We start from the raw sequence: 70,313 nt of genomic DNA, 5'->3' as shown, positions 1-70,313 counted from the left end.
TAAACTATTCATACCTTCATGAACTCGACCTCCAGGTACTCTTGGGGAGCCTAGTTTAGTGGACAGGCAAACATTTATATCACCTATAAGTTATAGAAGCCCCTATTATAGCAGCTGATACGTCTCCGACGTATCTATAATTTTTTTATTATCTCATGATATTATATTATCAATCCTATATGCTTTATATGCCATTTTATATCATTTTTGGGAACTAACCTATTAACTCAGTGCCCAGTGCAAGTTTCTCTTTTTTGCTTGTTTTTGGTTTTCCAAAAAATCCATACCAAACGAAGTCCAAACACGATGAAACTTTGTGACGATTTTTTCTGGAAAAAAGAGACCTTGGAAGTTCTGGGAGAAGGCCATAAGCCATACGAGGGAGCCACAACTCAGGGGCGCGCCCTTATGCCTTGTAGCCCACTCGTTGCTCTGTTTGAACTAATTCCCGCGCTATAAATTCTCATATATCCAGAAACCCCCAAGAGAGGTCTTGTCGGGAGAATTACCCGCGATATGACCCCGTAGCCCAAGATATGACCCGACTAGACCAAAAGGCCCATAACTTGGTTATCTAGGAAACTACTTGGGCCGGTTCACTATGGGCTGGGGCCTGGAAGGAACCCGAGTAGGAAGATTAAGACCCGCTAGGTCCAGATGGTTAAAGGGTGGGTTGTTTGTAAAGTGTCCAAAGTCGGCCTTACCAGGCCGAAGGAAGATGTACCCGACTTAGGAGAGCCGGTGCCGGCTTATGGGAGTACCAACACCATAAGGAGTCCACCTAACTTGGAAGACACTAAAGGTTTAGAAGATTTAGAGTAGGACTATGATTGCGGGTAGAACCCGGAAACTTATCATAAACCCCAGGACCGACTAATATATAAACCATAGATTGATCTTGGTGATGCGTAGAAAATTTTAATTTCTGCAACGATCCCCAACAGTGGGTTCCTAGGGTGTCCAAAGGGACATGTGATTAGAGATAGACAAGTAAGAATCCCTCGAAAGCTAGGTAGGCCTTTAATCAAGTAGGAGTAGGCTTTTACCTCCATCACAAGTGGTCGGACCTAGGTAAACTCCTGTCTCTCGATTCCGACCAACTGCTACTTCTTAAGCTTGCGTTGGTTTTTTCCTTGAAGAGGAAAGGGTGATGCAGCAAAGTAGAGATAAGTATTTCCCTCAGTTAGAGAACCAAGGTATCGATCCAGTAGGATGTACAAGCAAGTCCCCAATCTATGCACCTGCATAAACAATCAAACACTTGCACCCAACACGATAAAGGGGTTGCCAATCCCTTCACGGTCAATTGCAAAGGTGAGATTTGATAGAGATAGATAAACTAAATAAAAGATAACTAATATTTTTGGGTTTTTGGGTTTATAGGTCTGAAAATAAAAGATTTCAAAATATTAGATCTCAAACAACTATGATAGAAAAATAGACATGGGGCCATAGGTTTCAGTAGAGGCTTCTCTCATGAAGGCAAATAATACTGTGGGTGAACAAATTACTGTAGAGCAATTGATAGAAAAGCGCAAAGTTATGACGTTATCCAAGGCAATGATTATGCATATAGGCATCACGTCCATGTCAAGTAGACCGACTCTTGCCTGCACCTACTACTATTACTCCACACATCGACCTCTATCCAGCATGCATCTAGAGTATTAAGTTCATAAAGAACGGAGTAACGCCTTAAGTAAGATGACATGATGTAGAGGGATAAACTCAAGCAATATGATGAAAACTACATCTTTTTATCCTTGATGGCAACAATAAAAATACGTGCCTCGCTACCCCTACTTTGTCACTAGGTGAGGACACCGCAAGATTGAACCCAAAACTAAGCATCTATTGATTGCAAGAAATACCAATCTAGTTGGCCAAACCAAATCGATAATTCGAAGAGAAATATAAAGATATCAAATCATGGATATAAGAATTCAGAGAAGATTCAAATAATATTCATAGATAATCTGATCATAAATCCACAATTCATCGGATCTCCACAAACGCATCGTAAAATAAGATTACATCAGATAGATCTCCATAAACATCGAGGAGAACATGGTATTGAGAATCAAAGAGAGAGAAGAAGCCATCTAGCTACTAGCAATGGTCCTGTAGGTCTGAGGTAAACTACTCACGCTTCATCGGAAGGGCAATAGGGTTTATGTAGAAGCCTTCCGTGATTGAATTCCCCTCTGGCAGATTGTCGGGAAAGGCCCCAAGATGGGATCTCACGCGTACAGAAGGTTGCGGCAGCGGAAAAGTGGTTTCGTGGCTCCCCCTAAGAGTTTTGGAATATATGTGAATTTATAGGACGAAGAGGTAGGTCAGAGGAGTCCTGAGGGGCCCACAAGGTAGGGGGCCCCCTAGGGCGCGCCTTCCACCCTTACTGTCGCCTCGTGACTCTTCTGGCTTGGACTCCAAGTCCTCTGGGTGTTTTCTGGTCCAAGAAAAATCATCGTAAAGTTTTATTCCGTTTGCACTCTCTTTGATATTCCTTTTCTGGAAAACTCAAAAACAAGGAAAAACAGAAACTGGCACTGGGCTCTAGGTTAATAAGTTAGTCCCAAAAAGAATATAAAATAGCATAATAATGCATATAAAACATCAAAAACAGATAATATAATAGCATGGAACAATCAAAAATTATAGATACGTTGGAGATGTATCACCAACCCCGTTCAAGTCATCACATAGCAATGATGGCCTCACGACTTACTTCTCTCACACGGACATCTGCCGTGACAAAACCACGACAGTGTTGGAAATATGCCCTAGAGGCAATAATAAAATGGTTATTATTATATTTCTTTGTTCATGATAATTGTCTATTGTTCATGCTATAATTGTGTTATCCGGATATCGTAATACATGTGTGAATACATAGACCACAACACGTCCCTAGTGAGCCTCTAGTTGACTAGCTCGTTGATCAAATGATAGTCATGGTTTCCTGACTATGGAAATTAGATGTCATTGATAACGGGATCACATCATTAGGAGAATGATGTGATGGACAAGACCCAATCCTAAGCTTAGCTCAAAGATCATGTAGTTCATTTGTTGTAGCTTTTCTGAATGTCAAGTATCATTTCCTTAGACCATGAGATTGTGCAACTCCCGGATACCGTAGGAGTGCCTTGGGTGTGCCAAACGTCACAACGTAACTGGGTGACTATAAAGGTACATTACAGGTATCTCCGAAAGTGTTTGTTGGGTTGGCACAAATCGAGACTGGCATTTGTCACTCCGTATGACGGAGAGGTATCTCTGGGCCCACTCGGTAATGCATCATCATAATGAGCTCAATGTGACCAAGTGTTTGATCACGGGATCATGCATTACGGTACGAGTAAAGTGACTTGCCGGTAACGAGACTGAACAAGGTATTGGGATACCGACGATCGAGTCTCGGAGAAGTAACGTATCGATTAACAAAGGGAATTGTATATGGATTGATTGAATCCTCGACATCGTGGTTCATCCGATGAGATCATCGTGGAGCTTGTGGGAGCCAACATGGGTATCCAGATCCCGCTGTTGGTTATTGACCGGAGAGGCTTCTCGGTCATGTCTGTGTTGGGGAACGTAGCAATAATTCAAAATTTTCTACGTATCACCAAGATCAATCTATGCAGTCATCTAGCAACGAGGGAGGAGTGGATCTACATACCCTTGTAGATCGCGCGCGGAAGCGTTCAAGAGAACGGGGTTGATGGAGTCGTACTCGTCGTGATTCAAATCACCGATGATCCTAGCGCCGAACGGACGGCACCTCCGCGTTCAACACACGTACGGAGCAGCGACGTCTCCTCCTTCTTGATCCAGCAAGGGGGGGGAGAGGTTGATGCAGATCCAGTAGCATGACGGCGTGCTGGAAGTAGCGGGATTCCAACAGGGCTTCGCTAAGCGCTGCGGGAGGAGGGAGATGTGTCATGGGAGGGAGAGGGAGGTGCCAGGCCTTAGGTTGGATTGCCCTCCCTTTCCCCCACTATATATAGGGCCAAGGGAGAGGGGGAGGGTGCAGCCTTGCCCCTTCCTCCAAGGAAGGGTGCGGCCAAGGGGGGGAGGAGTCCATCCTCCCCAAGGCACCTCGGAGGTGCCTTCCCCCTTTAGGACTCTCCCCTTTTCCTCTTCTCTTGGCGCATGGGCCTCTTGGGGCTGGTGCCCTTGGCCCATGTAGGCCAAGGCGCACCCCCTACAGCCCATGTGGCCCCCCGGGGCAGGTGGACCCCCGGGACCCTTTCGGTGGTCCCGGTACAATACCGGTGACCCCGAAACTTGTCCCGATGGCCGAAATAGCACTTCCTATATATAATTCTTTACCTCCGGACCATTCCGGAACTCCTCGTGACGTCCGGGATCTCATCCGGGACTCCGAACAACTTTCGGGTTACCGCATACTAATATCTCTATAACCCTAGCGTCACCGAACCTTAAGTGTGTAGACCCTACGGGTTCGGGAGACATGCAGACATGACCGAGACGTTCTCCGGTCAATAACCAACAGCGGGATCTGGATACCCATGTTGGCTCCCACATGTTCCACGATGATCTCATCGGATGAACTACGATGTCAAGGACTTAATCAATCCCGTATACAATTCCCTTTGTCTATCGGTACGATACTTGCCCGAGATTTGATCGTCGGTATCCCGATACCTTGTTCAATCTCGTTACCGGCAAGTCTCTTTACTCGTTCCGTAACACATCATCCCGTGATCAACTCCTTGGTCACATTGTGCACATTATGATGATGTCCTACCGAGTGGGCCCAGAGATACCTCTCCGTTTACACGGAGTGACAAATCCCAGTCTCGATTCGTGCCAACCCAACAGACACTTTCGGAGATACCCGTAGTGCACCTTTATAGTCACCCAGTTACGTTGTGACGTTTGGTACACCCAAAGCATTCCTACGGTATCCGGGAGTTGCACAATCTCATGGTCTAAGGAAATGATACTTGACATTAGAAAAGCTTTAGCATACGAACTACACGATCTTTGTGCTAGGCTTAGGATTGGGTCTTGTCCATCACATCATTCTCCTAATGATGTGATCCCGTTATCAATGACATCCAATGTCCATGGTCAGGAAACCGTAACCATCTATTGATCAACGAGCTAGTCAACTAGAGGCTTACTAGGGACATGGTGTTGTCTATGTATCCACATGTATCTGAGTTTCCTATCAATACAATTATAGCATGGATAATAAACGATTATCATGAACAAGGAAATATAATAATAACTAATTTATTATTGCCTCTAGGGCATATTTCCAACAGTCTGCATGTCTCCCGAACCCGTAGGGTCTACACACTTAAGGTTCGGTGACGCTAGGGTTGTAGAGATATTAGCACACGGTAACCCAAAAGTTGTTCGGAGTCCCGAATGAGATCCCGGACGTCACGAGGAGTTCCGGAATGGTCCGGAGGTAAAGATTCATATATAAGAAGTCTAGTTTTGGCCATCGGGAAGGTTTCAGGGGTCACCGGTATTGTACCGGGACCACCGGAAAGGTCCTGGGTTCCACCGGGTGGGGCCACCTATCCCGGAGGGCCCCATGGGCTGAAGTGGGAGGGGAACCAGCCCCTAGTGGGATGGTGCGCCCCCCTTGGGCCTCCCCCTGCGCCTAGGGTTGGAAACCTTAGGGGTGGGGGCGCCACCCTTGCCTTGGGGGGCAAGGCACCCCCTTTGGCCGCCCCCTCTAGGAGATTGGATCTCCTAGGGCCAGCGCCCCCCCCTAGGCACCCTATATATAGTGGGGGGGAGGGAGGGCTGCGCACCCAAGCCCCTGGCCTCTCCCTCTCCCTCCCGTGACACTCCTCCGTCTCCCAGCGCTTGGCGAAGCCCTGTCGAGATCACCGTTGCTTCCACCACCACGCCGTCGTGCTGCTGGATCTTCATCAACCTCTCCTTTCCCCTTGCTGGATCAAGAAGGAGGAGACGTCTCCCAACCGTACGTGTGTTGAACGCGGAGGTGCCGTCCGTTCGGCACTAGGTCATCGGTGATTTGAATCACGTCGAGTACGACTCCATCAACCCCGTTCTCTTGAACGCTTCCGCTCGTGATCTACAAGGGTATGTAGATGCACTCCTCTCTCCCTCGTTGCTAGATGACTCCATAGATTGATCTTGGTGATGCGTAGAAAATTTTAAAATTCTGCTACGTTACCCAACAGTGGCATCATGAGCTAGGTCTATGCGTAGTTACTATGCACGAGTAGAACACAAAGTAGTTGTGGGCGTCGATATTGTCAATTTGCTTGCCGTTACTAGTCTTATCTTGATTCGGCGACATCGTGGGATGAAGCGGCCCGGACCATCCTTACACGTACGCTTACGTGAGACCGGTTCCACCGACTGACATGCACTAGTTGCATAAGGTCGCTGGCGGGTGTCTGTCTCTCCCACTTTAGTCGGATCGGATTCGATGAACAGGGTCCTTATAAAGGGTAAATAGAAATTGTCAATTCACGTTGTGGTTTTGGCGTAGGTAAGAAACGTTCTTGCTAGAAACCTATAGCAGCCACGTAAAAACTTGCAACAATTAGAGGACGTCTAACTTGTTTTTGCAGCAAGTGTTTTGTGATGTGATATGGCCAAAGGTTGTGATGAATGATGAATGATATATGTGATGTATGAGATTGATCATGTTCTTGTAGTAGGAATCATGACTTGCATGTCGATGAGTATGACAACCGGCAGGAGCCATAGGAGTTGTCTTAATTTATTTATGACCTGCGTGTCAACATAAACGTCATGTAATTACTTTACTTTATTGCTAAACCGTTAGCCATAGTAGTAGAAGTAATAGTTGATGTGACAACTTCAAGAAGACACGATGATGGAGATCATGGTGTCATGCTGGTGACAACGATGATCATGGAGCCCCGAAGATGGAGATCAAAGGAGCAAATGATATTGGCCATATCATGTCACTATTTGATTGCATGTGATGTTTATCATGTTTTACATCTTATTTGCTTAGAACGACGGTAGCTTAAATAAGATGATCCCTCGTAATAATTTCAAGAAAGTGTTCCCCCTAACTGTGCACCATTGCGAAGGTTAGTTGTTTCGAAGCACCACGTGATGATCGGGTGTGATAGATTCTAACGTTTGAATACAACGGGTGTAAGCCAGATTTACACACGCAATACACTTAGGTTGACTTGACGAGCCTAGCATGTACAGACATGGCCTCGGAACACAGAAGACTGAAAGGTCGAGCATGAGTCGTATAGAAGATACGATCAACATGAAGATGTTCACCGATGTTGACTAGTCCGTCTCACGTGATGATCGGACACGGCCTAGTTAACTCGGATCATGTTATACTTAGATGACTGGAGGGATGTCTATCTGAGTGGGAGTTCATTGAATAATTTGATTAGATGAACTTAATTATCATGAACTTAGTCTAAAATCTTTACAATATGTCTTGTAGATCAAATGGCCCACGTTGTCCTCAACTTCAACGCATTCCTAGAGAAAACCAAGCTGAAAGACGATGGCAGCAACTATACGGACTGGGTCCGGAACCTAAGGATCATCCTCATAGCTGCCAAGAAAGATTATGTCCTACAAGCACCGCTAGGTGACGCAGCCGTCCCACAGAACCAAGACGTTATGAATGCTTGGCAGACACGTGCTGATGATTACTCCCTCGTTCAGTGCGGCATACTTTACGGCTTAGAACCGGGGCTCCAAAAGCGTTTTGAGAGACACAGAGCATATGAGATGTTCGAAGAGCTGAAAATGGTTTTTCAAGCTCATGCCCGGGTCGAGAGATATGAAGTCTCCGACAAGTTCTTCAGCTGTAAGATGGAGGAAAATAGTTCTGTCAGTGAGCACATACTCAAAATGTCTGGGTTGCATAACCACTTGACTCAGCTGGGAGTTAATCTCCTGGATGACGCGGTCATTGACAGAATCCTTCAGTCGCTTCCACCAAGCTACAAGAGCTTTGTGATGAACTTCAATATGCAGGGGATGGAAAAGACCATTCCTGAAGCATTTTCAATGCTGAAATCAGCAGAGGTAGAAGTCAAAAAGGAACATCAAGTGTTGATGGTGAATAAAACCACGAACTTCAAGAAGGACGGCAAGGGAGTTGCCGCGCCCGGTAAGCAAGCTGCCAGGAAGAAGCCAAAGAATGGACCCAAGCCCGAGACTGAGTGTTTTTATTGCAAGGGAAGTGGTCACTGGAAGCGGAACTGCCCCAAATACTTAGCGGACAAGAAGGCCGGCAACACTAAAGGTATATATGATATAAATGTAATTGATGTGTACCTTACCAGTACTCGCAGTAGCTCCTGGGTATTTCATACCGGTGCGGTTGCTCACATTTATAACTCAAAGCAGGAGCTACGGAATAAACGGAGACTGGCGAAGGACGAGGTGACGATGCGGGTCGGGAATGGTTCCAAGGTCGATGTGATCGCCGTCGGCACGCTACCTCTACATTTACCTACGGGATTAGTTTTAAACCTCAATAATTGTTATTTAGTGCCAGCTTTGAGCATGAACATTGTATCAGGATCTCGTTTAATACGAGATGGCTACTCATTTAAATCCGAGAATAATGGTTGTTCTATTTATATGAGAGATATGTTTTATGGTCATGCTCCGATGGTGAATGGTTTATTCTTAATGAATCTCGAGCGTAATGCTACACATATTCATAGTGTGAATACCAAAAGATGTAAGGTTGATAATGATAGTCCCACATACTTGTGGCACTGCCGCCTTGGTCACATAGGTGTCAAACGCATGAAGAAGCTCCATGCAGATGGACTTTTAGAGTCTCTTGATTACGAATCATTTGACACGTGCGAACCATGCCTCATGGGTAAAATGACCAAGACTCCGTTCTCAGGAACAATGGAGCGAGCAACCAACTTATTGGAAATCATACATACTGATGTGTGCGGTCCAATGAGTGTTGAGGCTCGCGGTGGCTATCGTTATGTTCTCACCCTCACTGTTGACTTGAGTAGATATGGGTATGTCTACTTAATGAAACACAAGTCTGAGACCTTTGAAAAGTTCAAGGAATTTCAGAGTGAGGTTGAGAATCAACGTGACAGGAAAATCAAGTTCTTGCGATCAGATCGTGGGGGAGAATACTTGAGTCACGAATTTGGCACACACTTAAGAAAATGTGGAATAGTTTCACAACTAACACCGCCTGGAACACCTCAACGTAATGGTGTGACCGAATGTCGTAATCGCACTCTATTAGATATGGTGCGATCTATGATGTCTCTTACTTATTTACCGCTATCATTTTGGGGCTATGCTTTAGAGACTGCCGCATTCACTTTAAATAGGGCTCCGTCGAAATCCGTTGAGACGACACCGTATGAATTATGGTTTGGGAAGAAACCTAAGCTGTCGTTTCTAAAAGTTTGGGGATGCGATGCTTATGTCAAGAAACTTCAACCTGAAAAGCTCGAACCCAAATCGGAAAAATGCGTCTTCATAGGATACCCTAAAGAAACTGTTGGGTATACCTTCTACCTCAGATCCGAAGGCAAGATCTTTGTTGCCAAGAATGGGTCCTTTCTAGAGAAAGAGTTTCTCTCGAAAGAAATAAGTGGGAGGAAGGTAGAACTTGATGAAGTATTACCTCTTGAACCGGTAAGTGGCGCAGCTCAAGAAAATGTTCCTGAGGTGCCTGCACCGACTAGAGGGGAAGTTGATGATGATGATCATGAAACTTTAGATCAAGTTGCTACTGAACTTCATAGGTCCACAAGGACACGTTCCGCACCAGAGTGGTACGGCAACCCTGTCTTGGAAATCATGTTGTTAGACAACGGTAAACCTTCGAACTATGAAGAAGTGATGGCAGGCCCGGATTCCGACAAATGGCTAGAAGCCATGAAATCCGAGATAGGATCCATGTATGAAAACGAAGTATGGACTTTGACTGACTTGCCCGTTGATCGGCGAGACATAGAAAATAAATGGATCTTTAAGAAGAAGACAGACGCGGATGGTAATGTGACCATCTATAAAGCTCGGCTTGTCGCTAAGGGTTATCGACAAGTTCAAGGGGTTGACTACGATGAGATTTTCTCACCCGTAGCGAAGCTGAAGTCCGTCCGAATCATGTTAGCAATTGCCGCATTCTATGATTATGAGATATGGCAAATGGACGTCAAAACGGCATTCCTTAATGGTTTCCTTAAGGAAGAATTGTATATGATGCAGCCGGAAGGTTTTGTCGATCCTAAGAATGCTGACAAGGTTTGCAAGCTCAAACGCTCGATTTATGGGCTGGTGCAAGCATCTCGGAGTTGGAACATTCGTTTTGATGAGATGATCAAAGCGTTTGGGTTTATGCAGACTTATGGAGAAGCCTGCATTTACAAGAAAATGAGTGGGAGCTCTATAGCATTTCTCATATTGTATGTGGATGACATACTGTTGATGGGAAATGATATAGAATTCTTGGAAAGCACAAAGGCCTAGTTGAACAAGTGTTTTTCAATGAAGGACCTTGGAGAAGCTGCTTATATATTAGGCATCAAGATCTATAGAGATAGATCGAGACGCCTCATTGGTCTTTCACAGAGTACGTACCTTGACAAGATATTGAAGAAGTTCAAAATGGATCAGTCAATGAAGGGGTTCTTGCCTGTATTGCAAGGTACGAGATTGAGCACGTCTCAATGCCCGACCACGGCAGAAGATAGAGAAAAGATGAGTGTCGTCCCCTATGCCTCGGCCATAGGGTCTATCATGTATGCTATGTTGTGTACCAGACCTGATGTAAACCTTGCCGTGAGTTTGGTAGGAAGGTACCAAAGTAATCCCGGCATATGGAACACTGGACAACGGTTAAGAATATCCTGAAGTACCTGAAAAGGACTAAGGAAATGTTTCTCGTTTATGGAGGTGACGAAGAGCTCGTCATAAAGGGTTACGTCGATGCTAGCTTCGACACAGATCTGGATGACTCTAAGTCACAAATCGGATATGTGTATATTTTGAATGGTGGGGCAGTAAGCTGGTGCAGTTGCAAGCAAAGCGTTGTGGCGGGATCTACATGTGAAGCGGAGTACATGGCAGCCTCGGAGGTAGCACAAGAAGCAGTCTGGGTGAAGGAGTTCATTACCGACCTAGGAGTCATACCCAATGCGTCGGGCCCCATGACTCTCTTCTGTGACAACACTGGAGCTATTGCCCTTGCCAAGCAGCCCAGGTTTCACAGGAAGACCAGGCATATCAAGCGTCGCTTCAACTCCATTCGTGAAAGTGTTCAAAATGGAGACATAGAGATTTGTGAAGTACATACGGACCTGAATGTAGCAGATCCGTTGACTAAACCTCTCCCTAGAGAAAAACATGATCAACACCAGAACTGCATGGGTGTTCGATTCATCACAATGTAACTAGAATATTGACTCTAGTGCCAGTGGGAGACTGTTGGAAATATGCCCTAGAGGCAATAATAAAATGGTTATTATTATATTTCTTTGTTCATGATAATTGTCTATTGTTCATGCTATAATTGTGTTATCCGGAAATCGTAATACATGTGTGAATACATAGACCACAACACGTCCCTAGTGAGCCTCTAGTTGACTAGCTCGTTGATCAAAGGATAGTCATGGTTTCCTGACTATGGACATTAGATGTCATTGATAAAGGGATCACATCATTAGGAGAATGATGTGATGGACAAGACCCAATCCTAAGCTTAGCTCAGAGATCGTGTAGTTCGTTTGTTGTAGCTTTTCTGACTGTCAAGTATCATTTCCTTAGACCATGAGATTTTGCAACTCCCGGATATCGTAGGAGTGCCTTGGGTGTGCCAAACGTCACAACGTAACTGGGTGACTATAAAGGTACATTACAGGTATCTCCAAAAGTGTCTGTTGGGTTGGCACGGATCGAGACTGGGATTTGTCACTCCGTATGACGGAGAGGTATCTCTGGGCCCACTCGGTAATGCATCATCATAATGAGCTCAATGTGATCAAGTGGTTGATCACGGGATCATGAATTACGGTACGAGTAAAGTGACTTGCCGGTAACGAGACTGAACAAGGTATTGGGATACCGACGATCGAGTCTCGGACAAGTAACGTATCGATTAACAAAGGGAATTGTATACGGATTGATTGAATCCTCGACATCGTGGTTCATCCGATGAGATCATCGTGGAGCTTGTGGGAGCCAACATGGGTATCCAGATCCCGCTGTTGGTTATTGACCGGAGAGGCTTCTCGGTCATGTCTGCATGTCTCCCGAACCCGTAGGGTCTACACACTTAAGGTTCGGTGATGCTAGGGTTGTAGAGATATTAGCACACGGTAACCCAAAAGTTGTTCGGAGTCCCAGATGAGATCCCGGACATCACGAGGAGTTCCGGAATGGTCCGGAGGTAAAGATTCATATATAGGAAGTCCAGTTTCGGCCATCGGGAAGGTTTCGGGGGTCACCGGTATTGTACCGGGACCACCGGAAGGGTCCCGGGGGTCCACCGGGTGGGGCCACCTATCCCGGAGGGCCCCATGGGCTGAAGTGGGAGGGGAACCAGCCCCTAGTGGGCTGGTGCGCCCCCCTTGGGCCTCCCCCTGCGCCTAGTGTTGGAAACCCTAGGGGTGGGGGCGCCACCCTTGCCTTGGGGGGCAACCCTTTGGCCGCCGCCCCCCTAGGAGATTGGATCTCCTAGGGCCGGCGCCCCCCCCCCCTAGGCACCCTATATATAGTGGGGGGAGGGAGGGCTACGCACCCAAGCCCCTGGCCTCTCCCTCTCCCTCCCGTGACACTCCTCCGTCTCCCAGCGCTTGGCGAAGCCCTGCCGAGATCACCGTTGCTTCCACCACCACGCCGTCGTGCTGCTGGATCTTCATCAACCTCTCCTTTCCCCTTTCTGGATCAAGAAGGAGGAGACGTCTCCCAACCGTACGTGTGTTGAACGCGGAGGTGCCGTCCGTTCGGCACTAGGTCATCGGTGATTTGAATCACGTCGAGTACGACTCCATCAACCCCGTTCTCTTGAACGCTTCCGCTCGTGATCTACAAGGGTATGTAGATGCACTCCTCTCTCCCTCGTTGCTAGATGACTCCATAGATTGATCTTGGTGATGCGTAGAAAATTTTAAAATTCTGCTACGTTCCCCAACAGATAGTTAGCGCCCATTGTGGGGCCAGCGCATGGTGGTGTTGTGTTCTTGGAGGGAGCCCTCCTAGGGATCGAGAAGCTCGTGATTGGACCGATTAAGAAGAGCTGGCGTGGAAGGGTTGAAAATGGTATATACGAGATTTGAGATCAAGACGAGAGTTAGGGTTGTGCGTGTGTGCCACCGCCACGACCTGCAATCCACTCAGACCGAGAGGAGATTGATTTCATCATCGACAATGGCGGCAACCATCACCGCATTGAGCTAAAACAATTCTTCCACCGCCGCAAGCCTTTGTTCTTCCGCGATCCCGTCTAGATGCCTTTTCCGATACTCTACCACATGGGGAATCCATCACGGAGGCCATATTCATCAACCTTGTTTCCTCCATGATGATGTGTGAGTAGTTTCCACTGGACCTACGGGTCCATAGTAGTAGATAGATGGCTCTTTCTTTCTTTCTTTTGATCTTCAATAAAATGATCTCATCTGAGATCAATCCAATGTAAACTTTTGCGGTGTGTTTGTTGGGATCCGATGAAATATGAGTTTATGATCAGACTATTCATTGTAAGTATTTGAGTCTTCTCTGAGATTAATCTATGTGTGATTTTATAGCCTTCTATTTCTCTTCGATCTATCTATCTATCTTTTTTGGCCAATTAGATCAATTTATCTTGAGTGGGAGAGGCGCTTGGTAGTAGGTTCAATCTGCGGTGTCCTTACTCTATGACAGGGGGAGTTGCAAGGCAAATATTTTTATTGTTGCTACAATGTTAAAACGACGGGGTTCGAACATATTGTTTGATCTTACTTTGTCTACATTATGTCATCATGCTTCAAGCATTACTTTGTTTGTTATGCACTTAATACTTTGAGATGCATGCTAGATAGCGGTCTTGGGGTGGAGTAATAGTAGTAGATGCAGATGGATGTCGGTCTACTTGTATCGGATGTAATGCCTATGTATTAATCATGCCATGAAGAATCGTCATGACTGTGTGCTATTCTATCAATTGCCCAACAGTAATTTGTTTACTCAACGTTGATATGTGTATGAGAGACATGCCTCTAGTGAATGTTATAGCCCCCGGATCCACTCACTTTGTATTTACTAAAACCCTAAAAAATAGTTGCTGTAATTTATTTACTTTTATTTCCTTTCTTATTTTATCTATCTATCACTATCGGATTTAATCCTTGCAATTGACGAGTACAAGGGGATTGGCAACCCTCTTGCCCTATTTGGGTGCATGTATTTGCTGTGTTTGTGTGAGTGCAGGTACCGCTTACTTTGTTTGTGTGGTGTCTCCTATTGGTTCAATAAACCTTGGTTCTTAACTGAGGGAAATACCATATGCTACTATACTACATCATCCTTCTCTTCAGGAAAATCTCAACGCCTGCCACAAGTACCAGAAAAATTTCAGGCGTCATTCCCAGGGTGACTTCACCAAACAAATACAGGTTCCTTCACACAAATTTACCATTTACTTGTCTTACTTTCCTTTGCTATTTTCTTTTATTTGCCTTCTCTTTTTCATCTCCCTCTACTTCTCTAAAAAAATATAAAAAATACCAAAAATACCTTGTGTGCTATCTTTGCTTGAATTGCTATCATGTCTACTCAAGAAAATATGGATGTAATCGATACTGGCAAGCATACCGAGAGAGTCGTTTGATGCACCCATCTCAAGAAGTCCTGTAGTGTCCTCTCATTTGGAGCTCTGAGATATTCTTCTCCAAAGATCTGAATCTCAGACTTCACAAATTTCTTCCAACTATGTATGAAACTGCTCTTTGTCATTCCAATCCAATTATCAATAGAATTAGTTGGACAACCATATGCATGCATGCCACCGCCGCCAGGGCCGGCCTGGGGGTATGGCGGAGGGGCAATGGCCCAGGGCCCAGGCTGGGAGGGGGCCCATGATTAGGATACATATCTTATACAGCCCAGCAAAAAATACATAAGAAAAAAACTATACAAGAGAAATGAAAGGACGTGGGCTAGACCCATAGCTAGGTGCCCTAGGTAGTGATCGCGAAGCGTCACGCCAGCCACACGGCCGCTCGCTTCGCTGCTGTGAAACAAATCAATCTAAGATCTGGTCTTGTGCCTTCGTCCCTCGTCGGTTCGTCTTCGTGACTTCATCCTCTCGTCGACCGCCGTTGGTTGTCGTCGCTGCGCGCGCTGCTCAGCCATCCGGCATCCGGCAAGGCGGCAATACAGTACGTATCCATCCATGTATCATATTCCTGTTCCATCCCCTGATTCCATCCAAAGCTAAACTTCAGCAGTTTCTTTGATTCTTTAGTACGTATTCAACTATTCACCCCTGATCCATCCTAATTTTCTGTCATGTTGTGTACTCCCTCCGTTTCAAATTTGGACTAGAACCACGACGAGTAATTTGGAACGGAGGGAGTACATGTCTAGGGTTTCAATCATCTGATGTATAGATTTCTAATTCTTTGTATTCTATTTTCTTCATTATTTTAGGACATTAGCCTGCCATCATGCCTAAGAAAAAGCATTTGTGGAGTGCTGAAAAAAGAAGAAAAAAGAAAGAAAGTGATATGAGATACAAGGGCCCATGTCGTTGAGTTCGCCTAGGGCCTCCCAAAACACAGGGCCGGCCCTGACCGCCGCTACAACCTTCTTCAAAACACATAAGACCTTGTCGGGTACACCTTCATTTCTTCTATGCACAATGTACGAGAAATGATCGCCCACAACATGAGCAATGCGCAAGAATAAATCCTTGACATTGGGATGAAAGTTTTATGCCCGAACACTGAATTCTCTCCAAAATAGTCCTTCATAAACTTTTCATGACCGGCTTGCCTGTGTCAACAGAGTATGATATTCCTAGGCACTGACCCTCCCCACCCCTGCATTGGCTTATTGTTTGACATCGTGTCTACACATAAAAGCAAGCCCCATATCAAGTTTGTCATTCTCATCTGACAACGAGTCATCGAAAAACAAGCCAACTTGAGAATTTATTTGCAATGCAGGCACACATAATCTCAACGACAATTCTTCGAAACATTGGAAAAAATGGACGAGTAAATTCATGGAATACCTTGTGGGCGAGAGTAAGAGATGTCTAGTCGGGGGGAGGTCCGGCGAGGCGGCCAGGGTGGCACGGCGAGGCAGACCAGACAGTTGGGCAAGGTGCGCCAGGCACCAGGCTGTTGGCGGTGGTGACGTGGGTTGCTATCGGGTTCTCGGCTCGCCGGCTGGCATGGAGGTGATGTGATATATTAGCAGTTGCCCCTCCCTACTTTTAGGGAAATGTTGATGAGAAGAGCCATCTTCTCCAAGATGGCTGGGTGGTTTGGTTGTTGATGCGATTTAACAAAAATGTATTTACATGGACCCATTGGATATGAGAAAAAGTACCTAAATCCGCCGGGAGAGGAGGGGGGGGGGGGGTGAAGTGGGATGCGGCTATGGTTTCGGCCGAAGGCGCGGATAGGGTCATTTTATATGGGGTTGGTGAGCCAGCATGGGCCAGATCCGACGTGGCGGTACTGAGCGTTTGGATCGGTTGTGGAGAAGCCGATTGGGTGGCGTTTTTCGGCCATACACTGACCGGATAGCCGGTCCGGGCGTCCGGGGCATCCGGTTCTAGATATTCTTATCTTATGGTGGAGAGTACAGGCCAAGGACGTATTGAACCCATGGGCATATGAACTCATTTAAAAAAAATGCATTTTAAACATGTTTTAAAATGTCAAAACATTCAAAAAAGATATTCACGCATACATCTCCGTAACATGTGTGCGCGGCACAAAGTTTAGTGAAAACAATCTCTTTTGGTTTTGCCTCCGTAAAAAAGACAAATTTTAGTGATTTTAAATATCGTTTCAAGACATATTTATTTTGTGTTTTTGGCATAGGCCAAGGAAAAGGCTGCTTTTCGACGGAACTTTCTGCGTGTACGTCGAATGTGAAGATGTATCCGTGAGACTTTTGTCAAAAAATAAAATAAGTTTGCAAAAAAGTTTCTAAAGTAGCTTCATATGCCTATGGTTCATCCATTGCACTTCTCAAGGAAGAAGGCGGAAAAGACTTTGCGTGCGTGCGTGCGTGCATCACAAATTCAACGCAAGAGCGCCGGCTTGCACTTACACCACCAGCTGCAGCTGGAGCCGGTGCGAGGTGTGAACCGCCGGAATGGTCAAAGTGGGCGACCGCTCTACAGGCTGCGCAGCACAGGAGTCCCATGCAGATCCAGATGCAGCTGACTTGCATCCCATATTTTATTCGCAGCTAATGCAACTTCATTTGGCCACGGCAGGTAGTCGGCAGCACCACAGAATTAACAATTCATTTTTATGCTTGCCGACGTCTTTGAGCAGATACCTACGGATGGATCGAGCTCGCAAGATCCAAAGACCAAACAAGGAGGCAGTGGCACGTGATATCCAGAGGTCCAAGGATAATGTTGTTTTTTTCTCTCTATCCCGTACGTTATGGTCATGTATTCTAAACCATCGAGAAGAGTACGTGTACGTACGTACTACGTTGTTCAAAGCTCCAAATGTGGACTTTGCCACGCTCCATCCAAAATCTTCCAGCCGCCAGCAACGGCGTTGCAGTAACCCTATCTGGTGGATCATCGAGAGATCTCATCTGATAGCGGCTTTCCAAACGAAAACAAGGAGGCACCAAGAAAGAGTAAATCCTATCCGTTGTCATGTTACACTGAAAGAAAAAAAAAGTACCTTGGATAAGGTGGTACGTATAGTATATGTCATGCATGATGTCTGTGACTCCCTCGATTCCAAAAAATTGTGTCGTGGTTTTAGTTCAGAGGAAGAAGATGGTGTGCTGTTTTCCATCCTGCTTTGACGTTAGGCATCACCAACCAACCAAAACGTCGGCTGCAGGTTTTCCTCGACGCTAAATCCCATCTAGATTTGGTCTTCATTCCTCCCTCAGACTTCACTATACCAAGATGGTGCAGCATAAATAGCGTTGCGTGACTGACTGGCTAGCAGCTTTATCAGAGACCTAGCAGCACAAGGGAAAGGAAGCAATAATGGTGGCCGTGGCGGTGCTTGTTCCCTGGCTAGCATGGCTCGTCGTCTCCTTGCTCTCCCTCTACCTCCTCAACCTCCTCGCCCACGCGCGCTCCGGCCTCCCGCCTGGCCCGCGCCCGCTGCCGCTCATCGGCAGCCTCCACCTCCTCGGCGACAAGCCGCACCGCTCCCTGGCGCGCCTGGCCAGGACCCACGGCGCCCCGCTCATGTCCCTCCGCCTCGGCGCGGTCACCACGGTGGTCGCTTCCTCTCCCGCCATGGCCCGTGAGTTCCTGCAGCGGCACGACGCCACGTTCGCCACCCGGTCCGTTCCCGACGCCACCGGCATGCACGCGGCGGGCTCCGTCCCCTGGCTGCCCCCCGCGCAGCGGTGGCGCGCGCTGCGCAAGATGATGGCCACGGAGCTCTTCGCGCCGCACCGCCTCGACGCGCTCCACCACCTCCGGAGCGAGAAGGTGGGCGAGCTCATGGACCACGTCGCGCGGCTGGCGCGCGACGGCAAGCCGGTGAACGTGGGGCGCGTGGCCTTCACGACCAGCCTGAACCTGCTCTCCCGCACCATCTTCTCCCACGACCTCACCAGCCTCGACGACGACAGCCGCTCCGGAGAGTTCCAGGAGGTGGTGACGGCCATCATGGAGGCCGTGGGGACCCCCAACGTGTCGGACTTCTTCCCGGTGGTCGCGCCGGCCGACCTCCAGGGCACTCGCCGACGGCTGGCGAAGCTGTTCGCGCGGCTGCACGTGGTGTTCGACGCCGAGGTGGACCAGAGGCTGTGCGCTCGCGACGCCAGCCAGCCCAGGAAGAACGACTTCCTGGACGTGCTGCTCGACGTGGCAGCGCGTGAGGATGGCAAGGACCTGCTCGACCGCCAGACGCTACGGTCACTTTTTACGGTAACAACTTTTTTGTGTGTGTTTGCAATTTTTTTTAACACAGTACAGACGCAAAGCGGTCATATACACGCACTACACTCATTCTTATGAACGACACACGCACATCATACCCCTATGAGCACTTTCAAAAGACTGAGCCAACATATCATCTTGAAATTTATGAAGTCACCGTAGGCACCTCGTTATCGAGGGGAACATCTCCTCCCATTGAATGCGCATCGCCGAAAATCCTGAAATAAATGCGAGCACCAAGACTTGAACCCTGGTGGGTTGAGATACCGCAGTCCCTTTAACCATCCAACCATGGGTTGGTTCACGTGTGTGTTTGTAATTGCAGTTGATGTTGATGTTGATGTTTGCAACAAAATAGAGAGATAGAAATTCACATGGCCAGCCATGGCGATTGAGCCGATCGAGGATCAAATCAAAAAACGATGTTATATTTAAAATTAAAAGCAAGGATATTATCATTTTTTAAATGTTGGCACCGAAATATCTAAGAACTTTGCTTCGGTACACCCTCTAGAAAAGTTCACAGATTTTGATGCAGATTAAAGGTAGAGATTAGATGTTGCCCCTTTTAGTCAAAAAGGCATGATAATAGCCTTTTTAAGTAACTTTAAGATTCCATCATTCTTAGATCAAGAAACGAAACAAAGAAACTTCATGTGGAATATATATAGTAGCCATTTGCTTCTATTGATAGTAATAGATTTTCAAGTTTGCTACGGAAAACTTGAATGTTGTTGAATTCAAAAGCTCATATTTCTGCCACTAAAATTCATATAGAGTAGTCTATGTGCTTAGGAATTTTGTAGGAATTATGGCATCCATTCATGAGATACAAGGAACACCGTTCGAATTTTCCTATATAAGGATAGAATCCTCTAAAACTCAAGTCCATATGTTTTTCATTCTTTCAACCCGGCCTTATTGTATTTTGCCGCATTTCAAATTCCCACTATAGCCCTTACATGCCGCACTTCATCCATCGTGGAAGAAAATTAGTTCATGAACAACAAATTCTTCTATTATAACACAACGGAAAGAATATCAAATCTAATGCTGAAAATAAGCGAATTATTGCTTATATGATTCATCCATACAATATCTATGTGCACTTCAAAACAAGTTATTGTTATATAGCACACTTAGCAAATTATCCATTGTATGTTATGTGATGCTTCTTTAGAATATCTAAATACGTACATTTGCCAGACTATATTGATGTGACTTTGCATGTTAGGATTTGTTTGCCGCCGGCAGTGACACAAGCTCTAGCACAGTGGAATGGGCAATGACCGAGCTTCTCCAAAATCCATCCTCATTAGCTAAGGCTTGCAATGAGCTTGAACAAGTTATCGGCCCAACAAAAAACATCGAAGAAGCTGACATTGCTCGGTTGCCCTATATTCAAGCTATCATAAAAGAGACTTTTCGACTCCATCCTCCTGCTCCACTCTTGTTGCCACGCCAACCAGAGGCAACACTGAAAATATCAAGGTACACAATACCAAAAGGTTCACGCATTTTCATAAACGTATGGGCGATAGGTCGAGATAAAGATGCATGGGATGAACCTGAGAAATTTATGCCAGAAAGGTTCTTGGGTTCCAAAGTTGACTTTAGAGGTGCAGATTTTGAGCTCCTTCCATTTGGTGCCGGACGGCGGATCTGCCCTGGGATGACATTGGCAACTAGGATGGTGCATTTGATCCTCGCTTCATTGTTACATCAGTTTAAGTGGAGTCTCCCTGTTGAGCTGGAAAGGGATGGGATTAACATGGAAGATAAGTTTGGCCTCACGCTTACTAAGGTCATTCCCCTTTGTATTGTAGCAACACCGGTTTGAATTGGCCGAAAAAATATAATTTGTATGAGTGCTTTAGGTGTTGTTAATATGTAATAACTCAAATGTGTCACACATAAAATTTATACCACTAATAATGTGAAAGTGATAGTGAATCTTCTAGAAAACTCAACTTCCTAGCGATTCACAAGCTGAATAATGTAGTGTTATTGAAATGTTGTTCCTACAAAGATATTCATACATGCCATTCTTTCCACGCAAATTATTTTTGAGATTTGTGCAAAACCGCGGTTGAAGAAAATCAATGTATGACAAATACAAATATATTCATACATGTCATTCTAGCCTCCCAAATTAACTTGAGGTTTGTGCAAAACCTTGGTTGCACAAAATCCACATATAACAAATACAACATATCTGCCACATACGGTGGATGGTGGATGGTTTGTATTAGATAATAAAAATGGTTAACTTAATTTGGCAATATTACTTTTACACCTTAAGCACCTTTTTTGGAAGAATAGTAACAGCTACCGGAGGAAGGCACCACAATTTGTATATTGTCACATTTGGGATGTTTATGTCGCTCAAAGATTCTAAAATTTCACACTTCATAATATATATATGTCACCATGAGAATGGTACTTTCGACCGGTCAGAAATCTTTTGTTGTCTGAATATTTCCCATTCAAAATTTCAAATCTCTTGCACATCCTAGAGTGCATAATCTAGCATAATCAAAATATTTCAACATTTCAATCCTTGCGTACCTTTATTATTCATTATTTGTGACCAAGAATATCAATAAGCACAAATTTCAAAAATTTGATGATCATATCACATACTTAAAATCCCATAGTGGCAAACTAAAATCATTGGCAAGCCAACTTTTGGGTAATGACCATATGAACAAAATTTCCGCATTTTCGTGTGCACAGAACAAGCAAAGCACATTGCAGATTTAACATGGCTGGAACAAATGTCAGATATAGAAAATAATCTAAGCGGCAACTAGACTATAGTATGTTTGGATAGTGATACTGGCGTCAAGATAATGATAAACTAGGCGGTCTACTAGACCACAGTGTGTTTGGATGGGATGGTGATGTCAAGAAGATAATAAATTAAGCCATCAATTAGGCTATAATACTGCTTTGGATAGTGACAGGCAGAGTGGAGGGGAACTTTTGGTTCCTGGGTACATATGTACCCTATATGCAAAAAAAAATTTAGTAATTCAACAAAAAGTTAAAATTTTCTAAAAATATTTTAGATAAAAACTTGACCTTCTATTGTACTAGTGAGAAAAGTGACAAAAACATAAAATTCCTCTTTGACTTATTTTCAAAAAAGACAAAATTCGGGTCAAAATAGCGTGAATAGTGACCTATAATAGCAAATAAATTTTGTCTTTTTCGCTGTGAAGTCAAAATAGTTTTCTTTTTTGGGAAAAAATGTGTATACTAGTGCGCAAGTAAGTCAACTTTATTCTAAAAATAGTTTCTTAACTATTTTTACTTTTTGTTTAACTATTAAAAATAAAACCTCATATAGGGTACATATGTATCCAGGAACCATTGGGTATTTCCCCAGGCAGAGTACGCAATGCTAGATATGTACGGAAGGTCCTTGCTCTTGGCGCAGGTGTGGTTCCGGACATTGCACAGAGGGTACAATTTTTTAATATGCTAATTTTTTGGAAACTCCAAACATTTTTTGAATTTATGAACAAAATTTGAAAACACGACCTTTTCTGAATTTTGATATTTTTTAAAAGAATAAACATTTTTTAAATTTCCAAACATGTTTCTAAAATAAAATAATCTTTAAAACAAAAAAGGAACATAAAATAAAAATCTAAAAGAAATAGAAACAGGAACACCAAAAACAGAAAAAGAAATGAAAATTGGTAAAAGAAACAAAACCGGTTCAGGGAACTTTTTAGAATGTTCCCCAAACCGGATGAGGTTGTAGGTACGCTGTGTAAGCAAACGGGCCGGCCCATCGCCTCTCTTCGGCTGCTAGCCTGTGCGAAACACCAACACTATCTCTACTACTATTAAACAAGCAAACATATTCAACGCTAAGTACATCCAGCCTAACGTACATGTAACAACGCGGACCAATTACAACCTTAGATCAGAACCACTTAATTTGATCTAACCGTTAAAATTATACTAACCCTCAGTCCAAACTACGACTAGCAATTTACTTGGCGGACGACAACTCTGTCCAACCAGCGTTCGACGCCCCGCCCACTCCAACTCATCGCTTCCTTAGATTAAGGGGAAAAAACACAACCCAATCGTAAACATACCTGATTTCAGGCGATCTCTACTACTATTAAACAAGCAAACATATTCAACGCTAAGTACACCCAACCTAACATACATGTAACAACGCGGACCAATTACAACCTTAGATCAGAACCACTTAATTTGATCTAACCGTTAAAATTATACTAACCCTCAGTCCAAACTACGATTAGCAATTTACTTGGCGGACGAAAACTCTGTCCAACCAGCGTTCGACGCCCCGCCCACCCCAACTCATCGCTTCCTTAGATTAAGGGGAAAAAACACAACCCAATCGTAAACATACCTGATTTCAGGCGATCTCTACTACTATTAAACAAGCAAACATATTCAACGCTAAGTACACCCAGCCTAACATACATGTAACAACCCGGACCAATTACAACCTTAGATCAGAACCACTTAATTTGATCTAACCGTTAAAATTATACTAACCCTCAGTCCAAACTACGATTAGCAATTTACTTGGCGGACGAAAACTCTGTCCAACCAGCGTTCGACGCCCCGCCGACCCCAACTCATTGCTTCCTTAGATTAAGGGGAAAAAACACAACCCAATCGTAAACATACCTGATTTCAGGCGATCTCTACTACTATTAAACAAGCAAACATATTCAACGCTAAGTACACCCAGCCTAACATAGATGTAACAACGCGGACCAATTACAACCTTAGATCCGAACCACTTAATTTGATCTAACCGTTAAAATTATACTAACCCTCAGTCCAAACTACGATTAGCAATTTACTTGGCGGACGAAAACTCTGTCCAACCAGCGTTCGACGCCCCGCCCACCCCAACTCATCGCTTCCTTAGATTAAGGGGAAAAAACACAACCCAATCGTAAACATACCTGATTTCAAGCGATCTCTACTACTATTAAACAAGCAAACATATTCAACGCTAAGTACACCCAGCCTAACATATATGTAACAACGCGGACCAATTACAACCTTAGATCAGAACCACTTAATTTGATCTAACCGTTAAAATTATACTAACCCTCAGTTCAAACTACGATTAGCAATTTACTTGGCGGACGAAAACTCTGTCCAACCAGCGTTCGACGCCCCGCCCACCCCAACTCATCGCTTCCTTAGATTAAGGGGAAAAAACACAACCCAATCGTAAACATACCTGATTTCAGGCGATCTCTACTACTATTAAACAAGCAAACATATTCAACGCTAAGTACACCCAGCCTAACATATATGTAACAACGCGGACCAATTACAACCTTAGATCAGAACCACTTAATTTGATCTAACCGTTAAAATTATACTAACCCTCAGTCCAAACTACGATTAGCAATTTACTTGGCGGACGAAAACTCTGTCCACCAGCGTTCGACGCCCCGCCCACCCCAACTCAGCGCTTCCTTAGATTAAGGGGAAAAAACACAACCCAATCGTAAATATACCTGATTTCAGGCGATCTCTACTACTATTAAACAAGCAAACATATTCAACGCTAAGTACACCCAGCCTAACATATATGTAACAACGCGGACCAATTACAACCTTAGATCAGAACCACTTAATTTGATCTAACTGTTAAAATTATACTAACCCTCAGTCCAAACTACGATTAGCAATTTACTTGGCGGACGAAAACTCTGTCCAACCAGCGTTCGACGCCCCGCCGACCCCAACTCATCGCTTCCTTAGATTAAGGGGAAAAAACACAACCCAATCGTAAACATACCTGATTTCAGGCGATCTCTACTACTATTAAACAAGCAAACATATTCAACGCTAAGTACACCCAGCCTAACATATATGTAACAACGCGGACCAATTACAACCTTAGATCAGAACCACTTAATTTGATCTAACTGTTAAAATTATACTAACCCTCAGTCCAAACTACGATTAGCAATTTACTTGGCGGACGAAAACTCTGTCCAACCAGCGTTCGACGCCCCGCCGACCCCAACTCATCGCTTCCTTAGATTAAGGGGAAAAAACACAACCCAATCGTAAACATACCTGATTTCAGGCGATCTCTACTACTATTAAACAAGCAAACATATTCAACGCTAAGTACACCCAGCCTAACATACATGTAACAACGTGGACCAATTACAACCTTAGATCAGAACCACTTAATTTGATCTAACCGTTAAAATTATACTAACCCTCAGTCCAAACTACGATTAGCAATTTACTTGGCGGACGAAAACTCTGTCCAACCAGCGTTCGACGCCCCGCCCACCCCAACTCATCGCTTCCTTAGATTAAGGGGAAAAACACAACCCAATCGTAAACATACCTGATTTCAGGCGAGCGACACGGTCAACACGGGGCGGCGGCGGCAGCTCGATGCAGGGGCTCTTTCCGGGGCTCTGGCGGGGCTGGCGTGGATCTGGCGGATGGCAGCTGGATCGGGTCGACGACGGGAGGCTCTGGCGAGTCAGAGGGACATCGGCGGCGGCTGAGCTCCTCCATGGCCTGTTGCGGTTCCAGGGAGAGAGAGCTTCGAAGATGGGAAGGAGATAGTGAATAACAGAAGCAAGGGAGAGGAGGAAGGGCGGGGGCGCGGGAGCCTCGACGGTAAACCGCCGGTGGCGACGGTCCCCGGGGAGAGGCGGCGCACGGCACCGACGCGAGCCTACGGAGCGGCGACGGCTTGGAGTTGCAGGACATCCCCTTGCTCCGAGACGCCTTCCGCGGTGGACTGAGAAGTCAACAACGCCACAAAGACGTCCTCACCGAGGCGAATGGCCGTGCTCCATTCGCCCTCTCATCGGATCATCAGCGGAGACCAAAGGTCGCCGTCCCATGATTTAGATATTGATTCAGTATACTATTAGCTTAACATGTGCAGGAACAAGTCGGCAAGTCGGCAATAAGAAATGGTGGCTTGCTCCACCGTCACAGCCTCACAGGTGTGTCGATCTTGATCATCTCATTCGCTGCTGTCATATTAGGAAGTGCTTATCATCTCATACGCACGAGGCTCTGCAGCTGGAGAGTATCGGGAGAGCAGACACACGTATTAGGAAGTGTTGGTGCTGTGGAAGACCCAATAGGATTAGTCACCGATCTTATTGAAGCAGAAGACGCATAGGTGTGTTGGTTCTGGATTCTCTTATTTGTGTTATTTCTGTTCTCTATGACTTTCATTCATTTTTTTTCTTCTGTATGTAATGGTCTACCAGGAGACAAATGGTGAGCGATCCTCTGTCAACCACATTCCTCGCTTGTCCCTTGTTCGGTAGATTAGTATTTTTCTGTCAATGGTGAGTGATCCTCTATCAACCCCATTTATTTTTCTGTCTACCTTATTTATTTTTCTGTCAACCTCAAGAAAATTTCGTGCTAAGATCATAACGTGCAGGAAGATATACCTTTGTGCAGTACGAGCGGAGCTGAGTTAGGGTGATGTACTTTTTGTTCTTGGAAGTCATATGCTCTAACTTGAGTGATCCTAAAGAAGCAAGCAACTAGAACAGTTTTCATTTTGTAGTGTTTGTTTAGTTTGGGCCATCGTTTACGTCAGTTAAGTGTAGTTGATCTCTTTTGTCTGATGCACCATATTGCAATGATTTTTAATTTAGTGTTACGGACCATAGTTCACTTCAGTTACATTATTTAATCTTTCATATATTACAGTTCAATTCAGTCAAGTTTCAGATTTGCAGCCATAGTGAACTTCAGTCAAGTTTCACTGATTTGAAGCCACAGTTCACTTCAGTCAAGTTTCACTAATTTGTTCTCCCACAAAAAAAGTGTCACTGATTTGCTCTTGCTGCTGTCGGATGACTGACGAACTATCGATACGAGAAGGACGTCCCACGGCAGTAGTTTGTAGTACGTCAGAGGATCGCGTTCCGGATTGACATGGAGTCATGGCTCTTGGTCTTCTCCCCTCAAAATTGCATTGGTGCATATGATCCCTCCATGGAGTCTTGAAACGAAGCATTAGGTACAAGAAGCAACAAAGCTCAAGTTTTATGTTCTTTAGCTTCTAGCCAGGAAGAACAAGTCACCACAGTAGTCACAAAAAAATAAGCGAGGTTCGCAGAGATCTTTATTCATTTAATAGTATTGATGTATGCATTCATAATTGATATTTGTGGAACCAGTAAAAAAATATTGATAAAGGAATTTAACTAGCTACATCAAGATAGTGTTTCACCTTACATATTAAAATTGGTACTTCTGTGCAAGTTTTCTATGGTAGGGGTCAGGGGAATTTTTCGGCGGTGTAAGTTTTGAAGGAAAATTCCATCGATAGAGAAAGTAACAAATTGCATGGTTAGCTGATCATGTACATTTTGATAATTTTCTTTGATCGTGTTTGTTGTTGATGTACAAACAAAAAAACACAGGTAAAGAGTTTATCTTTTTGTAATATTAGTCGATACGTGCGTTGCAAGTGCAAGCTTACTAGTGACGTAAGGTGCGCTAGTAAAGGGAAACAATCGGCGAAAATTGCTATTTTAGCACCAGCACCATGGTGCCCACTTCAACAAAATTTATGGATCCGTGGTGAACACATACAAGTTCTCACAGATTTTTTTGAAACTTCTAAATATGTATTTGTTTTCAAAGGGCACCATAACTTCGCACTCGGTAATCGGTGCTTACTCTCTCTGGTCCTTTTTACTCTGCATATAAGATTTATGTCAATTCAAATTTTAAAAAGGTTGATCAAATTTATGTTAAAAGTATCAACATCTACAATGCTAAATATATAATATGAAATTAAATTCCAGTATAAATCTAATGATATTGATTTGGTATTGTGAATGTTGATATTTTTATCTACAAGCTTGGTCAAAGTAGAGATACTTTGACTTCATGCGAAATTTATATGCAGAGTAAAAATGACCGGAAGGAGTGCAAAGCTCCCAGATTACTCGCAAAGTTAGAGGAGAAATATCATAGAAAGTTGAAGTAATAAGCCCAGATTGAAAAGATGGGATCAACTGGCTCCTGGGAGTGGCGGATTAGTGGGCCGGCCGTGCTGTTGCCACTAGGAACTCCAAATTATCAGCGATATATGATGTCGTTCCAGTAGAAGCTATGGCTCTGAACGATGGACTGCTGCTTGCTGATTCAATCGGTTAAAATAGACTGAGGAGGTGCAGCAGCAGTGCTTAACGATTGTTACTTCACGACTTCAGATTTTGCCAAAGTGGTTATTGAACTGGCCCAGCTAGGTAGCAAAGTTCATGAAGGTAGTTTCTGGTTTGTAGCTTCACCTCCCTCAATTCTATCTCTTACCGTGGATCATATTAGAAACTATGATCATGATTATATACCACTCCTTATTAGAGAAAAGAAAAACTATATATAAATACAATGACTTCTCTAGTTTTTTCTACAATGACTTGTCCTAAAACTATGCTGTATTTAGCATGACCATTGGAAAAAGATGACTCCTCCTAATAATATACGAGTATTTACAATGACTCTCTGCTACGTTATGAAAACAAAAGGCTGTAACCTAGACTGCCTAGATCGAAAAGATGGAATCAACAAGATCTGAGACCGCCGTCCTCTGTCGCTTTGCCGGCGTGCGCGGCAGCGCATCCACGGTGTACGGACTTCCTTTGCTCTTGGCGCAGGTGCGGCTCCCAGCGTTGCAGACGGGGTAGTCCGACGGGCAGCAGGTGCCCCGGTCCCTGCAACAGGTGGCGCCCTCGGCCGGGCAGCAGGCACACGTTCCTCACGCCGTACGTGCAGCAGCACGTGCTCCCCGCCGGGCACGAGCTGTAGCGGTCGCACTTCTCCTCCGGCGCCGGTGGTGCCGGCTTCGGGTTGGGCCCGTTCTTGACGGGGTAGGACGCGAACATGGCGATGCCGCACTTGCCGGAGCTTGCCGTCACGTTGCGCTCCATCCGGATGTAGCCGCCCTCGCCCCAGCCCGGACCCCACGAGTTGCGCACGAGCCAGAAGCCCTTGCCGCCGTCCGCCTCCGTGCCGTAGCCCACGGCCAGAACGGCGTGGTCTAGCTCCGTGCCGCACCGGCCCGTGAAGACCCCAGACTCGTAGAGCTGGAACTCGCGCCCGCCGGCCTCGATGGCGACGCTCACCGGCTGGTGCGCCACGGCCTTCATCAGCGACGCCTCGTCGTCGGCGGGCACGTCCTCGAAGCCGTCGATGGAGACGACCTTGCGGGCCTTCTTGACGAGGTCGCACTTGCCCTCCTTGGCGGTGTAGGGGTAGTCCTCCTCGGTGTCGATGCCGCCGTTCCTGACGATGAAGTCGAAGGCGTCGTCCATGATGCCGCCATTGCACCCGCTGTTCTGCCCGTTGCGTGAGCAGTCCACGAGCTCCTGCTCCGACAGCTTCACGAGGTCCCCGGTGACGATCTTGTTGACGCCTTCCACGGCGGCGACCGTGGAGAACGCCCAGCAGCTCCCGCACCGGCCCTGGTTCTTGACGGGCGCGACCGCGCCCTTCTCCCTCCAGTCCACGGACTGCGGCAGCACGTCCTCGGCATGGTACCTGTAGCGATCGCCGACGGCGTTGCGGGCCCTGCCAGCGGCGCCGGCGCCGAGGTAGGCGGCGCGGAACTCGGCGTTGGTGAGGTCGGCGAAGCGGTTCATCCCGAGGCGGAACCCGCCGCGCTGCGCGGCACGAGCGTTGTGCGCTTCGACGAAGTCGAGGTTGTCCCGGAACGCACGGAACCGGCGGACGTACTCGGCGAGCGCGTTGTAGGAGCGGCCGTGGCGCGCCAGCCACGCGTCGAACATCGCCCGCACATCCGCCTCCGTGCGGCGCGTCAGACCGCGCGCACCATGCTCCGCGGCGTCGTCGACGTGCGCGGCGGCTGCAGACGAGGAGGCGGCGAAGAAGACGAGGAACACCACCAAGGCCACCACGGCCGCGGCCGCACCGCGACCTGCCATGGACGCCGCCGCGTCTGCTCTTCTCCGGATCGGCTTAGGCCGTCGTCGTACTAGGGATCATTGGTTTCGATCGCTTGTGGTTCTGGGTGGAAGGCTGGTGATCTTATTTTATACGGAGTATTGGTCATGGCCTTGGTCCGTGGCAACGTGGAGTTGTGATCGGGTTCCTTGTGATTGACGTGTAAGAGAGAGAGACCTCTCTGATTGACGTGGAGGTAGATTGGTGCAAGTCGGTTCGACCTCTCTGATCTGATCCTGCGGCTGAGACGCACGCTGACAACTTTGAGGTGTATTCGATTCGGATCGCACGGTCGAGACAAGCACGATGACAACTGCGGCTGGAGTCTCGCCATCCACCACGTAGTATAGGAAACTTGGGCTTTGCTACACGCCTACACCTACGTAAACCTACGTGAAGGCTGACCTGGCATGGTTTAATTGGAACAGAAAACGGCCCGGGCCCCACCCATGAGAATCAGGGTGCGGAAGAGAATTAGATTATAGAAAGTTACATAAGAGTACGTAACAATGTTATGTAGATGTAGGCAGAGGCGTCAACTTGTTAAGGGAGAACCAGTAAGGCCACCTGACCTATCAAAGTCTTAGCAACAAACTTTGTGCGCGCATCTACTCCTAATCGACCACAAAGGCAGCGTGTTGACATGTGGAGAAAACCAACCAGGAGGAATGTTAAAATTAATGTAGATGCTTCGTTCTGTGGGGAAACTATGAAAGGAGCTACAGGAGCAGTAGCTCGAGATGATCAGGGCAGCTTCATGGTTCATAGCACATGTACAGAATGCAGAAGCGGCAGAGATAGCAGTGATCCGAAATGGATTCTATTTGGCTGCAAAAATTGGATGCAATTCAGTAATAGTTGAATCCGATAGTCTGAACACTGTTGAGGCAACAAACCAAAATGAGTATCTAGGCCCAGAAACAGCAATCATTTCTGAAAGTAAATCTCTTGGGAAGGAACAATCAAAGGCCGATGTGGTCCATTGTTTCCGGGAAGCCAACAGTGTAGCTGATAGTATTGCAAAACACTCTCTTAGCAATAGAGCTTCTGAGGTTTGGGAGAGTTCCACCCCGGACTTTATTTCTCATCTCATTGAAAATGATCTTTCTATTATCTGAGAAATAAAGTTATTTACCCATCAAAAAAATGTTAGGTAGGTGTAGCATTATTGTTTGCTAATTGGGGGGAGCAATGCTACACCTACGTAGCAATCAAATGTAAAGTAACGTAATGGCTTACTCCCTCCGTCCTTTGAAGAGTGTACTTCTATGTTTGACCGTATTTATACAATAATACACTAATATTTATATCATGAAATTAGTAGCATTAGATTCATAATAAATTATGTTTTCATCATATACCTATTTATTTTCACAAACATTGATATATTTTTGCACAAACCCGGTCAAACTTTGAGATAGTTTGACTCTCCAACAAAGTTGGAAGTACACTCTTTAAAGGATGGAGGGAGTAGGTGTCTTTTTCAGTTGGAGGAAATTAGGAGGAGGGCCCACCTAGTTGGAATAGGGGGCCGGAGGGATTAGCAGTTAGTCTAATTATGTAACCGTACGTAGGCTTTTACGTAAGTGTAGCATTTTTGAATTAGGAGTCAAAGTCGGGTCAGGTGAATTTCCCATCTGGAAAAGTCGTTGCCCGATCAGCTTTCTATTTTTGAAACTTCAATTTTTTGGTAAAGTTTCGACTACAATACTGACATTCACAAATTCCAGGCCTAGTTTTCAGAATTTGAATCTTCCTGGATTCTTTTGAAATTTCAAACTAATTGAATTCATGAAGTTTCATAAATTCAAGTCTTTTGGGTAAATTTAACATTTGGAAGAAAAATCAAACTCCAAAATCGTCAAAGGCTTTCCTTTTTTTCTTCTGGATTACACACAGGGGAGAAAGGTGATCGCACATATGAATGCAACATAAAAAAGAAAGAGAAGCGCTTCCTATCTGCCGACCAACGGGAAGCATTCATCAAACCACTCCCATGATGTCAATACATTTTTCATTCCATAGTTGAGATTCTTCCAAAACTAGTTACTACCAATCAAGCCCTATTTTCTCCCCCCCCCCCTCCCAGCAACCCCTCGTCCATTCTCGGGCATTAGTCTCACCTTCCCCATCCGCGGTCCCATCTCGCATGCCCCCGACGCGGCTATATCTTTGAGCTCTCACCGTCTCTCTTCTTGGGGAACCAACCCTTCCCATGCGCCGGTGACATATCACCCGACGCTGCCCTCACCATTTGTCCATGCCAACACACGAGCAAGCGACCAACCCCCTCGTCTTCCTGGTCATCTCCACCACGTTCGAGCCCTGCAGCCTCTGGTTCACCTCGTCGGAGGGGCATCTCGGTTGTGGAACAAATTCAGCACGTGTCAACCTGTAGGACCCACCCCATCCATGCCCAAGCACCGTCCTCATATGATCTAGGTATTGAGTACTCTCTCATGTTCATACATTTTTTCATATCTCTGTGTGCAAATAGCAGAAGTTGTAGAATCTTAAGTGAACATGGTATTGTCCTTTTGAAGTATGCAGTCATTTCATGGCGGTATTCACTTTATTCTATTTTTTTTCTCATGTGCACTTACTTTGTTTATTCTGTTATTTGAACAAGAACGTTAACATTGTGTATTTCTTTCCATCACCACCCAAAAGTATTATAGCCTAGTTGATAGCCCAATGTGTTATCTTGACGTCACCTCACCATCCCAAAGTAGCCTGGTTCATAGCCTAATCTATTATGATGTGGATCTAAACCTTGTTTCTAAATAGATTTTAATATTTTCTTTTTGCATTTTGTTCTTGTTCATATTCTTGGTGAAAAATCAGTGGATAATGAAGGAGCATAAGGTTTGAACTCTGAGAGAATATCAAATTTGTCACATAAATAATGATAGAAATTATATATCTCATACATTTGAATTATTACACATTAACAACATCTAAACCACTCTTAAAATTGTGCCTTTTATTTTCATCAAATCGGTGTTGCTATAATACAAAGGGGCACATTCTTTACTAGTGTCAGGCCAAAGTGATTTTCCATATCAATCCCATCACGTTCCAGCTCAATAGGAAGACTCCACTTAAACTGCCTTAACAAGGAAGCGGGCATCACATGCACCATCCTAATTGCCAAAGTCATTCCAGGGCAGATTCGACGCCTTGCACCAAATGGAAGGAGCTCAAAATCCACAACCCTAAAGTCAATTGATGAACCCAAGAACCTCTCAGGCATAAACTTCTCAGGTTCTGTCCATACATCTTTATCTCGACCTATCACCCATATGTTTATGAACACACGTGAACCTTTAGGTATTGTGTAACCTTTTGACTATCATCTCAGGTTGTCGTGGCAACAAGAGTGGAGCAGGAGGGTGGAGTCGAAAAGTCTCTTTTATGACAGCTTGGAGATAGGGCAATCGAACAATGTCAGCTTCTTCAATGTTTCTTCTAGAGCCGATAACTTGTGCAAGCTCGACACAAACCTTAGCCATTAATTATGGGTTTCGAAGAAGCTCAGCCATTGTCCATTCCACTGTGCTAGAGCTTGTGTCACTACCAGCAGCAAACAAATCCTAACATACAAATATAATGTTAGATGAATATAGTCTAGTAAATGTAGCTATTTACTAAACAAGCATCACACAAAGTACAATGTATTATTTGCTAAATGTGGTATAGAAGAATTGACATTGCTTTAAACTACACATTCGTTACTATATGGACGAATCATATATGCAATAATTCGTTCATATGTAACTTGATATTGGATATTCATCTCATTGCATTATAGTAGAAGAAGCTATTGTTCTTGACCCAATTTTTCCTTTTTCACTCACCGATGTTGAAGTGCAATCTTACGAGAGCTATGGTGGAAAGTTTGGAAATGCTGCAAAATTGCAATATCACTGGTCTGAAACGACGGAAAAAACATAAGAATTTCAGTTTTAGATTATTCAGTGCTTATAAAGGAAATTCATATTTAATTTTAGATGATTTGGTTCTTTGTAACACATGGATAGCATGTCATGATTCCTATAAAATTTCCATGCCGATACTATTCTATAGAAATTTTAGATGCATATTAATTTGTATTCAAATGGTAATTTTCACGTTATCAATTTTCATGTTTCTGGTCACATACTAGAGTGAATGTCGTTATAATTATTGTGCTTCCATGTTGTCGTATTTCTAAACTTCAAGGTATATACAATACAGGGCCTCAAGGGATAGGATGGACACCATCAGTGTGGATCTATATATATTGAAATGGTAATGAGTAAAATAATATTTGAAGTGCTCCCTCAAGAGATGTCGTTTTTTTTTTTGCGATGCAAGAGATGTCGATTTTAGAATGGTACATCCTGCATCTTTCTTTTTTTATCATTGCTTGTGTGGTTTGGTCCACTACTAGTTCAAAAGGTTTTACAGTGGTGACAGCATACTTATTTGGCTTGTAGTGGTACCATGCTCCTGAGCTACGGGGCACAAATTTTTCTAGAAAAAACTCTAATATATTTTGGTTTTTTTGCGAGAAAACTTTTGATTTATTCATCTTCAATTATGACAGTATAACGAACACCAGAAATGATAAAAATTACTTTAGATTCATATACCAGCAAGCGACGAATACAACACTGAAGCAAGTTTTATTGACAGCAGTAGATGATTAACATGCCACAAATATCCACATTACAATTTTGTCTAGGCATAGAGAAATAAGGAACCAAAAAAAATCGACCATCAATAGATACAAATTGGCTACTCTATAATCTGTATCAGGTTTTATTTTTATTCCTGATCTAAAAAGTGAAAATTGGATATGAAGTGCCACTTTAGCTATCTCGATGCCATTTTTGTTTTGGCTGGCTGTGGCCATGTGCCACCATTTGTTTGATCCCCGGGAGAGGCTCAATCAGCAAGGCTGGCCATGTGCTTTGATCCCCGGCAGGCTCATGTGCGGTTCATGGAATCAATCAAAGGGTATATAATACATCGAGTGTACTAATTTTGATCTTTTACTAGATATGAGTTGAAAACTGAAACACCAGCTGCAATCGCAAAGAGGAAAGTTGTGCGTTACCGTGAAATGTGAGCGTAGCGTCTCAGGGTCGAGCAGGTCCTTTCCCTCGTCACGCGCCGCCACGTCGAGCAGCACGTCGAGGTAGTCGTTCTTCCTGGGCTGGCCAGCGTCGCGGCCGCGCAGCCTCTGGTCCACCTCGGCGTCGAACACGGCGTGCAGCCGCGCGAAGATCCACGCCAGGCGCCGGCGCATGCCCTGCAGGTCGGCCGGCGCGAGCACCGGGAAGAAGTCGGACACGTTCGGGGTGCCCAAGCCTTCCATCATGGCCGTGATCACCTCCTGGAAATCCTCGGAGCGGCCGTGGTCGTCGAGGCTGTTGAGGTCGATGGAGAAGATGGTGCGGGAGATAAGGTTCAGGCTCGTCGTGAAGACCGCCGTGCCCTCGCGCGCCAGCCGTGCGACGTGGTCCGTGAGCTCCCTCACCTTGTCGCTCCGGAGGTGGTGGAGCGCGTCGAGCCGGTGCGGCGCGAAGAGCTCCGTGGCCATGATCTTGCGGAACGCGCGCCACCTCGGCCCGGGGGGCAGCCAGGCTACGCCCGCCGCGTGCTTGCCGGTGGCGTCAGGCACGGACCGGGTGGCGACTGGCGAGCACGGAATCATGCCTCTGCAGGAAGCCAGGAACCCCCGAGCCATGGCGGTGGAGGAGACGACCACCGTGGCCCGCCGAGGCGGACAGACATTAGCGGACCGTGGATCTTGGCTAGGTGGGCGAGTGAGCGGTGCGGCGTGTCGCTGTCGCCGAGAAGGTGGAGGCTGCCGATGAGCGGCAGTGGGCGCGGGCCTGGCGGGAAGCCGGAGCGCGCGTGGGCGAGGAGGTTGAGAAGGTAGAAGGAGAGGAGAGAGAGACGACGACTCGACGAGCCATGCTAGCCACGGCGCAAAAGCACAGCCATGGCCACCATTGCTTCCTCTGTGCAGTTCGCGTGTGACACAGGAGACACTTAATAAAAGAGAAACTAAAAAAAAAATCATAATCATTGTAGACACTCAGCTATATATCTGCTTTCTCCGTTCCCAAATATAAGTCTTTCTAGAGATTACAAGAAATGACTACATACAAAGCGAAACAAGAAAATCTACACTTTAAAATATGTCTACATATATCCGTATGTTGTAGTCCATTTAAAATGTCTAAAAAGACTTATGTTTAGGAACAGATGAAGTACTTATTTTGTTTGAACATAGTACCCCTCTGCGAAATGAAAAACGAACGGTCTGGGTTTTGACAGTGTAGTGGGATGCTGCACATTTCGTATGGGGATATGTGCGCACACAATCAGATACGAAGTATTCCACTCATTTTGCTACAACACATGTGTTTTCTTCTTCTTTTTTTGGGCTCCAATCACTGTTGAACAATAGGAATTTATTGCACTCAAAATAATTTATTCTTTCAGCGAGGATCACCCACCCATACTTTTAGTTTGATTCCACACTTCGTAACACTATTAACTTTTGAACAAATGATCCGTTTTTCATTCCATTTGCAGATCTGGGTTCATGACATTAAATTTTTAAAAGAAGATCAATTTTGGACATGGTTTGAAGAAGTTCAAATTCGTATGTGGAAAGAGTTCGTGATGACATGATACTGCATGCATGCACATATATAGGGCATAATACGTCTTTCGAGGTAGTCTTCGACCAATGATAAAATTATTAATAGGTGAGATGTATGATATAAAAATTATATCATCACAAACTCTTTTCACATACGAATTCGAGGGTATGCTTTGTGTGAGATGCATGTCATATAATATTGTGGATGGAGGGAGTGTACCGGATGATACATAATATTTAAATCTTTAAAACAAGATCAATTTTGGACATGTTTGAACAAGTTCAAATTTGAATGTTGATACAATAATGAAACTCATATGATAATCCCTCCATCCACATATGTAGAGCCAATATGTCTTTTCGAGGTAGCCTTTAACCAATGATACAGTTATTAATATATGAGATGTACTACCTCCGTCCTATATTATAAAAGCGTTTTTGACACTATATGACGAATTATATGACGGAGGGAGTATGATATAAAAATTATATAATCACAAATTCCTTTCACATACAAATTCGAGGGTATGCTTTTTGTGACATGCATGCCATATAATACTGTGGATGGAGGGAGTATACCAGATGGTACAATAATGAAACAAGCAAATGAGAATGCACGAAAAAATAATGAAAAAAATGTAAAATAGCGGTGGCACATAAACGAAATTGTATAGAAAATTATGAAAATAACACCTTTAGAACTCAGCCCAAGCATGAAAGATAATTTAACAAAATGATATGAATACTTATGATCAAGACTCCAAAAATAGAAATGAAACCTCAGTGAAGTAGTACCCGGTCCGGAATGAAAAAGCAATGAAAACATGCAACATAAAAGTAATTTGCATTTGAAAAAAATTCAACCATGTGCAAAATTGATCTTGTTTTGTAGATTTAAATATCATGACTACTAATATCCAAACGGTTTGTCAATCAGATATTTTGTTCAAAAGATAAAATTGATACAAACTATGTAATCTGACTGAAAAGTATGAGTGGGGTCTCCGCGCTCGCTGTCCCACATGTCATAGAGGTGGGTAAGAAAGTTAGTTGGATTGAAGAAGAGAGAAGCTGGTGTGATGTATATATGTCGGACAATGTGTAGTATTGCCATAATAGAGCAATAAGAGCAACTCAACGGGGTGACCCAAACGGACGCGCGCTTTGCCCGCTTTTTATTCGTTTGGGTTGGCCAGGTGGACGTGCGTGTCCGCATTTTAAAATGGGTCGGCTTGACCGCTCAACTGGGAGGCCGATCCAAATGTGCTGGCGTGAAAAAAAAAATGTTGCACGGAATAAACATAATTAAACATAAGCGGCCGGTCAAACGCCGGCCAAAGTCCACTTAAATCTAATTAAACATTAAATAAAACATTAAAAAAGTTTGCGCTCGCCTGCTGCCGCCCCGCATGCTGCCCTAGACGTCGTCGGCCTTGCCCTTGCCCTTGCCGTCGACGTCGCCGTCATCAGTGAGGTCGATGAAGACCGGGGCAGGGCCAGCCCCCCGAACGCCACCGGGTACGCTGCCAGGGCAGCCTCCTCCGGCGTCTGCTAGGGCGGCAGCATTGTGGCCAGCCGCGCGCGCTCCTCCTCCTCCTCCTCGAGCCGGAGTGCCTTCGCGTCACGTTGGAGCATGGCCTTGTAGCGCATCTGCTCCTCGCCGTCGGCCTGCTCCTGGCAGAGCCAGTGCTCCTTCCAGCGCTCGAGGTGGGCCGTCTCCTGCTCCGGTGTCGCGGCGAAGTGGACGGGAGGCACACTCATCCACTTGCGGTACTGGCCCGTCCACGAGTAGGCCTCCTTCGGCCAAGTGGGTGGAGGCGGGGAGCGCTTCCGTGTCGGCTCCGACTTGGACTGGATGGGCGGCGACGGTGGCGGTGGCGGCACGAAGACCGGGGTGTGGATAGTGTCCCCCGCCGCCGACAGGGCAAGGGCTTGCTCCAGCCCATCACAGTGCGCGTTCTCCTCGAGGCGGCTAGCCTCTAGCGCTTGCTACAGGGCCTCCTCGAGGGCGGCTTGGTACTCCGCCTCCGCCTCCATGTCCTCCAGCTCTACCTGCGGGGGCGGCGGTGGGAACGGCGGCGGGACGTCATCGACACCCGAGCGACGTCGCTCCTCGTGTTCGAGGGCGAACCACGCCTCCCAGTTAGGGGAGTCGGTGGCGTACTCTAGCAGCCGACGCTGCTCTGGCATGAGCTGCGGGCAGCGCCTGCGCACCTTGTCGTCGTGTGCCCGCTGGCTCCACGGAACTGCCAGCACCGGGATCCGCTGCGGATCCAGATGCCAATGGTGCGGAAGCGTGACATTAGGGTACGGCAGCGTCTGCCTGTACTCCCAGTGCCACCGCGCTTGGTGCACCGGGATGTGCAGGCACCGGCGACCAGGGCGGAAATGCGGTGCCGCCGGAGGAGGAGGGGGAGCATGGGAGGACGAGGCGCCGGGGGTGCCCTTGCCCTTTCCCTTGCCATTGCTTCTGCCGAAGAGGCCCATGGGCGCGCTAGGGTTTGCGGTCGCCGGCGAGGAAACAAAGGGAGTGGTGGAGGGCCAGATGTGGACGGGAGAAGTGGATGAGGCTGGCCCCCGCCGCATGCATGGTTAAAAAAGGACGCTTCCACTGGCTGACGCATGGGCCCGCTGTCGGTGGTCGTCATAAATAAGACGACCGGTGGCGGTTGGGTGGCCTACAGGTGGGGACGCGGCGGACGGTGAGGAGACACACGGCGCGTCCGCTTCATGTCCACGCCGACGCATTCCAGGCGCAATTTTGGGCCAGAAATGGGTCGGCGCAGACGCTAGGCGGATACGATGTGAGTTTGGGTCGGCGCGTTCGGCCTCCACTTTTGTCCGCGCCAACCCAAACGAACGCGGGCGGATAAAATGGGTCACCCCATTGGAGTTTCTCTAACTGCACACATCCCCAATCGAAATGTGTGGCATCCCACTACCCGGTAGAAACCCTGACCGCTAGAAAAACCACTCTCCTCCGTCCGTCTCATAATATAAGATATTATTATAACCGATATGTGAATATATCAGTTGCGATGGAAGGAGTACAAAAAAAATCTATTTTAAGTACTCCATTCGTTTTACAATTTTATTTGTTGTTCTAAAATATAAATATAAATATAAGTGTATTCATTTTTTATGAGTCAAGCTTATTTATATGTAGTTTGATCTAGTTAGGTTTTTGAACAAAATATCAACACCTACAACGCTGAATTGGTATCATTAGATCCATCATGACATATATTTCAATGTTTCATTTTATTAATATTGTAGATATTGACAATTTTTTGATATTTTTGTTAAACTTTATGAAGTTTGACTTCTGGAAATTTTAGAACACCTCATATTCCGAAATGGAGGATGTAAAACATTATCTTACAATAAACCAATATTTTAAATTTATCCTATATATGATAAAAATTATGGCCAACGTCCGCAACATCGAGTTGTTATAAATTATTACTTTGTAAGCTTAATGCAATTTTTTTTGAGGAAAAAAAGCTTAATGAAAATTAATTGCATCAACAAGCTACCTTATGAAGCAATTGCGTCGGAACCTGACTTCGATTTCCTCAAAATTCTGGTGGGGTGCAATGAACGGGTGAGAGGAAAGTGCATTGGATTGCCTGGGACAAGATGTGCTAGTCAAAACGGATGGGTGGTATGGGTTTCCGTGACCCAGAGGCTTTCAACCAAGCCCTACTAGCAAAACAGGCATGGAGGATTTTGCAGATGCCGATGTCTCTATGTGCGAGGATTCTTTGAGCCCGGTATTTTAGCGATAGCTCCATCATGAGTGCCACTTGCCCATCGGGCGGATCCTACACATTCAGGAGTATATTGCATGGGAGAGACCTGCTACAGGAGGGCATCATATGGCGCATTGGAGATGGCTCGGCGGTGAACATTCACTATGACCCATGGATCCCGCGACAAGGGAGCCTGCTGCCACTGGGCGCAGACTTCATTCCGGGTGTGCAGAAGAAGGTGGCTGACCTGTTGAACCATACGGGTGAAACATGGGATGATACTAAGCTCCAAGCTATGTTCTCTATGGATGATGTCAATGATATTAAGTAGATAGCTGTTGGAGGGCCGCGGTTTCAAGATTATATTGCATGGAATTACACAAAAATGGTATCTTCACTGTAAAGTCGGCCTATCACCTGCAGATGGCCTTGAATGCTGCTAAACGAGGCCGGCCGGGGCCTTCTTTGGCTACTCTTACACATCAAGGATGGTTGTCCTTGTGGGATACATTGGCCCCAGTGAAAGCAAAAATTCACACGTGGCGTCTCATGAAGAACAGACTAGCTACAGGAGCTGAATTGCTACGACGACGTATCAAGGCGGGTGTTTTCTGTGTTGCTTGTGGACGCGAAGAAACCGGTTACCATCATTTTTGGGGGTGCTCGCACTCGGTGTTTTTTGGAAGTAGCTTAGCTCGGAGTTGGGAGTCCCGGTGGCCAACCCATCATGCAATATTGATTCCCAGAGCAAGTTGGCTAATTGGTTGCTGGAGTGGTTTGCACAGGCACCAGACCTTGAGAAATCTGTGATGGTACAAGCTGTCTATGGCTTGTGGCTAGCGCGTAATGATGCGAGAGATGGGCGAAAAATTTCTGCAGCACATGAAATATCACATACAATGGTTGCATATGTCAAGGAATGGGAAGAGATACACATGAAGGAGGTGAAGCCGAAGCTGCCAAAAGAAAGGACCGTGTGGGAAGCACCAGATACTGCCTGGATCAAAGCAAATACGGATGGATCGGTGTGGAAACACATGGGGAAGGGAGGCGCCGGCGTGGTCCTGCGTGACCACGCGGGTGCGTTCCGAGCGGCCTCCTGTCATGTTGTATTAATAGCGTCTGACCCGAAGATGGTGGAACTTCTGGCGTGCAAGAAGGCGATCGAGCTAGCGAGAAGAATTGGGGTTGGGAAGCTCCATCTCGAGTGTGATTCGTCAGGAGTGGTGTCCATGCTCAATAACCAGGAGAAGAATCTCTCTGCCGCTGGACCAACCGTCGAAGACGTCAAGTCGATGTTGAAGGCTTTTGATGATTTTAGAGTCTCATGGGTTAGCCGTAGTGCAAACGTCGCCGCTGATAGATTAGCTAAGATGGGAATGGGAGATGAACTGAACTCTGTGTGGCTCTCATCACCATCAGACTGCATTCTGCATATTGTTTTGGATAAGATTGTTGGCAATAAGCCATGCCCGTCCTTGTGTGGTGGTGACCGGCGTCAACGCGACAGTTCTGGTTCATGGTGGGCGCAGGGTGTGTGTCGGCATGAGTCCATGCTCGCATTCCTGACGTGAAGGAGCTGCATGCACAGAGGCTGTTGTGATCTGTTGGAGCTAGCTACGTGGTGTGCGCGTGACTCGCGTGGGGTTAGTTAGTGCATGGATTAGATCAGCTGGATAAGGTTGTTAACTAGTGCGTGAGTGCCGGCCATGTTAATTGAGTTAGCGACCGAGTGTGATGGTGCATGCATGGGCTAGTGGCCGGTGTGGTGGCTGGGTCGTGTGAGTGCGGGTGCTGGTGTCTGTAGCTTGGCTATAAAAGCCCATCCCGTGTATTGATGTAAAATGCGCCGGTATGAGCCGAGCCTAGGAGCCAGAGATGAGGTAGTCTCCGCCGGAACCGTGGTATGCGCTCGGTCGGCTGTGAGAGAGCTCCTCCGAGTAGGCTGCGGTGTGTTGTCGCGCCCGGGGTTTGTGCCCAGTAAAGTAAGGCCGTTTGTGCGGCCGAGGCACCGTTCGTGTGGCGGGGCGTATGTGCGCCGGAAATATCTGTGTCCCTCTCCTTCCACCTACGTCCGAGCGAGTGTGAGAGAGAGGTAGTTATAGTGCTGCGCCAACATTTGGTATCAGAGCCAGGTTCATCTTGGGTGTCGTCACCTTGTCGGAGGCGTGCCGGTGGTGACGACGTTTGCCGGCGGCTGCGCGGTGAAGCTCCGGGTCGTGTGTCGGCCTATGGAGGTGGGCGGCGCTGCGGCTGTCATGGCGCGTGGCGGAGGCGGTGGGCGGTGATGGCGTACATGCGGCGACCGCGGAGGCCGCTGAGGCGCGGCGTGGTGGCGCAGCGGCGCTGCACGGCGGCGTGGATGCTGCTGCGGCTGTGGCGCGGCATCCGGGAAACGTCGACAACGAGTGCAGCGCGGTGGCCATGATGCGGAGGCCGGGCGGTGCGACACAGGTTGTCCCATGCGAGGGGCCGCCGGCAACGAGTACAAGACGACGCCGACGGCAAGGTCATGGCTTAGGGGGTGAGTGTTGGCAATAAGCCATGCCCGTCCTTGTGCGGTGGTGACCGGCGTCAACGCGACAGTTCTGGTTCATGGTGGGCAAAGGGTGTGTGTCGGCATGAGTCCATGCTCGCGTTCCTGACGTGAAGGAGCTGCATGCATAGAGGCTGTTGCGATATGTTGGAGCTAGCTCCGTGGTGTGCGCGTGACTCGCGTGGGGTTAGTTAGTGCATGGATTAGATCAGCTGGATAAGGTTGTTAGCTAGTGCGTGAGTGCCGGCCATGTTAATTGAGTAAGTGACCGAGTGTGATGGTGCATGCATGGGTTAGTGGCTGGTGTGGTGGCTGGGTCGTGTGAGTGCGGGTGCTGGTGTCTGTAGCTTGGCTATAAAAGCCCATCCCGTGTATTGATGTAAAATGCGCCGGTACGAGCCGAGCCTAGGAGCCAGAGATGAGGTAGTCTCCGCCGGAACCGTGGTATGCGCCCGGTCGGCTGTGAGAGAGCTCCTCTGAGTAGGCTGCGGTGTGTTGCCGCGCCCGGGGTTTGTGCCCAGTAAAGTAAGGCCGTTTGTGTGGCCGAGGCGCCGTTCGTGTGGTGGGGCGTATGTGAGCTGGAAATAGAGAGAATTCCTTATTTGACACTACCTTAAAATGTGGTTCCTTATTTGACCCTGAAGAACTTTTTTTCCCTATTTGACATGTAGTCTAAATTTTCTTCCTTACGTGACATCGCCGTCCGTTTTGTTATACCGTTCCGTTAAATTGTTTTTGGATGGACCAAAATACCCCCGTGTTAGTAGCTAGCCCACAAGGAGTTTTGACCAGAGTCGCTAGCCCACAAGCCCGATCCTGATCTGGCCATCCTCTCGTCTCTCTGTTTCTTCGATTCCCCACCCCAAACCCTAGCGGCGGTGGCAGCGAGTTGCAGGCTCGTACAGCGGCGGCGGCGTGAGCTGAGGGGCCATGGCTCAAGGGGTGGCTGCGGGCGGAGGATCAAGCACGGCTCCGGGCGCCGGAGCAAGCACCGCGGCGGACGGCGACCCAGGCACGGCGGACGGCGGCCAAGGCGGGGCTGGGGATGGCTCGTCGGTGAGGTCCGCTGCTGGTGGCCATGGCGCGGCTATGCAGCACTTGCCGATGAGCTCAGCTGTGGGCGCAGGCCATGGCGATGTTGCGGGCGGTGCAGGCCATGGCGATGCTGCAAGGTTGGGTGTGGATGCAGGCTTGGGCCACGGTGCGGCTGCAGACTTAGAAGGGTGAGTTCCTTCCACAATTTCTCTTCAAATGCAGGATTAGAAGGAGGAGCAGGTTGACCCATATCCAGTAGCAATGCTCATGCATAAGTTTCTCTTTTATGTACAGGATGGATCCAAATTCTTGTTATGTACTGAAAATTAGATTGCTTGGCAACCCAAAAAAAGCTAGAAAAGAGCCCATGTGCTTTTATTTCGAGAAGGTTATTGATTCCGACTTGACAAATTATGAAGATTTGGTTGAATCAATTATAGTGCAGTACCAGCCACGTTATTTGGAAGTTGCGCATGTTCACTACTATGATGAAGTTCTGAAAACGTTTCCAGAAATAAAATCAGACCAAGAGTTGATGTATATGTTTGAGAAACATGCTAAGTCAAAGATGGTGCAGATGTTCATTGTATATTGGGAACCCTATGAACCATATGAGCCTATCATTGAGTATTATAGTGATGTGCATATCCAACCTAAGAACAACATAGACCAAGATGATGATAGTTATCTTCGCAACCCAATACCGGAGAATGAACATGTTGGGATTGATGAAGAGAATATGTATTTGAAGGAAGAACCTAAAGCTCTAAATATGGTTCTTTTTCCTGATAAATAAAAGGACCAAGACTATGTTGCTGATGGTGAGAGTGAGGATGAGAGTGAGGATGGGAGTGAGGATGAGAGTAAGGATGAGAGCGAGGACGAGACTGAAGTAGAGGAGGATGAGGAGTTGCATGAGGTAAATCATGCCCCAAATATAGAGTATGATAAGGATGACCCTCCTATGACTGAAGGTTTCATATATCCCAATATGAAGGAGTTTAAGTTGGCCCTTTCTCAGCATGCTATCAAACATGAATTTGAGTATAACACAGAGAAGAGTGCACCATGTAGGTTCAGGGGCTATTGTAAAAGAAGAGATGAAGATAATTGTCCATGGAGGATACATGCTTCTACAACGGATGATTTGTGTACCGTAGTGGTAACTCTCTAACTTTGCTCGTTTGTAAACATTTCTTGCATGATTGTTTGAGAGTTTTTAGCTAACTAATTATATTCTTCTTTTGTAGGTGAAAAAAAACTTTTGGTCATGATTGCTCTAGTGCAAGAAGGAAAAAGAAGGTGAAGAATGCAACTAAATACTGGATATGTGAGAAGGTGAAGGACTGGCTCATTGAAGATGCAACTCTAGGAGCAAAGGAATTGCGAAAGAATCTTAAAGAACACCACAAGGTCAAAAGCAACTACAAGAGAGTATATATGGGTAAGTTGCTAGCCTTGAAGCAACTATATGGTGATTGGGATATCAGCTTTGACAATTTGTATAGGTTTAAGGCACAAGTTGGAAGTTGTTGCCCCGGTAGCATAGTCCAGATTGATCATCACACAATAAATGGTAAAATCAGGTTTAGAAGAATTTTTGTTGCTATGAAACCTTGCATAGAGGGGTTCCTTAGTGGCTGCAGACCATATTTGGCAATAGATAGCACATTCTTGACGGGCAGGTTCAAGGGGCAGCTGGCTAGTGCTACCGCCATTGATGGCCATAATTGGATGTATCCGGTTAGTTTTGGAGTCTTTGATTCTGAAACTAACGAGAATTGGATTTGGTTCATGCAATTGCTAAGACAGGCCATAGGATCACCAAATGGGTTGGCCATATGCACCGATGCTGGTCAAGCAGTAATGACAGGGGTGAAAGAAGTGTTCCCAGAGGCGGAACATAGGGAATGCATGTTTCACTTGGTGACCAACTTCAAGAAGAAGTTCCATGGGAAGGTGTTTGATGACCACCTTTGGGCTGCTGCTTACTCATGGAACCCATATTTATTTGACAAACATTGGGTTGCTATGGAGACAACAAAGCCAGCTGCAACTGCATATATAAGGAAGTGGCACAATAGGTTGTGGTCTAGGAGTCAATTCTCAACTATATGCAAGGTAGACTATGTAACCAACAACCTGGCTGAGAGCTTTAACAATTGGATTAAGCACCACAAGTCCTTGAACTTGGATGACCTCTTTGATAAGGCGAGACAATTGATTATGATATTGTGGAACCGAAGGAGAAAAGTAGCAAAGGAGTTAGATGGTTTGATTCTGCCCCACATAATTAAGAAGCTGAATGCAATGACCAGGGAATTAAACTTGGAGGTGGTAGAAAGCTCAGAAGAAGTGGCTGAAGTAACTGCATTAGGTGGTAGTGGCTTTAGGTTTGTGGTCAACTTGCAAGAGGGGAGATGTTCTTGTCGACAATGGCAAGTTTCTGGCCATCCTTGCAAACATGCTCTTGCATTCATCACGTCACTTAGCAATGCACACATACGACACTATGTGGACTTGTATTTCTCCGTTGATAAATATAGAGCAGCTTATGCCCAACTAATTCCAGCTATGTCGGACAAGACCCAATGGCCTAAATCTGACCATGGATTCTTCATGCATCCACCACTATTGAAGGCCACGGCTGGTAGGCGTAAAACTGAGAGGTACAAAGGTTGCGGTGAGAAGAAAAGGAAAAGTGGTCAACACTTATGCCCTATTTGTAAGGAATATGGGCATCATTGGCACAAATGTAAGAAGGGAAATCCAAAGGACATTGCTGCAATGATGGCTGTGAGGTACTCCCTCCATTCCGAATTACTTGTCGCAGGTATGGATGTATCTAGATGTATTTTAGTTCTAGATACATCCATTTTTGCGACGACTAATTTGGAACGGAGGGAGTAATTTGGAACTGCATTAGGTGTCACAGGTACATGTCCGTGGGAGAATCCCTTGGTTCTCATAGTCTGCATTCATTTGCAGAATTCTTACAGCATCATATAAATTCTCCCGAAGCCAGTTCTTGTTTGTCCAGCAAGCGAAAACCTTTGAAGCCTTTGAACGTATTGAAGCCTTTCAGTTTAAAATTCATGGCTTCAGAGAAATCTGCAAGGAAGGGTGGCATAAAGCGTCGAGGAGAAACATCAAGAGATCTGCCCGATGACCTCTCAGAGCTGTAAAAGACAGATCCTGAAGAGGATTACAATCAGCGCAAGACACAAATCCAATGGATTCGACGCTATTGGGCAGAACAGTGGTTCAAGTACAGATTTGTGACCAAGGAATATGCTGAAAAGAATGCCATCAAGCGACCATGGGGAGACATCCTCTACAAAAATCTTCAACCCAGGACCAGAGATGAAGCCATTGAACAAGGCTTCTATCCCTGCATGGTCCGTGGACCACAACCTGTGGATGCTGACCCATCGTCACTGCTATGGTGTCGTGACGACAATCTATTTAAGCGCAACTTCCAGTTTGCCCAGAACTCAGCGAAGCAGAATAAGAAGTCTTTGGGATTAGACTTCAACCCTGGTCCCTCTGCTCCCCGTGCCGATGGAACTCGTGAAGCTGAACCCAATCTTCTTGGGCCCTTCTACAACTTGGAAGGTCTCATCACTCACATCGTGGTTCAAGGGACAGCCGTGAATAAGCCTGCAGATGACGCTGAATCAGATGAAGCGCCTGCAGTGCCGAAGCCGAAGAAGTTGAAGCAGCCTAAAGCTTCAAAGCCTGCCTCTGCACCAAAAATCTCACGGGCGAAGCCACTGGCCACTGCACCTCCTGAAGACAGTGTGCAGTCTGAAGATTTGTCACGCATCTCCAAGCCCCAGAAGGTCAAGATGCCTCTGCCACACACCGGCCAAGAACTGACTGCTGCTGCGATTCTGTGAAACGATGCCATTGATCTGTCCAGTGATGAAGATCTTGCAGATGACGCTCTTGAGCAACTCATCAAGAGCAAAGAAGAAGCAGAAATCTTCAATGATCTGCCTCTCTTTGACGTGACAATCATCCACAACTTCATTGATGAGTGGTTTGACACGCCCAACATCAGCTTCGAAGATCTGCAACTATCCATTGGCCTCAGTGTTGCCTTCCATGGCGCCAGTGCTTCAGAATTAGCCATCGCCCAGCGCATTGTTGAACTGAAGCAAAAGATTGACTTTGAGAAAGCTCAGTTCAAGAAGCATATGGCCAAGCTCAGCGTGCAAGAGGTGAAAAACTTTAAGATTATGCTGCACGAGCTCAAAGAAGCCTTTCTCAAGAAACGCGCAGAAGCTCAGGGTTCTCGTGAGCGCATGAAGAGCCTGGCTGACAAGTGTGTGCAAGGCTACAACGAGGCTGAGAAGCGCAAGGCCCTTGGGCGTCCGGGCATTGATCTCAGGATGGCTGCCAAGCAGAAGAAGAAGCCCACTGTGGCCGAACCCAACGCACCAAGGCAGGAAGCAGATCCCATTGTCTTCCCAACTAGCATGACTGGCTCGAAGCCAAAGGCCCAGTCAACCGCTTCAGAGCTGAAGAAGACGAGGACTGCTGAGGCTGAAGCAAGGAAGAGGAAACATCCTGAAGCCTCTGCTACTGCCCCCTCCAAGAAGAAGCGGAAGACCAAGAAGGAATGGGCTGCTCCCACAGAGCCCTTGATTGTTGAATCCATCTCCATGGTTCGCCCTGACGCTGAACCTCAAGAACGTCAACTGACTGTCCATGAGCCTGCTTTCACAAAGGCTCATGAAGCTGAAGACTTTCCAGCAGCTGATCCTATCGCTGCTGAAGACATTGGTCACCATGACCATGTTGAAGATGATGCGGTTCTTTCTCAGCTCAAGCACCAACAGGTATCATCGCCTGTGCTAACGCACAGCGAACTCATCAGCATTGGTCGTCCTCTGACGCCAATTGCTCAGGATGCATCATGGGCTGATCGCCCACAAGCACCACAGGAAGAAGACTTTGAGGCCCAGCCAAGTCCAACTCCACAGGCGTCGCCAGCGTTACGCAGGCTTCGCAAAGGACCAAGGCCTCCAGTCTCTGAGTCTGAAGCTAAACCTGCTGAAGACATTCCGGCTGCATCAGCCGATGAAGAAGAAACCCCAGAAGCTGCTACTCCCCCGTCCCACCAAGAAGCTGTTCTCGAGGAGAACGTGACTGTGACCGACCCTCCAGCTCATCAAGTGGAGGTTGAGAATCTCGAGGCTGCCACCACCAACACCAATGAAGCCAATGACGCTGTCATGGCTGAAGCCAGTGTGAAGCCTTCACCAACCCAAGCACCAGAAGTCAGTGAAGCCAATGATGCTACTGCTTTTGTTCCTGCGCCTGCTGCTGGTCCTCAGTTCGACCACCATATTGAGCACAGGCCTCGGGTACAGAAGCCAATCCCCAGATTGCCCAGGTTTCCAGGTCCTGCATCAGCACCTGGATCCTTCAATGTCAATGGCTTCAACGCAGACAACACTTTCTTCAATAGCTCCAGGAACCCCTACTCAAGGGAAAGAATATCATCTGATCGGTTCTGGAGCTATCCGCAGCGAAGTTATTACTCCTGCATTCTATACAATCAAGGTCGCATCTTCCCACATAAGCGTCTTGACATTGAAGCAATAGCTGGTCCGCCCTGTCTGGAAGAAGCTCTGGATTGCTTCAAAGAGGTTGGATTGCTGCCGTTCGTCACCGACCAAGAGCATTGGAATTAAGAGTTGCTGCTCCAGTTCTATGCCACACTTCACATCCGTGGGTACAACAGAGATCCGAAGACTTGGGTACTGGAGTGGATGACAGGAAATGTTCATCACGAAGCCAAACCTTTGATATCATTGAGCTCACTGGTCTGCCCACTCCTGGCGATCTCTACGAACATGGATGTCAGCTTCACAGTGAAGCTGTGGAGAGCATCTTTCAGAAGTCTGAACCTAACATGAGTCAGATGCTCAGTATGATGAAGCCATTGCCCCAAGGTGCTGCATATCCCAAGGAATTCTTTGTTGAAGACCTTGAGTATCTGCCAAGAACTATTTATCACATTATAAGGCAAACTCTCTGGCCCATCAAAGGACATTCTCCACATGCCAAGCTGGAAGGTGCAATGAAGACTCTGGTCTTCTATATTCTTCATGGCAAATGCTTCAATGCACAAGACTTCTTCATCCGCCAACTTGCTGCATCAGGCTCTGATCTTTTTGGCTTGAAGTTCTACGCTCCATGGATAATGCGGCTGATTAAACTTCACTCCGCTATCTCATATCAGCCATCTGCTCGCAATCATCGGATCTTTCTGCCTGATGTGGATATGTCTATTGAAGCCATTTATCCTGAGCCTGCCAAGGAACCTCTAAGTCTTCAGAATGCGGAGCATCAAAGTTTTTCTCAGAACATTGAAGGAGTTGAAGCTGTCACTCGTGTGTATCCTTTGGCTGGAACTACACGTGCACCACATCCTGCCCTTACTGAAGCCACCGATAGCACAATTGCCCAACGACCCAAGAAGCACACTCGTGTTCTCAATGACCGAGAGCTTCTGGTGGCTCTTCATCAGAAACATGATAGGCATCATGACTGGTTGAAGCGCCAAATGCAAAGCCTCTTGGTGGATGTCAACCGCATTCGCAATCTTTCCACCAAGAATGCCTTTGTTGCCCATGAAACCTCTCGACGCACATGGAAAGGGCTGACGCTGATGTGCTCTAAAGATGATCTTCAAGAGGATGGCTTCTCCGAACGCTTCAAGTTTGATTCCACACCTCCTCGAAGAGCAGTGCTGCGACGAACTCCATCTCTTGAAGACTCTGAGTTCTCTTCCTCTGCTGCAACTATGAATGCCAGAGTGATCGAGTACGAAGACGATGCTACTTCACCGCCACCTCCTTCAGCACGCTTCGACACTGCTCCAAGTTCTTCTGCACTGCCGAACACCACCGGCGACCCTGCTGCTTCACCTACTCTTCATGGGAACGAGTAGATGCTCTATGTCTTCAAACCTTTTTGGTCCTTACTGACAAAAAGGGGAGAAGCATATGAGTTTGATAGTCTTCAAGCAGGTCCATATGGGCGGTTGCTTTATATTTTGCTTCGTGTTTACAACTCTCGTTTTGATACATTTGGTTCTTTGAGTTGTAACACTTAAACTCGATGGTCGTCTGCTACTTATTAGCCACTTTGTGATGCGATGATAAATTCCGCATGTGCGACGATAAATTCCGCACTTAGATCATTTTGCAGACGTCCATTTTCCATTATGCATGTCATTATCTTCACATACCTTCTCATGCATAATGAATTGTCATCATAAGTTGAAGAGGATCTCCACGAGTATAACCTGGAGAGAATTCCTTATTTGACACTACCTTAAAATGTGGTTCCTTATTTGACCCTGAAGAACTTTTTTTCCCTATTTGACATGTAGTCTAAATTTTCTTCCTTACGTGACATCGCCGTCCGTTTTGTTATACCGTTCCGTTAAATTGTTTTTGGATGGACCAAAATACCCCCGTGTTAGTAGATAGCCCACAAGCCCGATCCTGATCTGGCCATCCTCTCGTCTCTCTGTTTCTTCGATTCCCCACCCCCAACCCTAGCGGCGGCGGCAGTGGGTTGCAGGCTCGTACAACGGCGGCGGCGGCGTGAGCTGAGGGGCCATGGCTCAAGGGGTGGCTGCGGGCGGAGGATCAAGCACGGCTCCGGGCGCCGGAGCAAGCACCGCGGCGGACGGCGACCCAGGCACGGCGGACGGCGGCCAAGGCGGGGCTGGGGATGGCTCGTCGGTGAGGTCCGCTGCTGGCGGCCATGGCGCAGCTATGCAGCACTTGCCGATGAGCTCAGCTGTGGGCGCAGGCCATGGCGATGTTGCGGGCGGTGCAGGCCATGGCGATGCTGCAAGGTTGGGCGTGGATGCAGGCTTGGGCCATGATGCGGCTGCAGACTTAGAAGGGTGAGTTCCTTCCACAATTTCTCTTCAAATGCAGGATTAGAAGGAGGAGCAGGTTGACCCATATCCAGTAGCAATGCTCATGCATAAGTTTCTCTTTTATGTACAGGATGGATCCAAATTCTTGTTATGTACTGAAAATTAGATTGCTTGGCAACCCAAAAAAATCTAGAAAAGAGCCTATGTGCTTTTATTTAGAGAAGGTTATTGATTCCGACTTGACAAATTATGAAGATTTGGTTGAATCAATTATAGTGCAGTACCAGCCACGTTATTTGGAAGTTGCGCATGTTCACTACTATGATGAAGTTCTGAAAATGTTTCCAGAAATAAAATCAAACCAAGAGTTGATGTATATGTTTGAGAAACATGCTAAGTCAAAGATGGTGCAGATGTTCATTGTATATTGGGAACCCTCTGAACCATATGAGCCTATCATTGAGTATTATAGTGATGTGCATATCCAACCTAAGAACAACATAGACCAAGATGATGATAGTTATCTTCGCAACCCAATACCGGAGAATGAACATGTTGGGATTGATGAAGAGAATATGTATTTGAAGGAAGAACCTAAAGCTCTAAATATGGTTCTTTTTCCTGATAAAGAAAAGGACCAAGACTATGTTGCTGATGGTGAGAGTGAGGATGAGAGTGAGGATGGGAGTGAGGATGAGAGTAAGGATGAGAGCGAGGACGAGACTGGAGTAGAGGAGGATGAGGAGTTGCATGAGGTAAATCATGCCCCAAATATAGAGTATGATAAGGATGACCCTCCTATGACTGAAGGTTTCATATATCCCAATATGAAGGAGTTTAAGTTGGCCCTTTCTCAGCATGCTATCAAACATGAATTTGATTATAACACAGAGAAGAGTGCACCATGTAGGTTCAGGGGCTATTGTAAAAGAAGAGATGAAGATAATTGTCCATGGAGGATACATGCTTCTACAACGGATGATTTGTGTACCGTAGTGGTAACTCTCTAACTTTGCTCGTTTGTAAACATTTCTTGCATGATTTTTTGAGAGTTTTTAGCTAACTAATTATATTCTTCTTTTGTAGGTGAAAAAAAAACCTTTTGGTCATGATTGCTCTAGTGCAAGAAGGAAAAAGAAGGTGAAGAATGCAACTAAATACTGGATATGTGAGAAGGTGAAGGACTGGCTCATTGAAGATGCAACTCTAGGAGCAAAGGAATTGCGAAAGAAGCTTAAAGAACACCACATGGTCAAAATCAACTACAAGAGAGTATATATGGGTAAGTTGCTAGCCTTGAAGCAACTATATGGTGATTGGGATATCAGCTTTGACAATTTGTATAGGTTTAAGGCACAAGTTGAAAGTTGTTGCCCCGGTAGCATAGTCCAGATTGATCATCACACAATAAATGGTAAAATCAGGTTTAGAAGAATTTTTGTTGCTATGAAACCTTGCATAGAGGGGTTCCTTAGTGGCTGCAGACCATATTTGGCAATAGATAGCACATTCTTAACGGGCAGGTTCAAGGGGCAGCTGGCTAGTGCTACCGCCGTTGATGGCCATAATTGGATGTATCCGGTTAGTTTTGGAGTCTTTGATTCTGAAACTAACGAGAATTGGATTTGGTTCATGCAATTGCTAAGACAGGCCATAGGATCACCAAATGGGTTGGCCATATGCACCGATGCTGGTCAAGCAGTAATGACAGGGGTGAAAGAAGTGTTCCCAGAGGCGGAACATAGGGAATGCATGTTTCACTTGGTGACCAACTTCAAGAAGAAGTTCCATGGGAAGGTGTTTGATGACCACCTTTGGGCTGCTGCTTACTCATGGAACCCATATTTATTTGACAAACATTGGGTTGCTATGGAGACAACAAAGCCAGTTGCAACTGCATATATAAGGAAGTGGCACAATAGGTTGTGGTCTAGGAGTCAATTCTCAACTATATGCAAGGTAGACTATGTAACCAACAACCTGGCTGAGAGCTTTAACAATTGGATTAAGCACCACAAGTCCTTGAACTTGGATGACCTCTTTGATAAGGCGAGACAATTGATTATGATATTGTGGAACCGAAGGAGAAAAGTAGCAAAGGAGTTAGATGGTTTGATTCTGCCCCACATAATTAAGAAGCTGAATGCAATGACCAGGGAATTAAACTTGGAGGTGGTAGAAAGCTCAGAAGAAGTGGCTGAAGTAACTGCATTAGGTGGTAGTGGCTTTAGGTTTGTGGTCAACTTGCAAGAGGGGAGATGTTCTTGTCGACAATGGCAAGTTTCTGGCCATCCTTGCAAACATGCTCTTGCATTCATCACGTCACTTAGCAATGCACACATACGACACTATGTGGACTTGTATTTCTCCGTTGATAAATATAGAGCAGCTTATGCCCAACTAATTCCAGCTATGCCGGACAAGACCCAATGGCCTAAATCTGACCATGGATTCTTCATGCATCCACCACTATTGAAGGCCACGGCTGGTAGGCGTAAAACTGAGAGGTACAAAGGTTGCGGTGAGAAGAAAAGGAAAAGTGGTCAACACTTATGCCCTATTTGTAAGGAATATGGGCATCATTGGCACAAATGTAAGAAGGGAAATCCAGAGGACATTGCTGCAATGATGGCTGTGAGGTACTCCCTCCATTCCGAATTACTTGTCGCAGGTATGGATGTATCTAGATGTATTTTAGTTCTAGATACATCCATTTTTGCGACGAGTAATTTGGAACGGAGGGAGTAGTATAGATTTACTCATTTTTGCATTATTCTTCCAACTATACATGTTCAATACTTTCCTATCTCTTGTGTGTAGAGAACCACCAAAGAAAAGGACAAAGACAACCAAAACAGCTGAGTTATCCATTGTGCCTTGCGAAGATGGAGTACCAACAAGAATGTGTTTTCCCCCAAGGTTCGTAATTTTACACTTGTGCTCATAAATACATGAAAACAATGTTTGAATTGTAAGTACCTTTCTTCTCACCATAATAGCAAAAGCTTGGAAACTACAACCAAAAAAAGGGGGAAACATGCTAACTCTAGTGCTGGAGCATCAAAAAGGTGAGTACAACTAGTTCAAATTTTGAGTTTTAGTTAAATTAAAACTTGTTCTGTATTCTTATTGCTTTCTTCTCACCATAGCAAAAGCTTGAAGAATACAAACAAAAAGGGAAAAGGGGGGAAATCTGAATCGGTTCGATCCAAGAGGTATTGTTTCTCTTTGTAGTTGACATGTTATGAATATTTGTTTGGTTTCAATTGCTAAAAACTACTGCTGCCTTACATGCCTAAGTGCAAATCAAGAACCGGCTCAAAACAGCCGGAGCCAATTTCCATCGAGTTTCCTATGCACGACGATGAAACAAATGTTCCTGTGAAGGTTAGGGGCAAGAGTAAGGAGTGCACTGAAAAGATTCCTATGGTGCCACAAGACAGCCCAGCAATGTGCACAAGAAGCAAAAAATTTAACTCTGCAAGCCCTTCAATGAGCACAAGAAGCAAAAGGCGGCTCAGTTTGTGATTCTCATGTTTTCCTTAATGTCATGGTTACTTTTGGATGTCCTTTTGTGCTGCTCATGTGATGTACTTGTGGACCTGACCTCATATGTGAAACAGTATGTGATGCATGCCAACTAGTACTGATGTATGTGGTGAATGTGAACCTAAATGTGATGTATGTGTGAACATGGTTGCTTCTGTTTGTTGTTCATGTTGTGATGCATATTGTGTGTATATATGTACATATATATGTGAATTGTGTGAGATATGGGATCAAATTACAGGGGAGGTTTTGCCAAATTTTCATTTTTTGAATTAAAATGAGAGGACAATTTTTTGGATTGAAATCAGATCATTGTCCAAGTTATGGGGTCTCAATTGGTCATTTAACATGACCAAATATGTAACATAAGTGTATATATTGTAATGTACAGATTTTTGCTCACTTTATGCACCAGGGGTAAAAAGGTATTTTCACATCTGTCTTTAACACCGTTAGTGAACAAAATGCACTAGTGTCATATTGGAAAAAAAAATTAGTGCATGTGTCAAACAAGGAAGAAAATTTTCTTCAGGGCCAAATAGGGAACCACATTTTAAGGTAGTGTCAAATAAGGAATTTTCTCCCGGAAATATCTGTGTCCCTCTGCTTCCACCTACGTCCGAGCGAGTGTGAGAGAGAGGTAGTTACCTAAAAAATTCCGATACTTTTTTAAATAATAAAGTGGCGGAAGTTTTACCTAAAAAAAAGCAAGGTGAGATCTTTTCCTGGTGGCATGATAGGAACCGAATTTGTTATTTTTCTGGCCACTGGTCAGGCGCTGCACTTGCCTCCTTTTATTATGGAGAGTCTCCATCAAATCCACTATTAAAGAATAGGCATGAGACTCGTACGCAACCAACCAAGCTTTTCTTGTTTGAGAGCATGCTTGGTGGGGCGCCGTCGCGGAGTTTGACATTTGGGTGGTGCGATTCACACGTGCGCCGCGGCCCATTAGAAGAAGACAAGTGCCCCTTCTCTCGCAAACCATTTTTTTCTTCGAACCAACAGATGCGTTATCAATTACTCCTTCTGTAAAGATAGAGAAGTGATCTAAATGATTTTATAATTCTTTACAGAGAGAGTACTCTGGAGGACGACAATGAATCTGAATACATCCGAGAAGAAAGGAGGGAGTATATTTACCCAAACACATCTTCTACGATCATCATTAGCCTGTTTTGCATATCTATGTGCAGCCTCTTTGCTTTTTGGTTGATATATGTATAAGAGAGAAGGATTCAAACGCAGCTTCCATGTCTTGAATCTCATAACATATGTATGAGATGTCACCCCGTTCAAAGTCACCGATGTGATCATCCGAACAAACTCTAGAGAATCATTCTCAATAGCAATCTTGTGGAGCCGCAAACTGAGTGCTAGACGGATGCCATCTCGAATTGCAAGGGCTTCCATGGACCCTGTGTTCTATGTGTGGTTAGAGCATCTCTAACCGACCCCTTCAAATATAGGGGAGGACACGGCCAAGTATCTTTTAGAGGAATACATTTGCTCCTCTAACAAATGGTTGTTTCTAAGCAACCCCCAATGCCTAGCGGGGTAAAAAATGAGTGTCAAAAATACAAATTCGATGCACATAAACACAAATTTGGTTTAAGCTACTACATAAAACTTACAAAAACGAAATTTAGTGTAGATATTTTACATAAATATTTTAGATAATTTTGCCGAGTTTAGACTAGAACTCACTAAAACTACTCGCTATCCAACTTGTTCTCGAGCCTCCTCCAATCCGCTCTACCCAGTCCTCCAATCATAGGATAGGGGCCAGAGTAGTCATCCTCATGGTTGTCGCTGGAGAGATTGATAACCACGGTCCTCCGAGCCGCGTACTCCTTGTCGGCTTTAGGTAACTCCGCCTCGACGCGCTTTAGGTAGCGGCAACAGAGTCCCTCCTTGTCGGCCGCGTAGGATTGCTCCGTCATGATGCGCTCGCGGGCCTCCTAGTCTTCCGGCCTCTCACGCGAGGTGGCAACCCGGGGGTTGACTGGCTCCAATGGCGGTAGGCCAGCGGGGAAGTTGCGCTTGCGGGCGGTGCTGTAGACATGCACCGACTTGATGTCGTCTGTGCACGGCCTGCTGCGTGGAGTGGAAGGAGCAAAGCCAATAGCACTTCCCAGTGTTGCGGCCATATATCTTGGCCATCCATGCCCCCCCCCCCCAGTGTCACTGCCGCACGCCGATATAATTTGGCTCCGTCGGCAGCGATGACATGTCAAGGATGTGGGATGCGCCGACGCGGCAAACCTCGTTGCGGCATGGATCCGTGGGCCGATGTAATCAATTCTACCACTAATTTTCAAAATAGCATTCACCCATCCTCCCCTAGTGAATTACTCACACATGGCGATTGGATCACAAGAAGAAATCATTGAAGACGACATAAAGATGATCGATTGATGAATAGTCACAATCTTTTCCAATTTTGATGCATCGATTAAAATTATGGCTAACTCAAGAGAATGGCTACGGTAGTGAAGGTGGCGAGGGATATGGAGATGAGTGGGAAATGGAGACGACTTAGGTTTGTGAATGTCTACTAGTGGTGTTTTGCGATGTTTCCGGATGCCTCTGATGCTATATTAGACCCGAGCCCTTTTATAAAGTATACTTGGTTGGGCATCACAGAGCTCCTGGAGGTGAGTACGACTACTGGTACGAGCGGTCACGCTCTTACAAGGCATCGTCCTTTGCTCTGTTGCCTTCCTGGTGACCCTATTTTGCTTGGCTTGGCTTGGCTTGGCTCCCACACTTGGTGTGTCCCTTCCATGTGATGATTTTCTTTCATTTTTGGGTCCATTTCCCGTGCAGATATATTAAACAAAGGATTTCGAAATTTCTTGCATTCATTAGTCATTATTGGCAATATCGAAGTGATTCTCTCGGATATTCCGGGATTATCTTGTTTAAACAATGGTGAAAATGAGTGCAAAAATATCACACATCAATCACGGAATAATTTTCATCGCAACTAACATGGTTCCAACAATAAACTCAACTTCTATAAAACACAAGCGTACTGATGGTCAAGATTGAGTTTGAAACCATAACTTTAGTTTTTATTTGGATCCTATCACAATGTCTGTGCGTTGCTATGGAGTCCTAAAAAGGATTAAACGTTAAACCATGTTTTTTATTTCATATCATCTTTGTGCCGTTCATAGTTACAAGGAGAACGAAAAGACATGGCGATCGAGACTTGCATTGATGAAACTTAGAGAATCTTAAGTGGCCGAGGTATTGGCCTTTGGCAATATGTGGTCAGTTCATGCCAATATTCACCTTATTCTTCTTCTTCTTTTTCCTCAGGTGTGGTTAATTTATTCATTCTATTATTTCAAAAAGCACTTTAACATTACGTTTCTCTGTCCATCATACCAAAAGCACTCTAGTGGAGCTCACACCCTAATATATTATCTTGACGTCACCAACACAATGCAAAAGCATTGTTGCCTAGTGGACCGCCTAATAAAATGGAGCGGAAACAAAGGAAACTAAGTCCGTGACATTTGTTTTCATATTTTTCTCACAAATGGGAATGAATGTGAAATCTCCGAAAGTGAATACGGAAACAAATACTACCAAAAAATACAAAGAGAAAATGGTGCAGAGCGGATACAAAATCAAATGTTCGTGGGAACAAAAAAATTGTTGAACAAGAAAATCACAAGAAAACTAGCAAACTCTTTCAAACAATATGACTAGAACATCTTTTGATGACTCCTAAGCCGATGTCATAACTCATAAACCAGCTGCGCCACATGGAGGCTCCTCGACTTGGGGATTATGTTAGGTATTAGTGTTGTCCTTTTGGCCATGGTGTGAGTTTTGTTGAGTGTTGGATTGGGTTAATATATAGCCATGGTAAAAATGAAACATTTCATACTCATGGAAATGTATATTGCATTTCAGTGCTTGCCTCACCGGAAAATGCCATTTCTTTATCGTTTTCTGCATAAGAAATTCAATTTTAGTTTTGCAATATTCCTTCTTTGTTTCCCTATTTTTCTCTTTGTTTCCCTTATTTGGGGGAAATCCAGAAAGTTTCTGCTCTGTTTTCATCTCTAGACATCATTGTCACCATCTGAAAGCAATATAGCCTAGTTGACCACCTAATATATTAGCCTGACATCATAGTCGCAATCCAAAAGCACTATAGCCTAGTTGACCACCTAATTTATTATGATGTGGATCAAAATTTGTATTTTCATATATTTCCTGGTCAAAGATCTAGATTTTTTTAATATGATTTGTTTGTTCCGTGTACACTAAAATGTGGAAATTTGGTTTTATATTGTAAAGATCCAAAATTGGCTTGTCAATGGTTCTAGTTTGCCATCGTGGTTTTTTCATATTAGATTTGAATATCAAAATTTTGAAATTTGTGCTTGCTCATGTTTTTGGCAAAAACGCATTGACTAATGAAGGTATGAAAGGTTTATACTCTGAGAGAATATGAAAATTTTCACATAAATAATAGTATAAATTACAAGGCTGATACATTTAAATTATTACACATCAAAAACATCTAAACCATTGTTAACAATGTTGCATTTTGTCATTGGCTCAAATGGGTGTTGCTATAATACAAAGGGGCACGACCTTCGCTAGTGTCAGGCCAAACTGATCTTCCATATCAATCCCATCCCGTTCCAGATTAACGGGGAGACTCCACTTAAACTGATTTAATAATGAAGCAAGCATCACGTGCACCATCCTAATTGCCAAGGCCATTCCAGGGCAGATCCGACGCCCAGCACCAAATGGAAGGAGCTCAAAATCCACACCCCTAAAGTCAATCACTGAACCCAAGAACCTCTCCGGCATAAACTTCTCAGGTTCTGTCCATACATCTTTATCTCGACCTATCGCCCATACGTTTATGAACACGCGTGAACCTTTAGGTATTGTGCAACCTGCTATTTTTACCGTCATCTCTGGTTGGCGTGGCAACAAGAGTGGAGCAGGAGGGTGGAGTCGAAAAGTCTCTTTTATGACAGCTTGGAGATAGGGCAACCGAACAATATCAGCTTCTTCAATGTTTCTTCTTGAGCCGATAATTTGTGCAAGCTCGTCGCAAACCTTAGCCATTGATGATGGGTTTTGGAGAAGCTCAGTCATTGCCCATTCCACTGTGCTAGAGCTTGTGTCACTACCGGCAGCAAACAAGTCCTAACATGCAAATATAATATTACATGAATATAGTCTAGTAAATGCAGATATTTGGATAAACTAAACAAGAGTCACACAAAGTACAATGAATTATTTGCTAAATGTGTTATAGAAAAATTTAAATTGCTCTAAATTGCACATTGCAATACTGTATGGAGGAATCACATATGCAATAATTCGTTCATATATAACATGAGATTTCGTATTCATCTCATTGCATTATAGTAGAAGCCATTGTTCTTGATCCAGTATTTCCTTCCGTAGACCGATGGTGAAGTGCAATCTATATGAGAGCTATGGTGGAAATTTTGAAAATGCGGCAAAATACAATATGATTGGTTTGAAACAACGGGAAAACCATAAGAATTTGTGTTTTCTTGTAGAGGAAAATTCCTATTGAGTTTTAGACAATTCAGTTCTTTGCCACACATGAATAACAATGTCGTGTCATGATCCACAAAATAGAAAACATGACATGTCATGCTTCCTATGAAATTCCCATGACGACACTATTCTACAGGAATTTTAGAGATATATTTATGGGTATCCAAATGGTAATTTTGAAGTTATATGTGTCCATGTTTCTGGTTGCATACTGCGGTGGATGACACCACGATTATTTTTATTTCCACGTTGTGTTTCTAAGTCTGTATAATCAGGGCCTCAAAGGATAGTGGTGTGTCAACTGAGTGGTGATAGTATAGTTATTTGGCATGTAGTCCTGCCGTGCTCAAACAAACTCTTAAACATTTGGTCTTATTGATAAGAGTAGGCGATTAACGTGCCACGAGAATCCACATTAGAATTTGGTCTAGGCATAGGGAAATAAGGGATAGAAAAAATCGACTATCAATAGAAGCAAGTATATAGTAACTCCATGTACTATCAAAGTTATATTTTTCATTTCCTGATCTCGATGCCAAATTCTGGCACCATCTGTTTGATCCCCGGGAGGGTCAGTGGACTAGGCTGGCCATGTGCTTTGATCCCCGGCAGGCTCATGTGCGGTCTATGGAATCAAAGAGTAATTTTTTTTCTATTATAATCGCAGAAAAAAAAGTTGTATGTTTACCGTGAAATGTGAGCGTAGCGTCTCACGGTCGAGCAAGTCCTTGCCATCCTCACGCGCCGCCACATCGAGCAGCACGTCGAGGAAGTCGTTCTTCCTGGGCTGGCCGGCGTCGCGGCCGCGCAGCCTCTGGTCCACCTCGGCGTCGAAGACCGCGTGCAGCCGCGCGAACAGCCGCGCCAGCCGCCGGCGCATGCCCTGCAGGTCGGCCGGCGCGAGCACCGGGAAGAAGTCGGACATGTTCGGAGTCCCCAAGCCTTCCATGATGGCCGTGATCACCTCCTGGAACTCCTCAGAGCGGCCGTGGTCGTCGAGTCTCGTCAGGTCGATGGAGAAGACGGTGCGCGAGATAAGGTTCAGGCTCGTCGTGAAGGCCACGCGGCCAATGTTCACCGCCGTGCCCTCGCGCGCCAGTCGCGCGACGTGGTCCGTGAGCTCCCCCACCTTGTCGCTCCGGAGGTGGTGGAGCGCGTCGAGCCGGTGCGGCGCGAAGAGCTCCGTGGCCATCATCTTGCGGAGCGCGCGCCACTTGGGCGCCGGGGGCAGCCAGGGGACGGAGCCCGCCGCGTGCTTGCCGGTGGCGTCGGGCACGGACCGGGTGGCGAGCACGGAGTCATGCCTCTGCAGGAACTCGCGGGCCATGGCGGGGGAGGAGACGACCACCGTGGTGACCGCACCCAGGCGGATGGACATGAGCGGGCCGTGGATCTTGGCTAGGCGGGCGAGCGAGCGGTGCGGCTTGTCGCCGAGGAGGTGGAGGCTGCCGATGAGAGGCAGTGGGCGGGGGCCCGGCGGGAGGCCGGAGCGCGCGTGCGCGAGGAGGTTGAGAAGATAGAAGGAGAGGAAAGCGACGGCAAACCATGCTAGCCAAGGCACAAGCGCAACCACGGCCGCCATTGCTTCTTTGTGCAGTTCGGCGTGCGGCACAGGAGACTAAATAGTACTCGAAGCTAGTAGTCAAAGCTAAGTTTTGGAGATTTTTTTTTTAAAAGGCCTCATACACTATTATGTATTCAAACTAAAACATCGCCATTTGCTTCTAAACGAAGGGAGTATCATAGACACAACTTCATAGAAAAATATAAATATATTCAAAATTCCAGGGTGCTGAAATCTTTTTACTCATGCATCCATCCGCGACGTGTCTTGAGCAAATCTCAATGCCGCCTTTCGACCTCCGCCTCCGCAAAGCAAACTTTTTAAAATCTACGAGACCAGGAGATGCTGACAGCCGCAATCTGCGAAGCACGTCACCTGTCTAAGAACGTCGAGAAAGGCCTATGGAAGTTGTCAAGACCACTGCAGTTTGGCTGGGTTCTGGCTTTGAAGGGATTGTAAATCTTTGTGTACTGGATCAGCTTGATTCAGGTTGATTAATACAAATCCTTTTTCCCCCGCAAAAAAAAAGACCACGAGAACCGGCCGAATACAAACAGATCCACCAAAAACCTAGACCAACCGATTCCCGAAAGACCTATCGGAGACACAGTTCACATGCCCTCTGCGGTCGAAAAATACAAACAAAATCAAAATAGGGCAGGGAGAATAGGGCAACCCTTGCTTGGCCACCCCAAATTATGACCACAAACGTTTACAAATTAGTATATTCTTTGTACACTTAATGAAAATAAATTGCATGACATATTAAAATGTCACAAGATTGGCCCTAGCTGGACTCCCCGCCCCCTCCCGCGACCCGCGCTAGGGATCCTCCCCGCCGCCGCCGGCCGCCCTCGCCCCCTCCCGCCGCCGCCGGCCGCCGTCGCGCGCACCCCCCGGTCCATCTCCCTCCGCCCCTCCTCCTCCCCTCCCTCGACGCTCCTGTCGCCCCCCGAGGCGGCGGAGCGCCCCCCTGCCCTCCTCCCCGTCTCGGCCCCCTCCTTCCTCTTCCTTCGCCGCCGTCGGCGGCGGCGGGCGTCCCTTCCCCGCACGCTTGGAGGGGGAGTCGGGGCTCTTTTCCTGTTCGGCGGCGGTGAGGCCCGGCGACGGAGTTCTGCGGGCCTCGGGTGCCCTCGACGCGGCGGCGTGGCCGTTGGCCACGAGGCGGCGCGGTGGGCGGCTGGCCAGCGGCGCCCGCTCGGCGCAGATCTGGACCCTTTCGGGCCGCATCTGGGCTGGGGCGGGCCTACGGTCCGGGGCGCGATGGCGTGGCTCCCTGGTGGTGAGACGAGGGGGGCGTCGCTGCGGTGGTGGTGGCTCCGGCGGCCGGCGTGCTGCAGCGTGGCTGCAGGGACTGTCCAGCCCCGTTGGGGTCCGGCCGAGCTGGTGGTGGCCTGGCAAGTCCCTGTCGCCATGTCCGGTCGGCTCCACGCGGCGGTGGAGGTTGTTCCCTCCTGTCAGCTGCCTTGCGGTTGCCTCCGAGCCCGGTGTCTTCTCGTCCTAGCTCCAGATCTCGTGTTGGTGGCCTCAGTGAAACGGTGAAAATGGTGCGGTATCCGTGGTGGCACAGGCTGGTGGGCGGCATGTTGGACGGTACACTTTTGATTCTCTGAGGTGGCGGTGGTGGTTTCGGCGCGGGAGAAATCTCTGATGGCTCGTTCGCCACCGGCGCGACTGCGCCCGTGGGCGTTGCCGGACCCTCCTGAGGGGCGTCGGTGATACCCCCTTCCCCACTGCCATCCGCATATCGGGGGAAACCGTAGGAGTTGTCCGGGCAGCAGCGGCGTCGTCGTCGCATTTCTTCTTGAAGATGTTGCTTGGTACACGAGGCTTCGGAGTGCTTGGCGGGTGGTGGTTCTTCTCCGATTGGTGCAGCGGGTGTCGGTCATCTTTGCTTAGTTGAGCTGCCGGCGTCGGCATTTGTTTCTTTTCTTTTCTCCTTTTTCTTTTGGGCTTGTTTGTGCTGCGGCATCAATAAACTAGTTGTATCGGTTGGACGCTGCTTTATAAACTTTAACCGTTTGACTGTCTTCTCCATGACAGAGATTCTGAATTGTTATATTTCTGTAAGGCGCCGCACATGCCTCCTTTATTGTGGAGAGCCTTCATCGGATTACACAATCCACTACTAAATTATGGGCATGGGACTCATGCACAACCAACCAAGGTATTCTTGTTTGAGATCGCTGTCGCTGAGTTTGACATTCGCGGCGCTGCTCACACGTAGTGCTCCGTCGCTGAGTACCACACACCGGCTACAGGTGCAGCTGGTGCGAGCTGCCACGGCCGACTACAAGAACACATGAGCACCTCCTCTCGCCTTGTACAATGCAAGGTGATTAGGAGAGATGCTTCAAAAAATAAATTGGTCTTTTAAGCCTGCCCTGTCTATAATCAAATAGGAGACGCATAATTAGACACCTTCGTATTGAGAATAGTACTCTAGTGTGTTAGAAAATATAATTTATTTTACTAGGCCTTCCTAAGTATACTCCTACTTTGCATTGTGCGAGTCCTAATTGTTTTCTTTGCGGCTTTGACCGTTTGACTGTCTTCTCCATTAGCCTTCCTCTAGCACGGAAACTTGAAATGAAATTAAATCTTTCTAGTCCATTTAGCACACTATTTCTGGGCTTTATTCATTTTTTGTGTCTTTAGAGACCGCCGTTAGCACAAGGCTAGGAAGCACTACAAAATAATATACACTCTTTCCTTTAGGAACCGACAAGAGCTCTTTAATTTTATTTAAGTAAAAGAAAATAATTGGTTAGTTAATAAAGAACATTGGAAATTACTACATTTGCAAAACCCGAGCCTACGACTCCCCCACTCAAGTGAACAAAGACGATGCCTTACACACATGAGATTTCAGAGCCACCGTTCTGATTTTCACATTGGTTTTGAGGCCGCGCAGTTGCGACCAACTAGAAATCCATGTAAGCCACCGACATCCAATGAAAGACCGTATCCGCAAGGCATCACCTCAAGGAGGAAGGGTTAGGGAACGACACCGATGCCTGCTTCGACCGACGTCGAAACTTGAATTTTCACCTTGACAACCCGAGATTGAAACCACGATGGAGGTGAAATGGATCTACAATGACGCCGCCAAAAAAGGAACGATGTCCTAGGATGTTGTCGACACCGGCAGACCGAGGTCGAGTTAGGCTTTCACCCGAAGCTCACCCCCGTGGCTCAAGCTGCCGACCGCCTCCCGCAGAGCACACATGCCAGAACACACAACTGTGGCCGCCAGCAGAAGACATCCACCAGGACAGAGATCCCCCGTCGTGTTTGGCAGCTGGGCCCGCCACCACAACGATGGAGGTCGAAGGTATCGACAACGAATTGCCCTGGTGTTGTCAACGTGAGGGATATGGCTATGAGTATGTTTGGCTAAATGCACGCTCTTGTCCCGCAACTAATAAATGATCATCATCATAACAAAAACTCGTTCTCAAAGCACTTAAAATAGGATTCAACGTGCGAAAGTTGCAGCAATCCCACAATTGATATTTCAGAATTGACCTATTCTCGAAAGGTGAAAGCTTAGCTTGCCTACACATCAAATAGCAAACTAACACGGCAAGGGACAGGGTCGATCACTTCACATTTGACAAAAGAACGAAAACTAGCCCCGGAGTATATCGTTTACAACATTAACGGCAGCCCAAAGATTTACGCCAGCTCCGGCTGTTTGCAGAATGGCAAGATGGAGGAGAAAAGTGGTCTCCGAGCGTTCTCTTCGTCATCAAGTATGAATGGCCGGCTCCACGTTGAAGAGTCTGATTCATAGTAGCTGTTGAGTTTTGCTGCAAACTCCACGTCTCCGTGAGAACTGAAATAGACAAGATCTGTCTCTATCATGCCATCCACATTTTCGGTTCCATGTGCGGTCATATCGCCCTTGAGATAGTCGGCGAGATTCGGATAGACGAGCTTCCTCGCGGAATGCGGGCCATAGTAGCAACGGCCTGTTACCAAAAATCAAAATTGTCATTGATGATTGTTGATTCAGTAAAAGAGACGGTACACTTCTATAATGTACTCCCTTCGTAAAGAAATATAAGAGCGTTTAGATGAAATTTGGAGCACATGCTCGAAAAAGTTCAGTAAAAGGCCAAAAGCTAAGGGGAATTGCATAGTTTGCTGGAATGAGGGGACTTGCCTATATATGGAGGGGGCAAAGGGCAGCAGAAATCTGGCTTTGGCTCAGCAGCATTCGGACCACGGTTCCCAAACCAATGACCAGGCTCCGATTCCCCGAATTCAGCGAAGAAGAGGGTGTTGATTTGAAGCGGTGATTCAGAAGCAGCCATGAAATTGACAGTGTAACGCTTGCCGTATGCTGTCCAGCCGCCGCCGAGTGCCTCCACGCCACAGATGAAGTTCACCCTATATCTTGGTTCCTACAACATGCAGCAAGCAGGGTCATCAAGTGAAGCAGCTGGCAGAGCAACCGAACTAATGATCAAATCAAAACAAATAATGTACGTACCCAGAAATGCTGCGACGCATAGTTCTCCAGCAGTTGCTCAAGCCTTTGAGCGAAGGAAGCTCCTCCGGGCATCATACTTTGATCTCTTCCTCGACACCACGCTGAGAGCCTTGGCGTGCATTTCAGGAGCCGGAGGATCCACCTGCACTTGTCTTGGAGTGCTGGATCTGAGCGCCTTGTCCAGAATGGAGGCTATGTGATCAATGGACACGACGGTGCTCGTCAGGGCACGCAGCTCGCCCAGAACACGAGGCCTCAGCAGGAGTTGCTGGTGGAGCAATGCTAGGTCGGTAGGCAGAGGGTGTCTTCCTGGAAATGGCTCTTCGCAAGATTTCTTGATGATGATAACATGTCAAAGAGGGACGTGGATTTTGTCTAACTCGTTGCCCGCACATCTTATATCTCGGCCGCACATCAGCCATGCATGTCACATCACTAGGTCCACTATGCTGTCAGATCTGCAAGGTATCTCCGGTGTAATAGACTCCCGAATAGATTGATGCTGGTGTATATGAGCAGTATTCCACATGACGCGTCGTACTATGGGGCCAAGCTATAAGATTCGATCCTACCCTACTGTACAGCATGCACCATTCCGTCTGCTTCTCCTATTAGTATTATCTAGCGCGAAGATTACATGCTAAATAGCATCCCTTGACGTGAGTACTAGTCGTAAGTTTAAGTAATAGTACTGTACTAATTTTTACACGTGTATATTAATTTATTTATTCACAAGGATTAAATATCCGATGCAAAAAAGTTCTTTGTGGTGAGCAAGTAACGTACCGGGACTGTTGGTAAAAAAGGACCTCATGAGCCTTTACAGCGTGGAGATTCGATTGCAAGGAGTCGTCCGTTGCACTACAGAAAGTTCTTTGAAGTTGCCAAAAAACGTTTACACAGGGAAACAAAAGTGTACACTACATAATGACTCAAAAATCTCTGAGACTACAGTTTAAAAAATTAACTAATCCATCGGCGGGGCACAGCTAGCACGTCACCAGTATGCTACGGCTGGCAGATGCTCACCTCCTCAACACAACATTGCACTACAAATAGAAATGTCTTAATATATTTTTAATATATTTTGTAAATATAAATTTTTTAATTTAGTTATGGGGTCGTTTTCCAAGATCCCTAGTGAAAAAACTTACCAATCGATATAACATTAAAGTTCTTCATGGTTGGGTGAAAGAGGCCCCCCTTTGAGTACGTATGGTTGCTATCTCTAAAGTTCTTCGCATTCGACCATAAAAGGACTGGAACCGAGGATATAAAATGTGCATAGAAGGTTATATGGGACGTAGTGTCCAGTGATGAAAATATCACAATAATTATAAGGTTGTTTTCCAAATCTCTAGTGAAAAAACTTACCAATCGATATAACATTAAAGTTCTTCATGGTCGGATGAAAGAGACCCGACTTCGAGTACATATGGCTGCTATCTCTAAAGTTCTTCGTGGTCGACCATAAGGAGACCGGAACCGATGATATAAAGTGCACATCGAAGGTTATATGGGACGTAGTGTCCAGTGATGAAAATATCACAATAATTATGAGGTTATTTTCCCAATCCCTAGTGAAAAAACTTACCAATCGATATAACATTAAAGTTCTTCATGGTCGGGTGAAAGAGGCCCCCCTTTGAGTACGTATGGTTGCTATCTCTAAAGTTCTTCGCATTCGACCATAAAAGGACCATAACCGAGGATATAAAGTGCGCATTGGCGGTTATATGGCACATTCGGTATGGTTTCCTACCTTTGGTTCTGTCTCACACTTATTGTGATATTGTCATCACTAAACACTACATCACATATGGTATATGCATGATACGAGTGCACTCAATCCATGTCAGGCTGGTCATAAAATTAAATGCATTTTTCTAAAATGTTGTATGTGAGACATGAGATCCAGAATTTGAGGAGATTAGCAAGGTAGCACACATACCACATCGTAATTCATACACCATCAGTGCTGACCGCACCAGAAAAAAAAGCCTCACCCCCAAATCCAACACAGCAGCACAAAAAATCTTAAGTAATAAGTACGTGCGATTGATGGATGAGACTTGCCTGCTCCCCTCCCGTGTGCCCATCTGTGCTCCCGCATACGTGGCTTGATTTGATTGGAACAAAATAAGGCCCGGCTCCACCCCCTTAAAATCAGGGGGGAGATGATTAGATTAGAAAGAAAAAAGAAAAAAAGACAGCCGTTGGATGAGGTGGGAGCACGGATGGGAGCACGGGAAGGGAGCAGGCAAGCTGGATCCGCGATTGATGGTCAAGCAAAAGATAAAAAATCGATGCCCAAGAATACAGATCTGGGAGGGAAATTTTGAGAAGGAGCAGAGGACGGCTCCTCCTGATTCTTCTTAGCAACCCAACAAAAACTAACAGCGACACATGAAGAATCGCAGGAAAGCAAATGGCATCAAGATTTGGGAAGAACAACCGTGGATCTGGGCCCTCGGCCTTCGAGCTCAGGGGAGGAACTAGTCGCCCGCGTCCTCCCCTTCTTGCTCCTCCTCTTCTTGCCTCCAACTCCATGTGCTGCTGCTTGGTGAAGCGCTGATGGGGGAAGAAAATGCATTACGGTGCTTGGGCGGCTCGCCGTGGAGGAGGACGTCGGAGAGGCGGGCCGCCGTCGATTTCAGGAGCAGCAGAACAAACCCTGCACATGGAGTTCACATGTTAAACAATTTTGCGGGAGGAAACAAAGAAGCACATAAATTAGCAAATCTCAAACACACAGATGAGTGGAACAATGATACGCATGCAGCCTAAGTAACAACTAGAAAAAATCCAACAGAGAAAATTAGGGAAAGAACTCACATGAGGCTAGATCTGGAGTCTGGGAATCGAAATTTGGCAAGTTATAAATCGCTGGGGTGGATGGGGCAACCGAGTGATGGTGTAGGCGCGCAGCTCAATGGTGTAGGGGCTTGGTCGCCTGGACAGATACGATGTGATTGTATCCGGTCGTATAACCGTGAGAAAAAAGAACTAGGGAATCGTTGGTTGGGACCCGGTGGGCCTGGGCGCGCTGATCCACATGATTCATCGACGGGGAGGATTCGCGTTGCGCGCACAAACAGATAGGATTCGCCATATTCGGTCAAA

The 70,313-nt window shown here is 46.2% G+C and overlaps 5 protein-coding genes and 2 pseudogenes across 14 annotated transcripts; 4 read left to right on the top strand and 3 right to left on the bottom strand.

Annotated features, from left to right (window-relative positions):
* Positions 1-18,051: 18,051 nt before the first annotated feature.
* Positions 18,052-27,348, top strand: LOC125540238 (geraniol 8-hydroxylase). Of its 7 annotated transcripts, none has more exons than XR_015617674.1 (5): positions 18,052-19,105; positions 20,352-20,608; positions 25,513-26,118; positions 26,198-26,300; positions 26,392-27,348. XR_015617674.1 is itself a non-coding variant. In XM_087545340.1 (3 exons), the coding sequence occupies exons 1-3, from the start codon at positions 18,209-18,211 to the stop codon at positions 25,727-25,729; spliced, it is 1,371 nt and encodes a 456-aa protein (XP_087401466.1). In that variant the 5' UTR covers positions 18,052-18,208; the 3' UTR covers positions 25,730-27,348. The 7 variants fall into 7 exon arrangements, 2 of the variants coding, with proteins under 2 accessions (XP_087401466.1, XP_048559773.2); XR_015617676.1 differs by having other exon boundaries at positions 25,513-26,300; positions 26,392-26,472; positions 26,571-27,348; XR_015617672.1 differs by having other exon boundaries at positions 26,198-27,348.
* Positions 27,349-27,482: 134 nt separating this feature from the next.
* Positions 27,483-30,542, bottom strand: LOC125534456 (cysteine protease 1 pseudogene; annotated as a pseudogene).
* Positions 30,543-33,071: 2,529 nt separating this feature from the next.
* Positions 33,072-36,115, bottom strand: LOC125527787 (geraniol 8-hydroxylase-like; annotated as a pseudogene). The gene is made up of 2 exons (XR_015617671.1): positions 35,214-36,115; positions 33,072-33,705 (listed from the first exon to the last, which is right to left on the bottom strand). The product of XR_015617671.1 is annotated as a geraniol 8-hydroxylase-like (transcript).
* Positions 36,116-41,424: 5,309 nt separating this feature from the next.
* LOC147987501 (uncharacterized) lies at positions 41,425-42,099 on the top strand. The gene has a single exon (XM_087542407.1). It carries the CDS (start codon positions 41,425-41,427, stop codon positions 42,097-42,099), a length of 675 nt encoding a protein of 224 aa, XP_087398533.1.
* Positions 42,100-44,190: 2,091 nt separating this feature from the next.
* Positions 44,191-47,006, top strand: LOC147987500 (protein FAR-RED IMPAIRED RESPONSE 1-like). Its single transcript, XM_087542406.1, has 3 exons — positions 44,191-44,262; positions 44,896-45,015; positions 45,360-47,006. The coding sequence occupies exons 1-3, from the start codon at positions 44,191-44,193 to the stop codon at positions 47,004-47,006; spliced, it is 1,839 nt and encodes a 612-aa protein (XP_087398532.1).
* A 4,730-nt stretch (positions 47,007-51,736) lies between these two features.
* Positions 51,737-55,693, top strand: LOC147987499 (uncharacterized). Of its 3 annotated transcripts, none has more exons than XM_087540351.1 (7): positions 51,737-52,029; positions 52,136-53,000; positions 53,092-54,644; positions 54,826-54,924; positions 55,005-55,073; positions 55,155-55,220; positions 55,317-55,693. In XM_087540351.1, exons 1-7 carry the CDS (start codon positions 51,737-51,739, stop codon positions 55,531-55,533), a joined length of 3,162 nt encoding a protein of 1,053 aa, XP_087396477.1. In that variant the 3' UTR covers positions 55,534-55,693. The 3 variants fall into 3 exon arrangements, with proteins under 3 accessions (XP_087396477.1, XP_087396479.1, XP_087396478.1); XM_087540353.1 differs by lacking the exon at positions 51,737-52,029 and having other exon boundaries at positions 52,137-53,003; positions 53,092-53,287; positions 53,708-54,644; XM_087540352.1 differs by lacking the exon at positions 51,737-52,029 and having other exon boundaries at positions 52,349-53,003; positions 55,161-55,220; positions 55,407-55,693.
* Positions 55,694-60,018: 4,325 nt separating this feature from the next.
* On the bottom strand, positions 60,019-62,743 carry LOC125540253 (geraniol 8-hydroxylase). Its single transcript, XM_048703836.2, has 2 exons — positions 61,817-62,743; positions 60,019-60,744 (listed from the first exon to the last, which is right to left on the bottom strand). The coding sequence occupies exons 1-2, from the start codon at positions 62,708-62,710 to the stop codon at positions 60,139-60,141; spliced, it is 1,500 nt and encodes a 499-aa protein (XP_048559793.1). The 5' UTR covers positions 62,711-62,743; the 3' UTR covers positions 60,019-60,138.
* Between the last annotated feature and the right edge of the window lie 7,570 nt (positions 62,744-70,313).

This window comes from Triticum urartu, chromosome 2A, assembly GCF_056163025.1.
Source record: "Triticum urartu cultivar PI428250 chromosome 2A, HENAU_Tu73, whole genome shotgun sequence".
In the NCBI taxonomy this organism is placed as follows: domain Eukaryota; kingdom Viridiplantae; phylum Streptophyta; class Magnoliopsida; order Poales; family Poaceae; genus Triticum; species Triticum urartu.
Note: the sequence above shows the minus strand (reverse complement) of the source record. Positions and strands in the feature narration are given on the sequence as shown.

What these genes read in the sequence shown, in the direction of transcription:
- LOC147987499 (XM_087540351.1), top strand. Translation starts at nt 51,737, where the DNA reads ATGGCTCAAGGGGTGGCTGCGGGCGGAGGATCAAGCACGGCTCCGGGC. An exon ending in CGGATGATTTGTGTACCGTA is followed by an intron (nt 53,001 to 53,091) that starts GTGGTAACTCTC and finishes CTTCTTTTGTAG; the next exon opens with GTGAAAAAAAAACCTTTTGG. An exon ending in GAATCGGTTCGATCCAAGAG is followed by an intron (nt 55,221 to 55,316) that starts GTATTGTTTCTC and finishes GTGCAAATCAAG; the next exon opens with AACCGGCTCAAAACAGCCGG.
- LOC147987500 (XM_087542406.1), top strand. Translation starts at nt 44,191, where the DNA reads ATGGCGATGTTGCGGGCGGTGCAGGCCATGGCGATGCTGCAAGGTTGG. An exon ending in GGATGCAGGCTTGGGCCACG is followed by an intron (nt 44,263 to 44,895) that starts GTGCGGCTGCAG and finishes GATAAATAAAAG; the next exon opens with GACCAAGACTATGTTGCTGA. An exon ending in AGGATGAGGAGTTGCATGAG is followed by an intron (nt 45,016 to 45,359) that starts GTAAATCATGCC and finishes TGAAAAAAAACT; the next exon opens with TTTGGTCATGATTGCTCTAG.
- LOC147987501 (XM_087542407.1), top strand. Translation starts at nt 41,425, where the DNA reads ATGGTTGCATATGTCAAGGAATGGGAAGAGATACACATGAAGGAGGTG.
- LOC125540253 (XM_048703836.2), bottom strand. Translation starts at nt 62,710, where the DNA reads ATGGCGGCCGTGGTTGCGCTTGTGCCTTGGCTAGCATGGTTTGCCGTC. An exon ending in CGCTACGCTCACATTTCACG is followed by an intron (nt 60,745 to 61,816) that starts GTAAACATACAA and finishes TTTGCATGTTAG; the next exon opens with GACTTGTTTGCTGCCGGTAG.
- LOC125540238 (XM_048703816.2), top strand. Translation starts at nt 18,209, where the DNA reads ATGGTGGCCGTGGCGGTGCTTGTTCCCTGGCTAGCATGGCTCGTCGTC. An exon ending in CGCTACGGTCACTTTTTACG is followed by an intron (nt 19,106 to 20,351) that starts GTAACAACTTTT and finishes TTTGCATGTTAG; the next exon opens with GATTTGTTTGCCGCCGGCAG.